Raw genomic sequence first — 70,511 nt, 5'->3', positions numbered from 1 at the left:
AGACTGGAAACCTCTGAGTCCTCATCCAGAATGGGTCTCAGCTGAACTGTAGCTCAAAAGTCTAAAAGCTTAACCAGCCAAATGCTTCTAGTTCCTGGTCCTCACACCTTATATACCTTTCTGCCATCACTCCCTGGGATTAAAGGCTCACTTCTTGGGATTAAAGGTGTGTGTCACCAGGCCTGGCTGTTTCCAATGTGGCCTTGAACTCACAGAGATCCAGAGGGATTTCTGCCTCTGGAATGCTAGGATTAAAGGCATGTGCTACCACTGCCTATCCTCTGTGTTTAATATTGTGGCTGTTCTCTTTTCTGATCTTCCAGCATTCACCCCAATACCTGGCCCTGGGTTTGTTTTTTATTAATAAGACCCTTTAAGATTCCTGCTACATCTGGCGCCCAATGTTCCTGGTACGAATTTATGAAAAAGCTGCTTGCCTGTGGCCCTGTGGGCCCCAGCCGGTTGTGGTGGTGCACACCAGTAGGAAGCAGAGGCAGGAGGATCCTGAGTTTTTTTTTTTTTTTTTTAAAGATTACTTATTTATTATGTATACAGAAGAGGGTGCCAGATCTCATTACAGATGGTTGTGAGCCACCATGTGGGTGCTGAGAATTGAACTCAGGACCTCTGGAAGAGCAGTCAGTGCTCTTAACCTCTGAGCCATCTCTCCAGCCCCAGGATCCTGAGTTTGAGGCTGGCCTAGGAGGCTTGCTAAGGAGAAGCTTCAGCCAGGGCCAGCCACAAACTGTGTCGGTGGGACCATGGAGGCAGCCTCTGCAGCTCCGAGCTACAAGCTGCTTCTCATCAAGTTGGTGACTGCAGTGATGCTGCTACCTGGGACGAAGGGTTTACTGCTGGTTCAGAGAATTGCCAGGGCCATCGTGTCACAAGAAAGCATCGGCAAAGGTCAGTTTGGAAAAGTTTGGCAAGACAAATGGTGGGAAGAAATTGCTGTGAAGATTTTCTCTTCTAGGGAAGAACATTCATGGTTCCGAGAGAGAGACATTTATCAGACTGTGATTGCTCCAAACCACAGGGGAGGCGAGAAAAAAAAATTCTGCAGAGAACCATGACCACGCTTAACAGTGACTTTGAAATCTTCAAAAGGATGATGGGACCCCACAAAGATGATTCCACATGGACTATGGTAAAGCCATTAACACCACAGAAAGATCGACTTTGGACTACAAACTGCTCAGGACAATTTTGAGATTGGCTAGCTGAGATGATCCAGCCTGACAGACTACTTGAACAAGGACTTGAGACAAGCCCTGCACTTTCTCATTATGCAGCGACTGGACAAATGATACAGGACTTGACAATTAACCCAAAAATTTTCTTTTCAGGATCCCCTAAAGATGTCTTCACCCTCAGAAAGCAGGAAGTAATTTTAAGAAAAATGCCCACATTCCCAAGAGGTGGGATGGGAGGTTTTTGGTTGTTTAATGAGTTATGGATATTGTCATTGTTTATGAGACGGTTGGTTACAAGTTGTTAATTTTTTTTTTTTTTTTGGTTTTTCAAGACAGGGTTTCTCTGTGTAGCTTTGCCCCTTTCCTGGAACTCACTTTGTAGACCAGGCTGGCCTCGAACTCACAGAGATCCGCCTGCCTCTGCCTCCCGAGTGCTGGGATTAAAGGCGTGCGCCGCCACTGCCTGGCTCAAGTTGTTAATTGTTAATGGTCAGGAAAAAAGCTGAACAAGGAGATTAGATTCAGAGTTTTTGTTTGAAAAAAATAAAAAAGAGAGAAAAAGAAAAAAGAGAATATAGATATGAGGTAGATCACGAATCCACTCTGAGAAAAAAGAAAAAGATGATAGGATAAATAAGTAGATCACTGAATCTAGACTAAAAAGAAAAAGGGGAAGATATAAAAATGACAAAAGGTAGATTATTGAAACTTTTATGAAAAGAAAAAGAGAATATGAATATGATAAGATAAAACTCAATTTTTGAATCTACTTTTAAAAAGGAACTACTTGTTTTAAATAAGATAAGTAATGAAATTTTTTGTCTGAATTTGTCAAATGTTACTGGACTGGACATTGTTATATATTAATGGAGTTTTTATCTGAATCTGTCAAATGTTAATGGACTCGACATCGTTAATGTAATTCTTGACTGTATATATTGTATATACTTATTGGATAGTTTTTCTTGTATTAGTTATAAGCTTTTTTAAAAATTTTAGACAAAAAATGGGGAAATGTGGTGGTATTGTGTTCCCCAAAATATTGTGCACCCTAATGAACTTATCTGGGGTCAGAGAACAGACAGCCACTAGATACAGAGGCTAGAAAATGGTGGCACTCACACCTTTAATCCTAGCATTCCAGAGATCCTCTGGATCTCTGTGAGTTCAGGGCCACATTGGAAACAGCAAGGCCTGGTGACTCACACCTTTAATCCCAAGAAGTGAGCCTTTAATCCCAGGGAGTGATGGCAGAAAGCAGAAAGATTTATAAGGTGTGAGGACCAGAAACTAGAAGCATTTGGCTGGTTAAACATTCAGGCTTTGACCAGCACAGTTCAGCTGAGATTCATTCCGGATGAGGACTCAGAGGTTTCCAGTCTGAGGAAACAGGATCAGCTGAGAAATTGGTGAGATGAGGTAGCTGTGGCTTGTTCTGCTTCTCTGATCTTCCAGCATTCACCCCAATACCTGGCTCCAGTTTGTTTTTTATTAATAAGACATTTTAAGATTCCTGCTACACAGGGTCCCTTTATTGTTTGCTGCTGCAGATGCCAGCTGTCTGTCCCTCAAGCTTCAAGTGATTCTCCTGTTTTTTTTTTTTTTTTTTTTTTTTTTTTTTTTTTTTTTGGTGTTTCAAGACAGGGTTTCTCTGTGTAGCTTTGCGCCTCTCCTGGGACTCACTTGGTAGTCCAGGCTGGCCTCGAACTCACAGAGCTCCGCCTGGCTCTGCCTCCCGAGTGCTGGGATTAAAGGCATGCGCCACCACCGCCCGGCGATTCTCCTGTTTTTAAGAGTTGTTTATTTAATGTATAGGAATGCTCTATCTGCATGTACAACTTTATGTCAGAAGAGGGCATCAGATCCCATTATTATAGATGGTTGTGAGCCACCATGTGGGTGCTGGGAATTGAACTCAGGACCTCTGGAAGAGCAGCCAGTGCTCTTAACCACTGAGCCATCTCTCCAGCACCCCCTTGACCTCCCATCTTGAAGAGTGAGCATTGGGATTGCAGAAGGCTGCTGCCTACTGCACCCAGCAGTTCAGGTACTAAGGATTTGAACTCAGGCCCTCACACTTGGCTCAGCAAAGGCCTTGCCCATTGAGCCATTTTCCCAGTTTCCTTAAAATAAAAAATAATAAATAATAAATAATTTTTTTTTTACATATACAGTGTTCTGCCTGCATGTACACCTGCAGGCCAGAAGAGGGCGCCAGATCTCATTACAGATGGTGTGAGCCATCATGTGTTTGCTGAGCAATTTCTCCAGTTGCCCAAGTCTCTTTAAAAAAAATTTTTTTTTATTTAACTTAGGGTTGCCCGTGTTAGACTCAAACTTGTTATATACTTGAGAATGATCTTGAATTTCTGACCCTCCTCTTTCCACTTCCCAAGGGTTGATTTTACAGGTCTATGCCAGCAGACGTAGATACTTTTTCTTTTTATTTGCTTGTCTGTTTTGAGACAGGCTTTCTCTAAGCAGTGCAGGCCATCTTGTACTCACTCTGTAGACCAGGCTGGCTTTGAACTCGCAGAAATCCGCCTGCCTCTGCCTCCCGAGTGCTGGGATTAAAGGCGTGCGCCACCGCCGCCGCCGCCGCCACCACCACCACGCACCTGGTTTAGTCTTAAGTCTGTAGACTTTGTAGTCTCCCTACCCACTCATAAAACAGTTCTCTTCCTTTTTCACCTCTCCAAACTGCAGGCACACTCCTTGGATATTGTAAACAGCTGGAAGATTATACTTCCATATTTGTTGTCACTTGCCCTGTATGAACAACTTCGTAGGACGCTTACCTTGCATTTCTCCATCCTTCTGGTACCCACGGCTTTGTGCATCCTGAGCAGCTCCCTACCGCTCAGACACAATGCCAGCCCTCTCTTCCTCACTTCTGTGTCTCCGCCATATAACAGAAGACTTGAAGACAAGTAGGGTTCACAGCATGCTTATTAAAATCAGACCCCAATATGCAGCATGGAGCCCCACACCTACAGTCCCAGCTCCCTGGAGGTAGAGGCAAGAAACTCAGGCATAGCCGGGCGGTGGAGCCACAGCCTTTAATCCCAGCACTTGGGAGGCAGAATCAGGCAGATCTCTGTGAGTTCGAGGCCAGCCTGGTCTACAGAGTGAGTTCCAGGAAAGGTGCAAAGCTACACAGAGAAACCCTGTCTCGAAAAACCAAAAAAAAAAAATAAATAAAAAAAATAAAAAAGAAAGAAAGAAAGAAAGAAAAGAAAAAAGAAAAAAAGAAAGAAAGAAAGAAAGAAAGAAAGAAAGAAAGAAAGAAAGAAAAAAGAAAAGTAAAAAAAGAAACTCAAGCCGAGTGGTGGTGGCGCACACCTTTAATCCCAGCACTCGGGAGGCAGAGGCAGGCGGATCTCTGTGAGTTCGAGGCCAGCCTGGGCTACCAAGTGAGTTCCAGGAAAGGCGCAAAGCTACACAGAGAAACCCTGTCTCGAAAAACCAAAAAAAAAAAAAAAAAAAAAAAAAAAGAAACTCAGGCATTCAGGTCCTCCTCAGATACATAGTGGGTTCAAGACCTGCCTCAACTAATGAAACTGTATTTCAAAAAAATCAAACTAAAGTCAGCCTTTAATCTCAGCATTCAGGATGTCGAGGCAGTAGTATGTCTGGTCTGCTTAGCAAGTTCTAGGGCAGCAGGGGTACATAGTAGGATCCGGACTCAAAATAAACAAACAAACAAACCCCACAAAAACTAATTAGGGGTTGAAGACATGACTCAGAAGCCTGTAATGCTCTTGAAGAAAACGCGAGTTAGTTTTCTAGAACCCAAGTGAGGTAGTTCGCAATCACCCGTAATGCCAGCTCCAGAGGATCCAGTGCCCCCTTTTGGCCTCTGAAAGCATTCACAAATAGGTTGCATGCACTTGCACAGACCCAGACACCTGTGTATACGTAAAAATAAAATTTGAATTTTTTTTTACTTTTTTTTTTTAAGATTTTTATTTACTTATTTTATGTATATGAGTGCTTTATCTGTATGTGCACCTTTATGGCGGGAGAGGGCGCCAGATCTCACTATAGATGGTTGTGAGCCACCATGTGGTTGCTGGGAATCAAACTCAGGACCTCTGGAAGAGCAGCCAGTGCTCTTAACCATTGAGCCATCTCTCCAGCCCCTCGTTTATATATATTTAATCAAAATGAATATAAATAAATAATTGTCTTACCTTACTTAAGACATAGGACATTTAATATCTTTTCTATTTCATAGTATTTTAGAATGCAAATGGAGTCAAGGGTAGTGTTCAACAGGCTCTTTTGGAACCTGTGAGATGGGTCAGTGGGTAAGGTACTCCCTGCTGAGCCGGATGACCTCGGTTCAATCTCTCAGACCCACATGTTAGAAAGGAGAAAACTGGGCTGGAGAGATGGCTCAGAGGTTAAGAGCACTGGCTGTTCTTCAAGAGGTCATGAGTTCAATTCCCAGCAACCACATGGTGGCTCACAACCATCCATAATGAGATCTGGTGCCCTCTTCTGACATGCAGGTATATATGCAGACAGAACACTGTATACATAATAAATAAATAAATATTTAAAAAAAAAAAAAAAAAAAAAAAAAAAAAAAAGAAAGAAAGGAGAAAACTGGATTCTAGTTGTCTTCTGACCTGGGGTGTCCTGGCACATGCAGACCCCAACACACACACACACACACTCACACACACACACACACACACACTCACACACACACACACGTAATTTAAAAAAGAAATCTTGCCGGGCATCTTTAATTCCAGCACTCAGGAGGCAGAGGCAGGCGGATCTCTGTGAGTTTGAGGCCAGCCTGGTCTATAGATTGAGATCCAGGAAAGGCACCAAAACTACACAGAGAAACCCTGTCTGGAAAAACCAAAAAAAAAAAAAAAAAAGAAAAAAAAAAAAAAGAAATCTTTCTAGGGCTGAATTACAGCACAGTAGTTTTTATTAGCTCTTGATTCAATTCTTTTTATTGTTGTTATCATCACCAAAATGCAGATTTAATTTTTATTTTATGTGCATGATTACTGGGCCTGCATGCATGTATATGCCTACCCTAGGAGTTCAGAAGAGGGTGTTGACCCCCTGGAATTGAAGTTCTGCATGGTCGTGAGCCATCATGTGGGTACTAGGAACATCTGGGTCTTCTTCAAGAAGAAGTGCTCTTACTCACTGAGCCATCTCCCAAGCCCCTCATGTTTTTGTTTTTGTTTTTTGAAAACATTTCTTCTTTTTAATTTTTTGTTTGCTTTTTTCAAGACAGGGTTTCTCTGTGTAGTTTTGGTGCCTGTCTTAGAACTCACTCTGTAGACCAGGCTGGCCTCAAGATCTGCCAGCCTGTGCTCCCGAGTGCTGATACTAAAGGCATGTACCATCACCACCAGGTAAAAAAAAAACAAAAACAAAAACAAAAACAAACCCAGCCTTAGAATTTATTTCATCTTATAGCTTGCTGTTCCAGGGAAGTCAGGGAGGCAACTCCTGAGGCAGGAGCTGATACCGAGGCTATGGAAGGATACTGCTTACTGGCTTGCTCGGCCTGCTTCCTTAGAGAATCCAGGACCGTCTGCTCAGGGATGGCACCACTCTAATACGCTGGGCCCTCCCACATCAATCATTCTTTTTTTTTTTTCCCCAGAGCTGAGGACCGAACCCAGGGCCTTGCGCTTGCTAGGCAATTGCTCAACCACTGAGCTAAATCCCCAGTCCCTTGTTAGTTTGTTTTCTTTTTTCCACATCAATCATTAATTAAGAAAATACTTCACAGGCTGGTAGGCCAATTGGGTTTACAGATTGAGTCAACTGAGGTCCCCTCTTAGATGACTCTACCTCGTATCAGGTTGACAACAAACTGGCCAGCACAAAACCAAAGAAAGGGGTGGTTATGTGCCTCAGACCTTTCATTCCAGCACTCGGGAGGCCTAGGCAGGTGGAGGTCTGTGAGTCTGAGGCCAACCCTGGTCTACACCTCAAAGGAGACACCATCTCAAACAAACAAACAAAACCAAAAACCTACAGACGGCCTTTAAAGTTAGTCATTGTCACGTTTATGGTCTATTTATTGAAATATTACCTTTATTCAAGGATGTTTTTGCCATCCGGGCCTAAGTTCTTTGGTATTTTTTGTGTGTTTCCAAACTCCTGTGAATTAACAAACAGCTGCTTGCCTTTCTTCCTTTATTTATTTAGATAAGTATTCATAAATATTTTACTAATTTTTTTCTTTTTGTTTTTTTGAGACAGGGTTTCTCTGTGTAACAGTCCTGCCTGTCCTAGTACTCTGTAGACCAGGCTGACATTGAACTCACAGAGATCCACCTGCCTCTGCCTCCCAAGTGCTGGGACTAAAGGCGTGTGTCACCACTGCCAGGGGAACATTTTTAAATAAAATAAAAATAAACATTTGTCTTGCCTGCAGGATATGCTGGGGTAAAGGTGGTGCAGAGACTAAATGAGGCTGGCCCAGCTTGAGGCCCACACCATGAGAGGGAGCTCACTCCTGAGAGCCGGGACACGAAGGACAGATGGCTCAGAGCGCTAGGAAAGAACAACAACAAAGTCAATGATTCCTAAAGATAGTCTGCGAAACTCCTAGATCAGTGCCTACCCTGACTGTCGACAGAGAGACTTCACCCAACAATTAAAAAAACAGACGCAGAGACCCACAGCCAAACAGTAGGCAGACCTGGAGGAATCCAGCAGAAGATGGGGAGGAAGGATTGTAGGAACCAGTTGGGTCAAGGACACCCCAAGAAAACCCACATAACCACCTAACCTGGGCTCCTAGGTTCTCGACTGAACCTACAGCCAAGAGCCTGTGTGGCGCTGCCTAGACCTTCAGCATGTATGTTATGGATGTGTAGCTTGGTCTTCAGGTGTGAGGCTCCTAACAGTGGGAGCAGGGGGTCTCTGACTCTGTTGCCCGCCTTGGGGATCCTTTCTTCTTGCCAGATTGCCTCATCCAGCTTAAGAGGTGAGAAGGTGCCTGGTCTCACTCAGCTTGACCATGACTGGCTGGTGTCCATGAGTAGACTACTCTTTTCTGGGGAGAAGCAGAGAGGATGGAGTGGATGTGGGGAAGAGGGATTGGAAGGAAAGGAGGAGGGGGACACTTTGGTCTGGATGTAAAATACGAACAAATAAATTAAGAAAATATGCCTATACCTCCTAATCAGATGGTGGGTGGTCACATGATTTTTGTAAAGTTTTTTTCCTTATTGCATTCTTTCTGTAAAACTGCTCATGATTTTACTTCCTTTTCTTCTTCTTCTTCTTATTTATTTATTATGTATACAGCATGTATGGCTGCAGGCCAGAAGAGGGCACCAGTCTCATTACAGGTGGTTGTGAGCCACCATGTGGTTGCTGGGAATTGAACTCAGGACCTCTGGAAGAGCAGCCAGTGCTCTTAACCTCTGAGCCATCTCTCCAGCCCCCATGATTTTACTTTTCTTTTCTTTTTTTTTTTGTTTTTTTTTTCAAGACAGGGTTTCTCTGTGTAGCTTTGCGCCTTTCCTGGAACTCACTTGGTAGCCCAGACTGGCCTCGAACTCACAGAGATCCGCCTGGCTCTGCCTCCCGAGTGCTGGGATTAAAGGCGTGCGCCACCACCGCCCGGCTGATTTTACTTCTTAAAAGAGACCCAAGAGGGCTGGAGAGATGGCTCAGTGGTTAAGAGCACCGACTGTTCTTCCAGATGGTCCTGAGTTCAATTCCCAGCAACCACAGGTTGGCTCACAACCATCTGTAATGAGATCTGGTGCCCTCTTCTGGCCTGCAAGGATACATGCAGGCAGAATTCGTGGCTGCTCTTTTTAAGCCTACTTAGGAGGCAGTCATTGGCCAGCCCTTGAGTGTATCCCAATGAAAGTCAAGCTTGCTTCAAATTCGGCTCAAATTGTGGTAGTGGTCTTATTCTCGCCATTGGGATGATGAACAGACACAAGCCTGCTCTCTGATTTCCTTTTTGTTTGTTTGAGACAGCGTCTCTTCCATGCACAGGGGTGCATGCCACCATGTCCAGTGACTTTGGTGCTGAGGACCATACTCGGACTTGCTGCATGCTAGATAACTTAGCTACGCCTGCAAGCCCTTAATCTTATACTTCCAACAGGGTTTTACCCTGTAGCCCAGGCTAGCCTTGAAGGAACCTTGTAGAGCAGGCTGGCTCCACACTCTTGACACTTTTCCTGCCTCAGCCTCTCCAAGGCTGTCATCACAAGCAGGAGCCACCACGCTAAGGGACCTTGGCACGATGGGGTACGGGCACTTCCTACTAAACCTGAAGACCCGAGTTCAGTCCCCGGGAGCCACATGGTAGAAGAAGAAAAGCAACTGATTCCAGAAGTTGTGTTATGACCCCCACATGCATGCTCCCCCAACCACACCATCAAGGAACATGTAATTCTTAAAAATTACATTAGCTGTTATGTCAAGAATGGACAGCAGAGGGCGAGGGAAAGCTGGGAGACACTGGGATTGTGCTTTATCTAGTTTATGGACAGAATGCAAAGTTCCTGATTCTGGAGGAGTGAAGGCTGAATGAATGCTATACTTTGGAAAGATCAGTGGTTTAAATGTGGATAAGCTAAATGCCAGTTAGAAATTCTGATGGGTCAAAGTGTTAATAGATCCCCAGTCTCTCTCTCTCTCTCTCTCTCTCTCTCTCTCTCTCTCTCTCTCTCTCTCTCTCTCTCTCTTACACAGACACAGACACAGACACAGACACAGACACACACAGAGACACAGACACAGACACACACACACACACACACACACACACACACACACACACACACACACAAGAGAGACACAGAGAGCACCCTGGGAGTGGTGGTGAAATCCTGTGCATGGGGATTGAGGCAGAAGTATCTCAGATCAAGACCAGCCTGGGCTACATTTAGTATTTAGTACTAGTTCATGGAATGAATGTGAGGGGTGATCTGGCTACAACATGTCACCCCACTGATCACCAAGTTGGTCTGGTTGGCTATGTGTGTCCCTTCCAAAGCTGTGTATTTGGTCAAAGAGGATGACCTTCCCCAAATAGAGGACAGGTCTTCCATAGAGTATAGGAATGGTACTACCACCCTGTTAGAACCTCCAAACAAGACAAGACTACATTGCAGGGGCTCTAGGAAGGCAGGGATAGAGGAAGGAAGGGAGAAAAGACGGGGAAATCAAAGGGAAAGGTAGATAGTTTGCCAATACAGTGGGTTAAAGGAGAAGAAACCAGCATGTTCCTAAGAATTCATTGTTTGTGTGTGGGATAGTGTGAGATATGAGTGGTGGAAGATAGGAGAGGAGTGAGCTGTTTGTGTTGATGCCTGGGGCACTATATATATATATATATATGAATATATATATATATATATATATATATATATATATATATATATATTCATTCTGCAGTGGTATGAGCTGGGTGGAAGCTTACTGGGAAGTTGTAGTTGAATGAGGCGCTCTGCCAAGGCAGAACTGATTTGGTAGGAGATAGGAGTAAGTTCAGAGATTCTGGGAAAGAATGGGGAACCAGTAATTAGGTTCTAGAAAGGGTACATTTCAGGGAGGACAGAGGTAGTCCCAGGGGCTGTGAAAAGCCAATGATTGCTATGGGATGTCTTTCTGTATGCTATGCATATGTGTTGCTGTGGTTGGTTAATAAATAAATAAAGCTGTTTTGGCCCATGGCAAGTCACCTTATAGGCAGGCAGGAAATCCAAGACAGAGAAGAAAAGGAGAGGCAGAGGACAGAGATGCCAGCTGCTGCCAGAAAAAGCAAGATGTGAAAGAACCGGTAAAGCCACTGAACACATGGCAAAACATAGATTAATAGAAATGGGTCAAGTTATAAGAACTAGCTAGCAAGAAGCCTGCCATAGGCCGTGCAATTAGTAATTAATATTAAGCCTCTGAATGATTATTTTATAAGCGGCTGAGGGACCGCTGGCTGAGGTACCTTCCAACTATAAATGATCAATACAGGCCAGCAGCTTTCTGAGGTAGTTATGGTTTTTTGTTTTTGTTGGAGATTTCATGTAGGCCAACTTAGTTTCTGATTCCACATAGCTGAGGATGGCCTCAAACTTCCGATCCTGGGACCGAAGAGATGGCTCAGAGGTTAAGAGCCCTGGCTGCTCTTCCAGAGGTCCTGAGTTCAATTCCCAGTAACCAAATGGTGGCTCACAACCATCTGTAATGAGATCTGGTGCCCTCTTCTGGCATGCAGGAATACATGCATGCAGAACACTGTATGCATAATAAATAAATCTTAAAAAACAACAACAACAAAACAAAACTCCCCATCCTCCTGCTTCCACTTCTGGAGTGGTGGGATTACAGGCGTGCATCATTAGACCCTGCTGTGGATATTGCTCTATATAAATAAAACACTGATGGCCAGTGACCAGGCAGGAAGTAGGTTGCCAGGCAGGAAGTAGGTGGGACAAGGAGAGAGGAGAATTCTGGGAAGCAGAAGGCTGAGGAGGAGACACTGCAGCTACCGCCATGACCAGCAACATGCAAAGACGCCGGTAAGCCACCAGCCATGTGGCAAGGTATAGATTTATAAAAATGAGTTAATTTAAGATAAAAGAACAGTTAGCAAGAAGCCTGCCACGGCCATACAGTTTATAAGTGATATAAGCGTCTGAATGATTATTTTATACGTGGATTGTGGGACTGCGGGGCTTGGGGAACCTGGAGAGAAGCCCTCCAACAACAAATGGCGCCCAACGGCTCGAGTTTCTACCTTAAACCTGAGAATATTTAATAACCAATTCTAAACAGAGCCAAAACCAGGTTCCTGCTTCTTGTCTCATACGGGCAGCTAGATGCGGCAAAACGCAGGTTTGAACACTGGCGGGTTCCTGGCGTTTGCGTTTGACCTGCAGTATGGCGGAAATGAGGTGTCTGCCAGCGGCACATTAAGTTGTGTGGTAGATTTAGTCTTTACTAGTATTTAAAAAAAAAAAAAAAAGAGGTTTCTGGGCTACACGCTGCTTTGATAAAAGCTTAGACCCACTATTTCTGAGACTTGATGACTCCCAGAGCTGGCAGAAAACATACCACCGCCATGTTGGGAAGCTGAAGTGGGCGGAGCCAGCAGCAACAGCACTGTTTCAGTCTTAGAATGGTGCAGTTTAAAGCAATAGGCTCAAGGTAATATAAAACATAAGTCACGTAAAGATGGCTACCACACAGAGAATCTGGATTATGTTGTCTTTGATATTCGTAACTGAAGAAAAACATTTGATTGCAAAAGCTGTTGAGTTATGCCAAAATGTATATTTTAAAGGTACCTTGACTTCAAAATTTGGATTTAAGGATATGTTGCTTTGGAAAAGAGGTTCTGCTTTTTTTTCCACAGAAAGCCAGAGGCTGTGGATTTGTTCCAGATTAAGATACATCAGGTTTCACCAGCCAAGACCCCCTGAAAGGTCTCCGATGACACCATGGCCCAGATGATCCAACATCCAGAGCGGTTTCAAGGCAACTGGTTCACACAATACAGCCTCACTGACTACCCCATAGGCCTAAAATTTTCTTTGCGTCCCCATAAGATACAGCGCCCCCCTCCAGCAGGAAGTAGTAAGAGATGCTACGCCCAAATTCCCAAATATACCAAGCTGGCTTTAGAGGTGGAATTGGCTCACTCTCCCTCTAAACCCAGACATATTGCTTTAAAAAAAAAATGGTTAAGAGATTCTTGTGTCCCAAATCAGAAGAGCCCTCTGGTGTGGGACAGAGAAAAACCAATATTTTTATTTAAAACAGGTTGATTATAAATGTGATCTCTTTCTAAAAAAGAAAAGGGGATATGATATAGATATATAGGATATGGAGATGATAAGATAAAAGGGTAGATTAATAAACCTACTTTTAAAGAACAACTTGTTTAAAATGTTTTACATTGGTATAGATTTTAGTTTATGTTTAAAATGTTTTACATTGGTATAAATTTTAGTTTATTGATACAAACTTGAAGTTAATTTTGTTATACTGTATATATATATTTCTATTCTTGTTTGAGGTATTATGTTTATGTAACTCATTTAAAATTGTAATGGATAATTAAAAAATAGATTAATATTTAGTCATCTATGATAATCATATCTGTAGCCATGTTAGTTAAGTCTTCTAGGTATACATAGATATATTTCAGATAGATAGGTAATCTTCAAACACATCATAGACCTAGAGAATATAGCATTTAAATAACTTAAAATTCTGTTGACGTGAGACACAATTGCTCCTGGCTGCACCAATTGATCCCGAGAGACTGTTGGGCTTCTAAGACATTTCCATTTGGAAGTTTGTCTTTTTGGCACAAAATGACCTACTGGGCAAAGAACTGCCCTTGCCTTGATGGCTGACAGTACAAATATAATGCTGTCCTTTCTGGACAAGCGTGACACAAGGAAAGCGACCACTGTACTCTGCCAAGACAGGGTAAGATGGTCTCTCAGAATTCCTGCTTCTAAAAATGGTCTGTCAGATACTCTAGGCCTGTAGCCAATTTAAATGCACCAACAATGCTGAGAAACATTAGGTGACTGTCCAGGCTGCCAGCTGTCTTGGTCTACTTTTGCAAGATTCCCAAAAGTTGCTTGCATCCATCTACCATTTCTCAGGTACCATTATGTTCCTTCTCAGGTCTTTGATGTGGTTGAAAACTAGATAGTTGTAATTTCCTCAGTTATGATAAAAAATAAGTTAGATATAAAACCTTAAACTCACAAATATAAGATAGATAGGACATCTTCTTTAATATTGTAACTATAATTCTTGCTCGGTAATTGTTATATGTAATTTTACCATGTTAAAGTTAAAACTTTCCTTTTTTTTTTTTTTTTTTTTTTTTTGGTTTTTCGAGACAGGGTTTCTCTGCGTAGCTTTGCGCCTTTCCTGGAGCTAACTTGGTAGCCCAGGCTGGCCTCGAACTCACAGAGATCCACCTGGCTCTGCCTCCCAAGTGCTAGGATTAAAGGCGTGCGCCACCACCGCCCGGCTAAAACTTTCCTTTTTAAAAAAAGAAAAAAGGGGAAGTGCTGTGGATATTGCTCTATATAAATAAAACACTGATGGCCAGTGACCAGGCAGGAAGTAGGTTGCCAGGCAGGAAGTAGGTGGGACAAGGAGAGAGGAGAATTCTGGGAAGCGGAAGGCTGAGGGGGGAGACACTGCAGCCACCGCCAGGCCAAGCAGCATGTAAAGACGCCGGTAAGCCACCAGCTACGTGGCAAGGTATAGATTTATAAAAATGGGTTAATTTAAGATAAAAGAACAGTTAGCAAGAAGCCTGCCATGGCCATACAGTTTATAAGTGATATAAGCGTCTGAGTGACTATTTTATACGTGGATTGTGGGACTGCGGGGCTTGGGGATCCTGGAGAGAAGCCCCCCAGCAACAAGACCCAGCTTTCAATTTGATTTTATTATTATTATTTTTGGTTTTTCGAGACAGGGTTTCTCTGTGTAGCTTTGTGCCTGTCCTGAAACGCTGTAGCCCAGGCTGGCCTCGAACTCACAGAGATCCACCTGCCTCTGCCTCCTGAGTGCTGGGATTAAAGGTGTGTGCCAGCATGCCCAGCTTGGCCACCTTATTTTTTTTATTTTTTTTTTAAAGATTTATTTATTATGTATACAGAAGTGGGCACCAGATCTCATTACAGATATCTGAGAGCCACCATGTGGTTGCTGGGAATTGAACTCAGGACCTCTGGAAGAATACCCAGGGCTCTTAACCTCTGAGCCATCTCTCCAGCCCCATGGGCACCTTATTTTTAAACATTTATTTTAGATGTATTTATTTTGTATATGTCTTGCCTGGATTTATGTGTACCATGTGCGTGCCTGATACCCCGGGAGTCAGAAGATTTCCTGGAGCTGGAGTTATGCGTGATTTGCGAGCCACTATGTGATTGCTGGGAACCGAACCCATCCAGGTACTCTGCCAGAACAAGTGTGCTCTTAACCGCTGAGCCAGCTTCCCAGTCCTCAACATTTACTCTGTGTGTGTGTGTGTGTGTGCGCGCGCGCGTGCGCGCGCGCGCGCGCAGGCATGTGGGTGCTGTCATGGTACATGTGTGGCGGTCAGACAACAACTTGTGGGAATCAATTGTCTCCTTCAACTAAGCGGGTCTCGGAGATACAACTCAGGTAGTCCAGCCTAGTGGCAAGTGCCTCTGCCCTTTGAGCCATCTTGCCGGCCTAGGTTTTTATTCTGAGATGGACTCTCTCTCTCTCTGCAAACCCTGGATAGTGTAGAACTCAATTGGATGCCTAGGCTGGCCTTGATCTGGAGGTGATCCTCCTGCTTCAGAATCCTGAAGAGTGCTGGAATTGCAGGCATGGGCCGGGGGTGGGGTCTCACTATTGCAGCTCCAGCGGACACTGAGCTCCGATTCTCCTGCATCAGGGGAGGGCTGAGACGGCAGGCCCGGCTAAAAGAGGTGGTGAGCGTTGCAGGACCAGCTTTCCGAGCACCTCCAACTGGGACACCAGGACCCTGAGCGCCCAAGACCCCCTTTGGGTGACGCCCACTTCCGCCCTCACCCGCGGACGCCCCGCCCCCATGGCCGGGACCCAGCGGCTCGTGCGTCATCATCCCGCGCCGCGGCGCCGCGGTCACCCTCTGGCCCCGCCCACCCGGCGGCCCGGCTGCTGTCAGAGCCGGCTCAGGCCATGGCGTTGCCCAGTGGTTTGTAAGTTGGCAGCGGTGGCTCGGGACGTGGCGCAGGTCCCGATGGCGGCGGCGGCGGGGGCGGCCCTGCCGGCGGCCGACCCTGCTGCACCCGCGGTGCCGCAGGCGGCGGGGAGCGGAGGCCAGACCTCGCGCCGAGACTTCTACTGGCTGCGTTCCTTCTTGGCCGGGGGTAGGTGTCTGCCGCCGGGCCCCGGGGGATGGGCGGAGAAGCCGGGCGGCCGGCGGCTCAGGGCCAGCGGCTGCCGTGACAGCCCCGGGACTTGGGCTGCAGCGTCCAGCCGGGCGTTTATCTCAGCAGGCCGCTGCCGTCCGGTCTAATCCCTCGACCTGGAAGGAACGAACCCAGCACCTGTTCCCTGTGGTTGAAAAGACAAGGATCCCTTCGGTGGGACAATGATGGGCACTCCTTTCTGTTACAGATAACCCGAGTGTCAGTGTAGGCTTGGATTTTGCTGTTTGATTAAAAGGAAAAACCAAATATTGGAGATGGAGGCCAGCTTGCACTCGCGACTTCTTCCTCTGTGTGTGTGTGATAGAGAGGAGGGGGGAGGTTGAGAATATAAGACTATTTAATGTAGCCCCACCCCACCTCACCCCACCCCACCCCAGCCTCCTTAATGTAGTTGAAGCTGGCTTTGAACTCCTGATTCTCCTGCCTCTACCTCTCAAGTGCTGGAATTACAGGCATGTGCCACCACTGTCCATCTCTGGAGGCCAGCTTTTAAAAAATAGACTAGCATATGAGCTGGACGGGGTGGCACCCGTGCCTTGAATCTGATGAGCACTGGGGATGCAGAGGCAGGCAGATCTTGAGTTTGAGGTCATCTGGTCTTCACAGCAAGTTCCAGGCGAGCTAGGAATGCATAGTGATACTGTGTCTCAGAAACAAAACTAAAATGACTAGGGGTATTGTGCAAAACTGCCTACGACCAAAACTCATTCCAGGAATCGGGGTAAACAAGCTGCAACTGCTCGAAAAGAAGCACTGTGGCTGTGGTTGGTTGCAAGACGAGAGGGTTTACAGGTCTTGGATTTCCTCTCCCTTTCTGTGTGCAGATGTTTTGATCTCTTACCTCCCCCTCCCCACAATGACTGATTGTTTGAGTTGTCATCACTTAATCATTTATGACTGGCAATTAAAAAAAAACCCACATCATGAGGACTTGTGGAAAGATTGTATCCATAACTTGCAGTGTTATTGAGAATGTAATTATTTTCTTCTGCAGATTGAAAAGACATCTCTTAGTTCCAGCACTTAGGAGGCAGAGGCAGGTGGATCTATGTGAGTTCGAGGCCAGCCTGGTCTACAAAGTGAGTTCCAGGACAGCCAGGGCTATACTGAGAAAACCTGTCTGAAAAGCCAAACAAGCCTTGCAGTGGTGGTGAACTCCTTTAACACCAGCTCTTGGGGGGTAGAAGCAGGCAGAAGTGTGTGAGTTCAACAGAGCCAGTTCCAGGATGGGCTCCAAAGCTACACAGGGAAACGCTCTCTCGAAACCCTGCCCCCCAAACCAAACCAAACAAAAACAACAACAACGAAAGACATCTCTTTATTAATACTGGAACACCTGAGCCTGTGTGTGTGTGTGTGTGTGTGTGTGTGTGTGTGTGTGTGTGTGTGTGTGTGTGTGTGAGAGAGAGAGAGAGAGAGAGAGAGAGAGAGAGAGAGAGAGAGAGAGAGAGAACAAAAGAATGATCTGTTGGCATGGTGGCACACTCCTTTAATCCCAGTATTTTGGGAGTCAGAGGCAGGTGGTTATCTGTAGCAGGATAATAAAAACAAACCTGGAGCCAGGTATTGGAGTGAACACTAAAAGATCAGAGAAGTAGAACAGGCCACATTTATCCTTACCTGGCCAACTTGTCAGCTGACCCTGTTTCCTGTGTGTGTTTGTGTGTGTGTGTACATTCACCACTCTCATGTGGTACTTTGAGGACAGCTTGTGCCAGTTTTCTCCTGGTATGTCGCCCTGGGAATCAAACTCAGGTCATTAGGCTTGTTGGCCAACATTTTAACCCATTAAGCTATCTCATCAGATCCTGCCTTTAAAAATCACATTTGGGGGCCAGAGAGTTGGCTCAGCAGTTACGAGCACTTATTGCTCTTTCAGAGCAGCCAGATTTGATTGCCAGCACCTATATGACACCCATGAATGTCTGTTAACTCCAGTCCCAGGGGATCTGATGCCCTCTTCTGATCTCACTGGGTACCAGGCATGCATGGGGTGCACAAACACACGTTTAGGGAAAGCACTCACGTACAAAATAATATTTAAAACATTACATTGGCTTGCTTGTTTGTTTGTTTATTCTTGGCATGTTTTGTGGGTATGGGCGTGCCAAGCAAGAGTGTGGTGGTCAGAACAGCTGTGGGGGTCAGTCCTCTTCTCCCACCATGTGCATCTTGAGGACTGAACTCCGATCTTCAGACTCGAGACTACATGCATGCTGAGCCATCTTGCCAGCCCATGGAGATAGTTTCTTATGTAGCCCTGGTTAGCTTTGACCTCACTTTGTAGGTAAGGATGATCTCAAGCACCTGAATTTCCTCCTTTACTAAGTTCTGGAATTATAGGCATGAGCCTGCAAATCTGTTTGATTTTGTTTGTTTGTTTGTTTGGCTTTTCAAGACACGGTTTCTCTGTGTAGCCCTGGATGTGTAGACCAACCTGGCCTTGAATTTTGAGATTCACCTGTCTCTGCCTCCCTAGTGCTGGGATTAAAAGCGTGGGCCACCAGCGCCTGGCCATATTTTTGTTTCTTGAGGCAGGATCTTAAGCTAGCTCAGGCTGTCATGGAACTCACTACGTAACTGCAGCTGGCTTCAGACTTGTGGAACTCCTTCTGCCTGTGCCTTCCCAGTATCCTGCCTCCCTTGCCTTGAGTGCTGAGGCTGCAGGTATGAGCCGCCAGACCTGGTTCACGTAGGATTTTCTCATAGATGACATGTGGGGAGGAGGAGTCAAGGGTGACTTGCTGTGGCTTGAGAAGGATGTAACTGTCTGACTGGAGGCTATCATTAGAGCATTTTTGTGGTGTTTGATGGTGTATTTATTTCTTTTCTGTTGCTGTGATAAAACATGCATGGCCAAAGCAGCTTAGAGAAGAAAGACCCTCTTTGGGGTTTACAGTTCCAGAGAAACAGCAGTCCATGGTGGTGGACTGGATTCAGCATCTGGCTGGAGCAGCAGCTGAGAACTCACATCTTAATCCGCTGGGAATGGTTTGAATCTTTTGAAACCCCAGAGCCCTCAGTGGCACAGCTCCCCCAACAAGGCCACACTTCCTGGTCCTCCCCGAACATCCACTAACTGTGGACCAGCTATTTAAATGCCTGAGATCTAGGTGAGACATCTCGTCGAAACCGCCATAGACGGGGAGAGACGAGGAGTGGACATTGCCCTTGCTGTGGGCTTGGGGACATTCAACAGCAGCTAGGACTGTCATATAGTGCTGGCGATGGTGGAGAACGGCAGAGCCACTCAGAAGGGCTGCGGGAGCAGGTATCTATAAAGCTGCATATTTGTGTGCAGGAACTCGGAGCAATCCCAAGTATGGACCAAGTGGAGACTGTGTTTCAGTTCATAACTGCTCTGTTGACTTTAGCTCCAAAGCAGAAGTAGTCCAACTGTCTGTCCATGCTCGGATGTGTAAGTAAATATGATACAATAGTGAGATACTATGTGGTACTGAAAATAAACAGACTGTTGCCGTACTTGCCGATATGGATCATCTCACCGAACTGAATCGAGGCTTCAGTTGTACACACTGTGTCATTCTTGTCTGTACAAAGGGTTTTGTTGGTTTTGATTTTTGAGATGGGGTTTCTCTGTGTAGCTGTGGGTGTCCTGGAACTCTGTAGACTGGGCTGTCCTAGAATTCACTGTGTAGCCCAGGCTGGCCTCGAACTCACAGAGATCCGCCTGCCTCTGCCTCCCGAGTGCTGGGATTAAAGGCGTCCGCCGCCGCCGCTGCCGGCCCCCCCCCCCCCCCCCCCCCCCCCCCCCCCCCCCCGCCACCGCCCAGCTTTATTTTTATTTTATTTGCTTATATGTATGTCTTCACACCAATGCAGGTGGTACCAGTGGATGCCAGAGGAGGCCATCCTGGTGCTGGAATTACAGATGGTTGTGAGCCACTGTGGAGGAACCAGCAATCAAACTCAGGTCCTCTGGAAGAGTCACCAGCTCTTGACTGCTGAGTCATCTCTCAAACTCCTAAAATTCCTTTTCTTTCTTTTTCCTGAGACAGAGTTTCTTTGTGTAACAACTCTGGCTGTCCTGGAACTCACTCTGTAGACCAGGCTGGCCTGGCACTCACAGATATCCACCTGCCTCTGCCTCCTGAGTGCTGGGATTTAAAGTGGGTTCTACCACCACCTTTATTTTTTTCTTAAGACAGGGTCTCTCGGGGGCTGGAGAGATGGCTCAGAAGTTAAGAGCACTGCTTGCTCTTCCAAAGGTCCTGAGTTCAATTCCCAGCAACCACATGGTGGCTCACAGCCATCTGTAATGAGATCTGGTGCCCTCTTCTGGCCTGCAGGGATACATGCAAACAGAACACTGTATACATAATAAATAAATAAATGTTTAAAAAAAAAAAAAGACAGGGTCTCTCATAGCTGGGCGGCGTGGTGCACGCCTTTAATCCCAACATTTGGGAGGCAGAGGCAGGTGGATCTCTGTGAGTCTGAGGCCAGCATGGGCTACAGAATGAGTTCCAGGAAAGGCGCAAAGCTACACAGAGAAACCCTGTCTCGAAACAAAACAAAACAAAACAGACAGGGTCTCTCTATGTAGCCCTGTAGCCCTGGGTGTCCTGGAACTCACTATATAGACCAGGCTGACCTCAAACTTACACATCTGAGCATGGACAGACAGTTGGACTACTTCTGCTTTGGAGCTAAAGTCAACATAGCAATTATGAACTGAAACATAATCTTTTTTTTTTTGTTTTTGTTTTTGTTTTTGTTTTTTTTTAAGAGCTGAGGAGCTGGGGATCGAACCCAGGGCCTTGCACTTGCTAGGCAAGTGCTCTACCACTGAGCTAAATCCCCAACCCCCTGAAACATAGTCTACACTTGGTCCATACTTAGGACCTCTGCCTCCCATGTGCTGGGATTAAAGGCATGGGCTCTTCCCTGCTTCATTTTTTTTAAATTTTTTTTTTTGAGATATGATCTTGCTCTGTAGTTCAAATTGGCATGGAAGTGTGAATCTGCAGCAAAGGGAACTCACAGCAATCCTCCTGCCTTAACTTCCCAAAGGCTGGTGTGTGCCGCCGTGTCCTCCTCCATTTGATCATTTTTGAACCATCCTTATTGGTGGGCTGAAAACTCCAGGATCTAAGTGAACTTCCTGTGAGCATGTCTCTGCTTCCATGCATACCTGTGTACCAGTGCAACAATATGGGCACCAAACGTATACTGCTGCATTGTAGATGAATGATTCATCTCACGGGCAAGGGTGGTTTCGATGTTTAGTGAAAAACATATTTCTACAAGAAGAGAGTTTTAAATAGAACTTCCCAGTTGGGTAACTTGCTCATCAGACGTTGGGTATTGCATTGCTGTATACTCTTAAAACTTGTTTTTAAGTTACCTGCATAACACTATTACTAAGCAGTTCTACCCATGGAGACCAAACTGAACCATAGTTGGGGTACTGACCGGCCCCTGTGATGATTTCCCTTTAGGAAGCGATGGTATCCAGTTTCTTTCTGACCTTTCCGTTTTCTCTTAGGTATTGCTGGGTGCTGTGCCAAAACCACAGTTGCGCCTTTGGATCGAGTGAAGGTTTTATTACAAGCTCACAACCACCATTACAAACATTTAGGTGAGTCACAGGTGCTGCCCGAGTGTGGGTTTCTACTGCTGGGAGGAAACACCACGACCACAAGCAAGTCGGGGAGGAAAGGGTGGATTTGACTTACTCTTCTACATCACAGTCCGTCACTGAAGGAAGTCAGGAACTCAAGCAGGCTAGGAATCTGGAGACAGTATTTCACTGTGTAGCTCTGGCTGTCCTGGAACTCACTCTGTAGACCAGGCTGGCCTCAGAGATCCACCTGCCTCTGCCTCCCTGGTGTTGAGATGAAAGGCGTGTGTCACCGCCTCCTGGCTGACTTTTTAAAGTTTGTTTTTGGTGCTGATTATTGAACCTGGTGCCTCACACGTGCTAAGCCTGAGCTCTGCCAGTCAGCTCTGCCACTGTACCTAGTACCCAGAGATACCTGCTGTTCCTGTCCTTTCCTTTTCCTTGTTATTTCCCCGTGGAAACAAACTTGTGTGTAAGCCAGCCTGAGGAACCATGTCCTATCGTTGCAGATAGATCTTGTGATCCTCAGTACAACCCTGAAGCCCGAGTATATTGATTACTGTCGTTCATCTTGTTGGGGGCCTCTGGCTCATTCAGTGCAGTTTACTATGATTGGGAACGCAAGTTTTTAAGACATAGCTGTTCTTGTGGTGGCAAGGTTTTTTTTTTTGTTGTTGTTGTTTATCTATCTATCTATCTATCTATCTATCTATCTATCTATCTATCTATCTATCTAATCTTTTTGATATTTTGAGACAGGGTTTCTTTCTGTAGTACTTATTGTCCTGGAACTCTCTCTGTAGACCAGGCTGGCCTTGAACTCACAGAGATCCACCTGCCTCTGCCTCCTTACTGGTGGCGTTAAAGGCCTGCACCCCACCCCCACTGCCCAGCTTTCTTTTTTTTTTTTTTTTTTGGTATAGGGTCTCTTTACATAGCCCTGGCTGTTCTGAAACTTACTATGTAGGTCAGGCTGGCCTTGAACTCACAGAGATCCACCTGCCTCTGCCTTTCCAGTACTGGGATTAGAGGTGTGCATCCCATGTCCATCTCAGTGGTAAACTTTATATTTTAAAGTAGTAAAGCTTACTGATATGATTTAGATACATGATTCAGTTTAACTATTATGTCGAAATCACTACTTGTGGGCTGGAGAGATGGCTCAGAGGCCGGAAGCTCTTGTTATTCTTGTAGAGGACCTGGGTTCAGGTCCCAGCACCCACACAGTGCTCCAGTTCCAGGGGTCCAACGCCCTCTTTTGAGCTTTTTGGGCTCCTGGCACTCATGTAATGCAGACACTCATGTAGGCCAAACAGTTGTATAGATAAAAGAAAATAAATAAGTTGTTTTTTTTAAAAAAAAGAGAGAAATTACAGTTTGTGGTGGGGCATAGTGGTGCACACTAATAATCCCAGCACTTGAAAGATGAGGTAAGGGTCTGGAGAGATGGCTCAGAGGTTAAGAGCCCTGGCTGTTCTCCCAGAGGTCCTGAGTTCAATTCCCAGCAACCACATGGTGGCTCACAACCATATATAATGAAATGAGATCTGGTGCCCTCTTTTGACCTGCAGGTGTACTGTATACATAATAATAAATCTTTTCTTTTGGTTTTTCGAGACGGGGTTTGTCTGTGTAGCTTTGGGCCTTTCCTGGAACTCGCTTTGGAGACCAGGCTAGCCTTGAACTCATAGAGATCCGCCTGCCTCTGCCTCCCGAGTGCTGGGACTAAAGGCGTGTGCCACCACCGCCCGGCTATAATAATAAATCTTTAAAAAAAAAAAAAAGGAGGATCAGGACTTCAAGTCAGGACTTCAAGGTAATTCTTGGCTGTGTAGTGTTTGTTTGAGGCCAGCCGGTGTTATAGGAGAACCTCTCTAAGAAAACAAAACATACATAATCTCTATCAGTCTCTATCAGTGTTTTCTATGAAAATTTGAATTTAGGTATGTTTATTGGAGGAGAGGGCATTGAGGCATACTGTTCTTTAGGTTGGCCTCAAACTTATATGCCTAGGTTGACCTTGAGTAAGCCGTCTTCCTCCGTGAGCCTCCTGGGGCACACGTCTCTAATCCTGTATTCAGGAGGCAGAGGTGGCCACATAGATCTCTGTAAATTGCAGGCCAGCTGGAGCTACATAGTTAGACCCTGTCACAAAACAACACACACACACACACACACACACACACACACACACACACACACACTCACACCCCAGAAAGAAAAAAGAACAAAAATGAAGGCCCGCAAGAGGGCTCAGTGGGTAAATTGCTTGCCATATAGGCCTAATGCCTTGAGTTGGATCCCCAGAACCCATATAAATATGGAAGGAGAGAACTGGCTCTTCAAGGTTGTCTCCTGACCTCACCCATGCACAGTGACATGAACACACCGTGGGCACACAGTCTCAAACACATACCCAGTGTAAATAAATACATGCTAACAGAAAAAGGAGAACCAAACAGAACCGGTTAAGAAGGACTATGCATGTGAACCACATGCCTGGCTCACAGTTAGAGTTTTCATGACTTTAACAGTGCTTTTCTTGTCAACTCCTTCCATAAATAGGGGTACTGTCTACACTGCGTGCTGTTCCCCAGAAGGAAGGCTACCTTGGCTTGTATAAAGGAAATGGCGCCATGATGATTCGAATCTTTCCCTACGGTGCGATCCAGTTCATGGCGTTTGAGCATTATAAAACGGTAGTCGGATTTTTCTCTTTCATCTCTTGGAATATTATGTTTAATACCAGATGTACATATGTACATACGTGTGTGTGTGTGTGTGTGTGTGTGTGTGTGTGTGTGTGTGTGTGTTTGTGTATGTGAACATGCTGTGGTGTCCACGTGGAAGTCAGAGAACATTGTGTGGAATTCCTTCCATCATATGGGTCCCATGGTTTGGGCTCAGGTTGTCAGGTTGATGGCACGTGCCTTTACTGCTGAGTCATTTGTAGGTCCTTCCAACTTGTGTTGTTTTGAAACAGTATCTTCATGTAAAGCCAGGCTGGGTTTGAACAGATGATCATCTGCCTCTGACTCCCACGTCCAGGGATTACGTGGTATACCGCCCTGCTCTGCAGTGGGATTCTTCCTGGTGCTGGGGATGATTCTGGGACCTTGTCCTTCCCGGTGGTGAAGTCTGGGTGCAGTGATGCAGGTTTTTATGTTTCTGTGGCAAGCACTTTCCCAACTGAGCATCTCCCCATTTCCTGTTTGTTTTGAGATGGGGTCTGCAATCTACTATGTTGGGCTGGCCTGGAACTTACTGTGTAGCCAACGCTGGCTTTGAACTCCTAGTATTCCCTTCTCCACCTCTCAGGTGCTGGAATTGTAAGCATGTGCCACCATGCCCAGCTCAAAAGTGACTTGAGGTGGTGGCGCACGCCTTTAATCCCAGCACTCGGGAGGCAGAGCCAGGCGGATCTCTGTGAGTTCAAGGCCAGCCTGGTCTACAGAGGGAGATCCAGGACAGGCTCCAAAGTTACACAGAGAAACCCTGTCTGGAAAAATAAAAGGGGAAAAAAATATCTTTCAAAAAGATAAATATAGGGTCAGTGCAGTGGTTTATGGGTAAGGGTAGCTTTTGCCTAACAAGCTAAATTCAGCCCCTGGATCCAGGTGGTAGATAGTTGACTCCTTTCTGTTGTCCCTAACTTCCATGAATGTGCACAGTCTCTCTCTCTCTCTCTCTCTCTCTCACACACACACACACACATATACACAAAAGAAAATGAATAAAAATTAGCCGGGTGGTGGTCCCAGCACTCAGGAGGCAGAGGCAGGCGGATCTCTGTGAGTTCGAGGCCAGCCTGGGTCACCAAGTGAGTTCCAGGAAAGGTGCAAAGCTACACAGAGAAACCCTGTCTCAAAAAACAAAACAAAACAAAACAAAAATAATAATAATAATAATAATAATAATAATAATAATAATAATAAAAATGTTTTCTAAAAAAGAGAAATAAATTCATAATATATTAATAGGATTTTTGTTTGTTTGTTTTTGGTTTTTCGAGACAGGGTTTCTCTATGTAGTTTTGGTGCCTGTCCTGGAACTCCCTCTGTAGACTAGGCTGGCCTCAAACTCATAGAGATCCACCTGCCTCTGCCTCCCGAGTGCTGGGATTAAAGGTGTGCGCTATAACTACCAGGCTTTTCCAGCCCATTTAATAGACATTTTGTTCTCCAGTTCGCTGAGAATACCAGTGTGGCTTTTCTTTTATAATTATATTCTCTTATGTTTATATGTTTTCAATGGCATGTAATTAAAAAATATATATAATCACACACATACACACGCATGCATACAGGTATTTTGCTGTTTCTGAGGATACAGCTCAGAGCCTTGAGCATCCTAGGCAATGTTTTACCAATGACTCAGATCTCCAGTTTGGGATCTTGTTACTAAGTAAGTGAAATCATGCTATGGAAGTCTGTTATTTAGAGTACTGCCTCGACAGCTTTTCCTACTATACTTATTAGGGTTCCTTTGTCCTTTCTAATTTGTTTCTCTGTGTGTCATTGGCTAGCCTGAAACTTTCTTTGTAGACTTAGGCTGGCCTTGAACTTAGAAATTTGCCTGCCTCTGCTGGATTAAAAGCGTGTATCACCACATCCAGCCTAACTTTGCCGTTTTGTTTTTGTTTTCTCTTGTTTGTTTGTTTGTTTGTTTGAGACAGGTTTTCTCTGTGTCACAGCCTGGCTGTTCTGGAACTCACTGTGTAGCCCAGGCTGGCCTCAACTCAGAGATCCGCCTGCTTCTGCCTCCTGAGTGCTGGGATTAAAGGCCTGCGCCAATATGTAAAGCCTCCAACTTTACTTTTTTTTTTTTTTTTTAAATAAAGGAAGAACATTTAATTGTGGCGGTGGCTCACAGTTTCAGTGATTCAGTCCATTATCATCATGGCAGGGAGCATGGCGGCTGGGAATATGGCGGCATGCAGGCAGACATGGTTTGGAGAGTTCTAAATCTTGATCTAAAGGAAACCTCAAAGCCTGCTTCTACAGTGACACACTTCCTCCAACAAGACCACACCTACTCCAATAAAGCCACACCTCCTAATAGTTCCACTCATTTTGGGAGCCATTTTCTTTCAGACCCTCACATTCTACTCCCTGGTCCCCAAAAGCTTGTAGCCATATGATAATATAACAATGCATTCAGTCCATCTTCAAAAGTCCCTGTAGTCTATAACAGTCTCAACAGTGTTTAAAAGTCCAAAGCCTCTTCTGAAATTCATGTAATCCCCTATAAAAATCAAAATAGGCGGGAGGGGGGAGAATAAGAGCATCTGTGGCTGATATGTAGAACTGAATTGTATTGTAAAATAAAATAAAATAAATCATAATAAAAAAAAACAGATCACATACTTCCAACATATAATGGCCCAGGATATACATTACCATTCCAAAACTCCAAACTCTGCATCTCCATGTCTGATATCAAAACGCTCTTCAGATCTCCAGCTCCTTTCAGTGTTGTTGACTGTAACACACATCTTTCTCTTGGACTGATTCCACTCCCTGTTAGCAGTCATGGCAGATCTTACATGACTCTGGCATCTCTAACGTCTTGAGGTCTCCAAAGCAATCCTGGCTTCTCCTTCCCAGCTTCACACAGTGGCTTCTCTGGGCTTCCTTCAGTGACGCCCCTGACACATGCCTGGCCTCAGTGACTTTTCTTAGTCACAGAGGCAGGTTCCATAATGCCTTTCTGTGTCCTTGACTCTAAAGTCAGAACCATGTGGCCAAGTTCTGCTGCTTGCCAGTGCTGGAACATGGCCTCCTTCTTCAATTACATCTTCACCAGCTTTCTCCAACTTTACATTTTTTAAAAAGGATTTATTTGGGGGGGGGCTGCAGATAGCTTAGTGGCTAAGAGCATTGGCTGTCCTTCAAAAGAACCCAGGTTTGAACCAGTTCCCAGTACCCACATGGTAGCTCAGAACCATCTGTGACTGCAGTTTTAGAGAATCTAGTGCCCCCTGCTGGCCTCTACTGGTCCTGCACATATGTGTCAAACATATAGAGGCAGACAAACACCTGTATCCATAAACTAAAATAAAACTAATTTTTTAAAGATTTATTTATTGCCGGGTGGTGGTGGCGCATGCCTTTAATCCCAGCACTCGGGAGGCAGAGGCAGGCAGATCTCTGTGAGTTCAAGGCCAGCCTGAGATATAGAGTGAGTTCAAGGACAGGCTCCAAAGCTACACAGAGAAACCCTGTCTCGGAAAAAAACAAAAAACAAAACAAAAACAAACAAAAAAAAAAAGATTTCTTTATTATGCATACAATATTCTGCCTGCATGTGCACCTGCTCACCAGAAGAGGGCACCAGATCTCATTACAGATGGTGTGAGCCACCATGTGGGTGCTGGGAATTGAACTCAGGACCTCTGGAAGAATAGCCAGTGCTCTTAACCTCTGAGCCATCTCTCCAGCCCATAAAACTAATTTTTTAAAAAGATTTATTTATTTATTATGTATATAGAAGAGGGTGCCAGATCTCATTACAGATGGTTGTGAGCCACCATGTGGTTACTGGGAATTGAACTCAGTCGGTGCTCTTAACCTCTCAGCCATCTCTTCAGCACCAAAACCAATTTTTAAAAAATGAAAAAAGATTCATTTTTATTTTATGTGTCTGAGTGTTTTGCCTTCATATATATGTGTATGTACTGTGAATGTCTGGTGTCTCTGGTAGGCAGAAGAGGGCGCTGGTTCCCCTGGAACTGCAGTTACAGACAGTTACGAGACACCATGTGGGTGCTGGGAACCGAATCCAAGTTGTCTGCAAGAGCAGCCAGTGCTCTCGACCTCTGGGCCATCTCTCTGGCTCTTACAACTTTAACACAGAAGATAGAATCTTATTTAATTCAGTGTTTTTGGTTTCTAGTTCATTACTACAAAGCTGGGAGTTTCTGGTCATGTGCACAGATTAATGGCTGGATCCATGGCAGGTAAGATGAATAGGTGCATTCATATCTGATAAGTAAGTGTTCTTTAGTGCTTAATTTGGGGGGCTAGAGAGATGGCCAAGCAGTTAAGAGTACTTGCTGCTCTTTTTAAAAAAATATATTTATTCAAAAATATTATATATATTTTTTTGAGATACAGTCTCACTATGTAGTCCTGGCTTGCCGGTATTTAAATATTCTTATTTATTTATTTACTTATTTATTTGTTCACTTAGTCATTTATTTGTGTGTGTGTGTGTGTGTGTGTGTGTATACATGTATATGTCACTTTTTTTTCATTTACGGTTCTGTTCTTTTCAGGCATGACAGCGGTTATCTGCACTTACCCTCTCGATGTGGTTAGGGTGCGCCTCGCCTTCCAGGTGAAAGGCGAGCACACCTATTCAGGGATCATTCATGCATTTAAGACGATTTATGCTAAGGTATTTCATCCCCATGTCTTCTCATAGCTAGGAAAATGTTAAAGGATATCCACTTTTCCCTTTATTTGGAATTAATGATACTAGATTAGGGGTGTGGCTTAGTGGAAGAGCACTTACCTGCACAGTCCTGGCTTGATCTCCAGTACCACAGGAGAAGGGGGGAGGGGCTTGTTAATGATCAGAGCAGCAGTAATCCTGACAAGTCTGTAGCTGTGTTTCAGGAGAGTCCTGGGCCGTTTCTGTTGTACCCTGTGCTTTTATTATGATGTTTATCATAATGAATGGGATATAATCTTCTGATTTTCTTCATTCAAAGGAAGGCGGTTTCCTTGGATTCTACAGAGGTCTGATGCCTACTATATTAGGAATGGCCCCGTATGCAGGTATGGTCAAATTGGGCCAGGCAGGCGGTGCACATCTCCAATCCCAGCACTCAGGGCCGCGGCAGAGGCAGGCGGATTGCTGGGAGTTGGAAGCCAGGCCAGCGTGGTCTTCAGAGTCAGCTCCCGGCCAGCCAGGGCTCCACAGAGAGGCTCCTCCTCAGGAGTAAAGCAGGTCAAGGCAAAGCTGCAGGAAACTGGCAGCTTCCTGCTTTGTGTTTCCGTCGTCAGTGTCGGTCAGGTGACAACGTGCCGTCGGAAAACGGTTTTACCAAACGATGAGGGTAGATTGGAGATTCACATGTGGTCATCCAGCCCTTGTGTGTAAAGCTTACTATTTAGGTACACTGAGTAGATACGCAATTTTATGTCTTTTTATTAATATCTGACTTAGTTAAAGCCTTATTAATGAACACTGAAGTGGTTAAGAATTCAGGTTTAGGGCTAGAGGGATGGTTCAGTGGTTAAGAGCAAATGGCTGCTCTTGCAGAAGACCAGGGTTTGGGTCCCAGCACCCACATGGTAGCTCACAACCATCTGTTGTTACTCCAGTTCGGATGTCTGACAGCCTCTCCTGACCTCTGCAGGCAGCAGGCATGCATGTGCTGCACACACGAACACGCATGTACACAAGTGTCTAAAACCAAGTAGAAAGATGGGTGGTGGCACTGGAGAGGGGTCAGAGCTTCAGGATCTGAAATCAGCTACATTTGAGGTTTGGGCAGAATGCGGATACCTGCAACCCCAGATGCCTGAGAAGTTAAGGCAGAAAACTGGGGGCTTGGGGCCAGCCCAGTCATGCACAAGAACCTCTTGCTCTCATTTCTGTCTTGTTTGATTTTTGTTTTTAGATGAGTTTTGTAGTCCGAGCTGGCCTCATTATGTAGCTGAGGACCTGTGTCAAGTGCTAGCATTGTAACTGAGTGCTATGCTTGCTCAAGCACTGTCTTTTTTTTTTTTCTGGAGCTGAGGACCGAACCCAGGGCCTTGCGCTTGCTAGGCAAGTGCTCTACCACTGAGCTAAGTCCCCAAACCCAACACTGTCTCTTTTAAACCTTACTTTATGTGTATGAGTGTTCTGCTTGTGCATGTGTATGTACATCACATGCGGGCCCATGGCCCTTGGAGGCCAGGAGAAGGTTACAGACAGCTGTAAGGCACATGTGGGTGCTGGGTCCTTTGCAAAAGCAGCAAGGGCTCTCAATGGCTGAGCCGCTTCTCCAGACCCTAAACCAATTCAGTTGTTTTTCAATAACAGCTTTATAGAGTTAATGACTAGAACACCATACCATTTGTTCATGGAAGTGTCCAGTTCATGTCAACTAGACATCATCCTTCACCCATAGTTAGGACGGACTCCCAAGTCTAAACAGCCATTAATTTTTACATCTCTACAGGTTTGTGTTTCATTTAAAGGAAATAATATTGTGATTGACTTCTCTGATTGTATGTTTTCAAAGTTTAATGTGTTGGAGACATACTGTATTTTCTTGTTGTTTTTGCTGTAGTATTGTTTTGTATGACTGCATATTGATACATAGTCTAGCCTTGAACTTGCTATGTAGCTAAGAATGACCTTGAAATCCTGATCCTCTTGCTTGGGACTCCCAGGTGCTGGGCTGACGGTGGGTGCCATTGAGCCTGGCTTCTATGTCTTTATAGTTAAAAATTTTTTATTACATCTATTTATTATATGAATGTGTATATAAAATTGTGCATTACAGGCTGGATGTAGTGGTGCATGCCTTTAATCTCAGTCCATGAGAGGCTAAGTCCAGCCTGATCTACATAGTGAGTTTCAGGCCAGCCAGGATTACATAGTGAGACTGTGTCTTAGAACCCCCCTGAATTATGAATTATGAGTTTATATTTCACTCAGTTTAAACCTTGGAACACTGCTTAATTCTACTCCTCTGTGATATGAAATTGTGTTCACTACTGCCCCATAAATGCTAGTGTGTGAAAACCAATGCTATCGTTTTTTGGTAAGTGGTAGGATCTTTGAATTAGTATTTATAGTTATTAATTAAATATCTTATATGAAGGCAATTATTCTAGACTAGGAAATGCATACTTTGTTCCTTCTACTAACTCGTTTTGATGTAAGGAAGCTCTTTTTCTCAGTTTGTGTTATGGTGAGTTCATGGTTTGCTTTTCAGGTGTTTCCTTTTTTACCTTCGGCACCTTGAAGAGCGTTGGGCTTTCCTACGCGCCCACCCTGCTTGGTCGCCCCTCATCTGACAATCCCAATGTCCTAGTTCTGAGGACTCATGTGAACTTACTGTGTGGTGGTGTTGCTGGAGCAATAGCCCAGACGATATCGTAAGTGTCTCAACTTAAGCAGTCCGTCAGGTCGTTTCTCTGTGTCTCGTCTAATGCCGTTAGTCATTTTATCCTCTCCCTGACAAAATGTTGCTTAATTTTGATAAGTATTAATTTAATACTTTTTCAGATATGCCTTTGTCATAAGTATATTTAGATAATTACATGCCAACAGTTGATTATATTCATCTAGATCCTCCCAGTTTCCTATGGATTCATTTGAACAAAAGCAAGAGAATCACTTGAATGTGATGATTCATTTGTTCTCATCAATTGGCCCACAAGAAGCTTCTGGAGTTTGAGCCATGTAGAGTGTGTGTGTGTGTGTGTGTGTGTGTGTGTGTGTGTAAGCCCTTTGCATTAAAATCTTGGAAACTTACTTTGTTCCGGATAGTATATGAATCATTGTAAGGTTCACTAAAGGAGAAAATAGAATTGCTGACTCAGCAAGCCCTTTTAGTTAGATTTTGTTTTTATTTTTAACTATGTATAAATGTGGGTTTGTGCATAAGTGTACAGTTCCAGAGCCCAGAAGATGGTGTCAGATCTGGAACTGGACTTACAGTGGTTGTGAGCCGCTGACGTGGGTGCTGGGAACTGAACTCAGGTTCTCTGAGCAGGGTTTCTCTGGCTGTCCTAGAACTCACTCTGCAGACCAGGCTGGTCTCGAACTCACAGAGATCCGCCTGCCTCTGCCTCCTGAGTGCTGGGATGAAAGGTGTGTGCCACCACCGCCTGGTGCCCAAGCTGTTTTTATTGAAACAGTACAGTGTTTAACTGGAGTTAAATCTGCTAGCATGTAGAGGGATCGTTATAATAAATGCATTTATATTCATAAATGTCAAAATTGGGAAGGCAGTTTCATGTAATTTCTCTAGACCAAGAGAGATCAAGTAGAGTGAGATAGAAGTGACTGGAAACTGGGGCTGGAGAGATGGCTTAGTGGTTAAGAGCACTGGCTGTTCTTCCAGAGGACCTGGGTTCAATCCCAACACCCACATGGCAGCTTGCAACTGCCTGTAACTCCAGTTCTAGGGCATCTGACACCCTCACACCAACTCACATAAAATAAAAAAAAAGTTAAATAAATTATTTGAGCCGGGCGGTGGTGGCGCACGCCTTTAATCCCAGCACTCAGGAGGCAGAGCCAGGCGGATCTCTGTGAGTTCGAGGCCAGCCTGGGCTACCAAGTGACCTCCAGGAAAGGCGCAAAACTACGCAGAGAAACCCTGTCTCGAAAAACCAAAAAAAAAAAAAAAGTGACTGGAAACTGAGCAATGGGGACATTTCAGGGAAAGAAAGTCAGAAAGCCTTTGAGATGACATGTCTGGAGCACCAGGAAGGCGCAGAAAGGGAGCGCTGTGACCAGACTCAGCAGGTGTCCTGGGTGGGAAAAGCAAAGCCAGAGTCAGCTGGAGAGGATGCTCAGGACTGAGAATTGCCCTGGGAAAGCTGATGGCGGATTCAGATGGAAGCTGGTGTTATGCTGTGGAGGACAAAGGACAGGGGTGTCTGCTTAGCTGTGGAAGTCTGTCTGTGGACCACTGTTCTGCTGTGGACTCAGACTGTCTCTATGTTCCAGATGTCTCTTTGGCTCTGTCACCCCCCACCCTTGCCTCACAGTTGACTCACATCAACTTGTCTTTTCTTTCTCTCCATTTCCCCTCCCACCTCCTACCCCCAAGACAGGGTCTCTTGTATTCAAAACTGGTCTCAAACTTGTTATGTAGCTGAGGGTGGCTTTGAACTTCAAGCCCTCCTGCCTCCATCTGCCCAGTGCTGGGTTGTCTTTCTTGTCAGACTTTCTTTGAACTACCAGCCCCCAAATAAAGACACGGAAACATTATTAATTATAAAATCTTGGTCTCAACTAGCTCTTATAACTCAAATTAACCTGCTTTTATTAATCTGTGTTCTGTCACGTGGCTCTTTACCTCTCCTCCATTCTGTATGTCCGTATCCCTCTGTGACTGGCTGGTGCCTCCTGCAGCTCCAGATTCTAACCCTGAGTTCCTCTCTCTGCCTGGAAGGTCTGCCTGTTACCTCCTGCCTAGCTATTGGCCGTTCACCTCTTCATTAAACCAATCCAAAGCTGCCTTTGGCGGGTGAGGCAAAACACAGACACCTTCATGCAGTGTGAACAAATATTCCAAAACAGGAATGTCCAGTGGATGTGGAAGTTTGGTTTCAGTGGTTGTTCAATAGGAAATGAGAGGTTATTTTTAAGTCTTTAATTCTTCCGTTTCTCTAGCTACCCATTTGATGTGACCCGCCGGAGAATGCAGTTGGGGACAGTCCTGCCAGAGTCTGAAAAGTGCCTGTAAGTGTTCTGACAGCTAACTTAGAAATGGTGTAATGTTTTCTTTTAAACATTTCTATCTTTTGGTTGTTGGTTTTCCGAGACAGGATTTCTCTGTGTAGCTTTGGCCATAGTGGAACTCGCTTTGTAGCCCAGACTGGCCTCCAACTCAGAGAGACCCGACTGCCTCTGCCTCCCTAGTGCTGGGATAAAAGAAGTGTTCCACCACCGCCCGGCTAATTTCTACTTTTTCAAGACAGGATCTCAAGTAGCCCTGATTGGCTTCCAACTTTGTATGCAACAGGCCTGACCTAGAACTTGGGATCTTTTGATTTAGCAAAAGCTAGCTTTGAACTGCTGCTCCTCCTGCTCCATCTCCCAAGTGCTAAGCTTATAGGCATGTACCCCCCGGACTCCTTTGTTTGTATGTATGTGTTCATGTATGTAAGTGTGTATTGCTTCCTTTGAGAAGACAGAGTCTCTCTCTGTAGCTCACGTTGGCTGAAACTCCTGTTTTAGCTTTTGAAGGGCCAGGATTACAGGTTTGAGCAACTGCAGTCAGCTAAGCCGCTTTGAAACATGCTACCATGGGCCTTGTGGTGGCGCACGCCTTTAATCCCATCACCCACGGGAGGCAGAGGCAGGCGGATCTCTGTGAGTTCAAGGCCAGCCTGGGCTACAGAGCGAGATCTAGGACAGCTAGGGCTGCACAGAGAAACCCTGTCTGGAAAAAACAAAAAACAAAAAAATGCTACTGCAGCCTGGGCCTGGTGGCATAGTCCTCTTTCCCCAGCATGTGGGAGGCAGGAGATTACAGTTCAAAGCCAGCCCAAGCTGTAGACCAAGGTTCTGTCTGAAGAAACCAACCAATCCACAATCACCAAAGCTCTCCTGGGTTCTGAGGTTGTCTTGTCTGTCGCCTCAGGAGCAGTTGCTCCATCATTTTCCCACTGTCTTTCAGTACGATGCGGGAGACCATGAAGTATGTCTATGGACACCATGGGATTCGGAAAGGACTGTACCGTGGCTTGTCTCTGAACTACATCCGCTGTATTCCCTCGCAAGCCGTGGCTTTCACAACCTATGAACTTATGAAGCAATTTTTTCACCTTAACTAAAAGAAAAAATTACCAGTTGTGATGGTTTTCCTCAGTAAATTCTCAGAGGGAAATATATATATATGAATGTTACCTTAATTGTGAGGGAGACATTACTTGAAGGGGACGTTTGCCCTGTCACAGGAACCACTGGGGCTCTAATACTTGATTTCTGTTGGATTTTAAATCATAGATCGAAAGTGCTTAGCATAATGTTTTGTTTTCTTTTTGATGGGATCTAGATATGTAACCCTGGCTGGCTTGGAACTCCCTGTGGAGACCAGACTGGCCTAGACTCCTGGCAATCCTCCTGCCTCTGCCTCCCAAGTACTGAGATCTCCGGCATGTGCCACCATGCCTGCTCTGACGTGCTTTTTAATGGCAAACATTATACCTTAGAACCCTGCAAAACCATCTTGCGCTGATGGTGGTAACTGCTGGTTATTTTAAAGTACTATTGGAAGGAGAGGTGGGTTCGTATTGGAGTTTAAGAGATTCTCATTGGCTTCACCACACTATTCCAAACTTCATTGTAATTGTAGTCATGAAGGCGGGGAGGGACAGGAATCAAATCCAGGGCCTTTGCATGCCTGGCACAGGTTGTCCCCACTGTGCCACATCCCCAGCCTGTAATTATGATTGTCTTTTTTTCCCTCAGTGCTGAGGGAGTTGAGCCCAGGGCCTTGCATGTGCAAGGCAAGCACCATACCACTGAGCTACATTCCTGACCCTTTTCTTTTTTAGCTATGTGCTGGGATCAAACTCATGCATGCTAATTGCACCCCACCAATGGCCTGCACCCCACCAATGGCCTGCACCCCCAGCCTCTAACACCGCTTGTTATCCCCGACCCTCCATCCTTTCGTTCCTTGTGCTGGGGAGTAAACTCAGGGTCTCTCTCGCCTGTCTTGCTAGATAAGCGCTCTACCTCTGAACTACATCTCCAGCCTCTGACCTTGTGTAGTGTTATTAAAGTCAGCAGACTCGGTTCAATTGTAGTGGAATGAGAATTGATATCTGGGAAACATAGCTAGAAACCAAGTAGTGTTCTTGTTATGTTTCTTCTCAGAGTTCTGCTCCAGTTGATAAAAGGACACCTTTTCCTCATTGATTTGAAAAGTTTTTCTTTATTTTTATTGTCCTCTCTTTGGGGATTGAATCTAGGACCTTGTACATGCCAGTCAAGTGGTATACCTACCACTGAGCTACATCCTCAGCTCTCTTCATTTCTCAATACAATTGGTCTTGTCTTAAAAAGGAGAGACTTAATCAGGTTTTGTTCAAATGCTGTTACCAGGTACTTTGATTTTCGTGATTAAAAAAAAAAAAAAAAAAGCACTGTATTTCTCAAAGGCAGTAATAATGAAAATTAAATATCTTTGCTCTTAAAAGGAGAGTAGCATTGTAGATGTTTGTCTTAAATCACTTGATGTGTACTAGAAAATTTAAGTGGACCATGAGTATAGCTGAAGCAATGTTTCCAAGATACTATGTCAATATACAAGTTCTTCCATGTACAGTACGTTTAGTGTGTCATACTCATAAGTGTAAATATAGAACACGCTGATTGTGACATTTTAAAGAACGTTGTTTAGAATATAAGAATCCTGATCATTGTGTTTAGAGCTCTTTTCTCTTTTGTTGTGAGCATGACAGATGGAGTAGCAGCGGTGACCGTCTGTCTGTCTGTCTGTAGAGGTGGACTTTGTGGAGCCGATGTGAGCTGTAAGACTTTAAATATAAGCTGCTGAGGTTATTTCTGCATTTTTTTGCGCATAAAGATTTCTTGTCATATCTTGGTAAAAATTGGATGAATTAATTTCATTTGTGTAATCTTTACTTTGAAAATGAACATGTGCTTTGTGACTTGAAGTGTACCGGGAGTGGGGATACATCGGTTTATAAAGCTCTTTTGTATATTTTCATTTCTGGACCACACTGTAGCTAATTATTCCACTCAATCTTAAGGTAATTTAAACCTATAAAATAAATATCTCAGTTATATTATCAATAAAAGAGAATGGAAAATATTTTTAAATAAGAAATTGCATTCTATGTCTATTATAGACTCCAAAAGATATTAAAAGTAATTTTTTATCCTTGTTTTGATGGTTTCCTTTATTTACTTATCATCTGCGGAACCTGAGATCAACCTGAAGGCTTTGCACATGCTAGGTAAACACTTTACCACTGAACTGCCGCTCTATTTATTTAGTTTTATTTTTTTCTTATGTATTTCATATTATTTTATGTGTATGAGTGTTTTGCCAGTATGCATGTCTGTGCCCCACAGACATGCCTGACATAGCCAAGGAGGTCAGAAGAAAGACAGTGGATCCCCTGGAACTGGATTATAGGTTCTTGTCAGCTGGCATGTGGGTGCTGAGTATCGAACTGGAGTCCTCAGGAAGAGCAACCCGTGTTCTTAACTATGAGCCATCTCTCCAGCCCCTTATTTGTTATTTCTTTTCTTTCCTTTTTTTCTTTTGAAGCAGTCTCTTTATGTAACCCAAGCTGGCCTGAAACTCAAAATCTTCCTGCCTCAGCCTCTCCTGTGCTGGGGTTTCAGTATGTGCCACTTCATCAGGCCAATGCCTTTCTTTTTAAACATTTGCATTATTATTTTTCAAACGTTTATATCATCATCATCATCATCATTATCAATTATTTATTTTGATTTTTCTTGAGACAGGGTTTCTCTGTGTAGCCCTAGCTGTCCTAGAACTCATTAGGTAGACCAGGCTGTCCTCCAACTCACAAAGTTAAAGGCGTTCACCATCACCCCCCAGCTTTAAACATCTGCGTTATTGAAGGAAAAATGTTAACTATGAAATATCAGAATGAGAGGGCTGGGGAGATGGTTCAGTCACAAACAGCTATGTAACCTACTTTCGGATTCCTAGCTCCCACATCAGAGCCAGGTTTAGTCATAGACCCTGTCTCATAAAGTGAAGAGCCACAGGAGGCACCCAGTGTCGAACCACTGGTCTCCCCCCACACGCACACATATAGGCGCGCGCGCACACACACACACGCACACATACAGGCACACACACACATACACGCTCAGAAATTAGAGCGAAAGAAAGATAAAATTAAAATGGCATTTATTCATTCATTTATTTATTTATATATTTATTTATTTATCGGGACAGTGTTTGTTTGTGTAGTTTTGGAGCCTGTCCTGGATCTCCCTCTGTACACCAGGCTGGCCTCGAACTCACAGAGATCCGCCTGCCTCTGCCTCCTGCGTGCTGGGATTAAAGGCGTGCACCAACACCGCCCGGCTAAAATGGCTTCTTTTAAAAGAAAGTTTTAGACTTATCTTTTTAAAAAAGATTTATTTTGCGTGTGTGTGTGTGTGTTTGTGTGTGTGTGTGTGTGTGTGTGCCTGTGAGTGTGTAGGTGTGCTATGTGCATGAGTGTGCCTTTGGAGGCCGGAGGAGGGCATCTGATCCTCTGGAACTGGGATTATAGGGAGTGGGAAGCAGCCAGATGTGGTACTTACTGGACGCTCCTCTCCAGCCGTGTGTGTATGTATATGTGTGTGTGTGTGTGTGTGTGTGTTCTGCCGGGGATGGACCTCCTATCACCATGTGGGTTCCAGAAAAACTGAGATCGGCAGTCCTAGTCACAGTCCCCTTTACCAGCAGAACGAAAAGGGGGCGTGGTGATCACTGCAGACCGAGGCAGGGGATTGCTGGGAGAGTTCCAAACATTTTCTTAAGCTGGGCATGGTGGTGACCGCCCTTGAAAGCCGGAGACGGTGCTGTGAGTTCCAGGCCAGCCTGGGATACTTGAGACGCTGTCCCAAATCTAAAACACGAAGCGTGCGAGCCCGGCAGCCCACTTCGGGCACCCCGGAGGCGGGAAGGCGGGAAAGCGGCTCCGGTCCTGCGCGGAGCTTCCCGGCACTGAGAGCGCGGGAGCGGCTGGCGCGCGGGGCCCCTCCCGCGCATGCGCAGAGACACCGGCGCGTCCGGGGCGCTGCGGGTTCCAGGCGCCGCGGCCGCCTCTCGTAGCCGCCTCTCCCGGCGGCCCTGGCAGGGATGGAGCCGCTGGACGAGCTGGACCTGCTGCTGCTGGAGGAGGAGGGCGGCGGAGCGGAGGCCGCGCCGCGGGCGGAACTGTGAGTGAGCCGGCGAGCGGCGGGCGGTGGGCGCCAGGGCGGACCGGCGCGGTCTCCCCTGGTTTTAGCCGGAGGGTTTGCCTCATCGGCGACTGTTAATTTGGACCTGGTCTTGTGTAGCCCAGGCTGGCCTTGAACTCGCTCTTTTCCACACCACAGCTCACCAGTGTCATTAATACATTGCATTTTTTTTTTTTTTTTAATTTGAGTGCGTTGATCCGCTGGTGGCGGTCGGAGAAGCACCTGTGGGAGTTCTTTCCTTGCACGTGGGACCGGGGAAGCGAACTCCGGTCCTGCTAGCGGGCTCGGTCATATTATTAATTTACGTGTTTATGTGCATGTGTCTGGTTTTAGAGGCATCTCCTGGAGCTGGAGTTACGGGCAGTCGTGAGCTGTCTGAGGCGGGTTCTGGGAATTGAACTCAGGTCCTTTCTGCAAGAACAGTACGTGTTGTTAACCATTGGTCCCAATGTAACTTTTCGGAGCTCCTGCAGGCATCACAGCCTACCTCAGGAAACCCCTGGTGTGAGGCTAAGTAGAGGTGTTCAGTGATAAATTTCCAAAACAATGGGTTGTGCAGCCAGCTGGAGTGATTGGTAGGGGAAGGAGGAAGGCATTTATTTTTTTTCGATTTTTCGAGACAGTGTTTCTCTGTGTAAAAGACCTAGTTGTCCTGGAACTCACTCTGTAGACCAGGCTGGCCTCGATCTCACAGAGATTCACCTGACTCTGCCTCCCCAGTGCTGGGATTAAAGGCCTGAGACACCACTCTATGTTCCAGCGGTCCTGGAACTTGTTTTGTAGACCAGACTGGTCTTGAATGCAAAGATCCTCTTGCCTCCACCTCCAGACCGCTGGGATCAAAGGTGTTTGCCAGCATGCCTGGTAGCATTTGATGTTTTAACCGGGGAGTGTAGGTGACCAGTTAGGGTTATGGAAACCCGACCAGAAAGATGTAAGAAGAAAAGGGGTGTCACTTTAAAGAGTAGTTTGCTTGGTTTCAGTATTGTGAAGCTGATCTGGTCATTCTAAATAGACATAAGAAACTCCTGAGTTATTGTACAGAAGTCAGCTCCTCTGGCGGGTAAATAGCCCTGCTTTCTACTGGGATGTGATGGTTGGCTCAGAAGCTGCTGTTAATGACTCCAGCTACTCAAGGAGCCCTGGAGTGCTTGGGACCCAGAGTTGAGACCAGCCTTGGCATAAACAGAGACCCTTTCCTGGGAAGCCGAGGGAGAGTTTGCTTCCTTTACAAGGAGAGGGAGGCGAGGACCTCTCCCTGCATCTGTGGTATGTTGGACTAGCTTTCTTGAGTGGTGCTGGAGGAACCAACACCCGGTATGCAGTGGGCTTAAGCCCCCTGATGCTGTAAAGATTGGGGTGATTGGCAGCTCCCAGCAGGATTTGCAGTGAACCCCCATGCTGCTCTCTCTCTCCACCCCCCTCTCTTTCTTTCCAGCAGTAATGGGGATGAGGCACAGGCTGGCACGCGGGTGCTGTGCCACTGAATCGTGTCCTGCCCAGCATGTCAGTTATTTGGCAAAGCGTTCAACGTATCTCCATTTAGGTGTACTTTGTATAGGCTTTCAACAGTAGTAGAAACCTGTTCCGACATTTTCCAGGTTCCGGGTTTTCGGGTAGCCCAGCCCCGGGTAGCCTTGAATTGAGATGTGTTAGCCCAGCCCAGGATGGCCTTGACCATTTCCTAAGTGTTCTGTTGCTGTTGTTTATGCAGCGGGCACATTTTGTAGAGAAGGCTTGTGTGGTAAGAGGCAGGAGTGGCCCCAGATCCCCAAGAGAAAGAAAAGCAACGGACAGCCAGCCATGTGGGTGATGGATGTCCAGTCCGCGTAGTCGAGGGTTGGCCAAGCTGTTGGGTACTCTCCCATCTGTAAAGACTGACCATATCTGCCCTGCAAACAACCCTGCCTGTCTACTAGTTAAAATACCAATCACAATATATGTAGCCATATATAGAGGACAAAGCCAGGAATGTGTAAGAGCACAATCTTGTGCTATTGGGAGATCTTTAGCCTTTTGGTATTGAATCTCTAGAGATAGACTGCTTCCCTACAGCAACTTGGGTGTCTCATTCTTTGGTTCGATCTCTTGCAACACTCGAGTTTGTGGGAGTCCCCCTGCCTCAGCCTCCCAAGCCCTGGGTTTACAGGTTTGAGCCATCATGTGCAGTTCGCTTATTATTTCATGTATGTTTCAAAAGGAGAGAAGTCACTTTTTGTTTTGAAATGGTGCTTCATGTAGTCCAGGCTAGCCCAAACTCCCTATGTATCTAAGAATGACCTGGTTCTGCCTGTCTTCCCAAGTGCTGGAATTACAGGTATGAACCACCACACTCAGATACCTAGCCTACTCAAGTGCTGGGGAGCAGATTGACCCCCAGGCTTTGTACATGTTTGGTAAGCACTCTATTAACCAAGCCTCAGCCCTGGTCTTTATAACAAGAATTCCTCCCCCTGTGCTTTTGTTCAGTTTAAGGTTTTCAGGGGAAGAAAAAAAAAACCTTAAAAAACTAGAAAATTGGCTTCCAGATAGTCCAGTCAATGGGCTCTTACGTTTCTGCTTTTAGAGTTCAGAAGAAGGTGGAAGCGTTCTTTCCTAAGACGATTCTGAGCCGAGGAGAGGACAACCGGTACCTGGTGCTAGCTGTCGAAACTGTACAGGATGAGAGAGGGGATGAAGAAAAACACCTGGTCATCACGACGTCGCGGGAACAGGAACACCAGGAGCTGTGCATCCTGAGGAACGGCTGGTGAGTGGCACCTGACTGTGAGCAGTGATGTGGTGCTCTGGTGGTGCTTTGATTTTGCTTGTTTCTGATGCAGGGTCTTGTGTGGATTAATTATTTAAAAGGAGATAGAGATAGTTCAAGAGTAACCGTGCCTGCCACCAAAACTGACCACCAGAGTTTGGGGCCTGGGACCCACCTAGTGGAAGGAAGAAGAGGATGGGTAGACCACCCCACCCAGCACATGCACACAAAATAAATGTGTTAAGCCAGGTGGTGGTGGCACACGCCTTTAATCCCAGCACTCAGGAGGCAGAGGCAGGTCGATCTCTGTGAGTTCAAGGCCAACCTGGTCTACAGAGGGAGTTCCAGGATAGCCAGGGCTACACAGAGAAACCCTGTCTCAGGAAAAAAAAAGGTTAAAAAAGACAAAGAATAATTCTTTTTTTTTTGGAGCCTGTCCTGGAACTCACTCTGTAGACCAGGCTGGCCTTGAACTCACAGAGATCCACCTGCCTCTGCCTCCCAAGTGCTGGGATTAAAGGCGTGCACCACCACTGCCTGGTCAAAGGATAATTCTTAAGGGAGGGAAAAAGGAAGGTTGGAGAGATGGCTCAGTGGTTAAGAGCACCTGATGCTCTTGCAGAGGCCCTGGGTTTGGTTCCTAGTGCAGCTCACAACTGCCTGTAACTCCAGGGATCTGAGACTCTCTGGCCTTCTTGGGCACTGCACACATGTGGTGCACATACCATCAACACATGCATATACGCCTAAATAAAACGGTAATAAAAATTTTAAGACACGAGGAAGATTTGCCGGCTTATTGAAAGTGTGGTCTTCGCTCCGGCATCATAGTTCTTCTGTGCTCCAAACTGACGATTTGATCTTCATTTTTGGAAAAAACTTTTTATTTAAAAATTAAAAAAAAACAAAAAAACCCCAAAATTTTGTGCTATGTGTATGACTGTTTTGCCTGCATGTATGAACGAACGTTCATGCACCATGAGTGTGCCCGGTACCCGTGGAGGCCAGAAGAGGGTTTTGGGTCCCCTGGACTTGGAGTTACAGGCGGCTGTGAGCTGCAGCGTGGGCACTGGGAACCGACCGAGGGTCTTCTGCAAGGACAGGTAGTGCTCTTAACCATCGAGCTGTCTCTTTAGTGCCCCGCTTAGATGAGGTTTAGAAATAGTTACTCTTCAGATGAAGCACTCAATGCTTCTGGGCGTCTTTACATGTGGGCACCTGGATCTTACGTTTCCGCTTCAACCTTGCCTTTTCTCAGGTGTTCGGTCCCCGTAGAGCCGGGGGACATCATTCACCTGGAGGGGAACTGCACATCTGAGACGTGGGTGATAGATGACGACTCGGGGTATTTTATTCTGTACCCCGACATGCTGATCTCTGGCACAAGCGTCGCCAGTAGTATTCGGTGTGTGAGAAGAGCTGTCCTGAGTGAGACTTTCAGGGTAAGCGACTTCGGTTGGTGTTTCGACGGTGCTTTCCTCTGCTGTGCGGAGGGTGGAACCCAAGGCCTTGCTCTGCCGCGGGGATCTATCCTCAGCCCCGCGGGAACCTTTCCCCGCTCACTGTTCAGTCCTCAGCAGCTGTCTTCCCAGAGGGCCAGTGCGCTGAGAGCATTGTGGGACTGGCCAGTGTCACGTACCTGGTAACTGCAGTGTTGTGATTGAGACCAGGCCTCTGGTCCTTTGAACTGAATTTTATTTAGCGTTTAATAGCAATGCTGATCTCTGAGAGTGCATGACTACATCCAGCCCCCCAAACCCCCACCGTTTTTTTTTTCTTCTTAAGCTCAAGGACAATTTTTTTAGATTGAAAGGGGGGGGGGAGCACAGGGAGAGGGAAGCTGTGAATGTCAGCAGCTGCCCAGAAGGAGGGAGAGAGAAAGCCATGCTGTTTGAGTTAGGCCAGCGGGGAGGTCAGCCACATGCTAGGCAAGCAGGCACCAGATGGGGTAAGGAACTTGAGGAAAACGGTGGCGCCCAAAGTGTTACAAACGGCATGACTGAGATGGAGGGAAAGAGCGGGGCGGTGGTGGTGCACGCCTTTGATCCCAGCTCTCACACTCAGGAGGCAGTGGCAGACGGGTCTTTGAGTTCGAGGCCATCCTGGTCTACAAAGTAAGTTCCAGGATAGCCTGGGCTACATAGAGAAACTGTCTCAAAAAAACAGACAAACAAACAAAAAACCCCAAAACAAAAGAAGAAAAGGAAAAGTTATGTTTCTGTGGGTAATTCAGAGAAGTAAAGTAAGCGACATCGCTTTGTAAGCTTCTGCCTTTGAGATATATGTTTATTAATTCTTTGAGAATTTCATGCAATGTATTGCATTGGATCATCTTTACTCCTCGCAGATCCGCCTTGTGTTCTTTCCCCCCCCTTTTCCTTTAATGACCCACCATGTCCAGTTTGTGCTCTCCTGTCCTCCTATCCCCGGGTACAAAGCCATCAGTGGAACTCGGTCAGCCTCCGGGGAGCCACACCGCTATGGAAAACTGACTCTCCTTCCCCAGAAGCCATCCACTGCCAATGTCTTCTCAGCTAGGGGAGGGGGCTCATGAGTTCCAGTCACCTTTTAATCGAGAGCACAGTGAAGCCACTGAACGGGACCACCCCATGGGTAGAAAGAAAGGTTTCTTTGGGGCAGATTCAAAGCTGCTTTGGTTGTCTTGGAGGATGGCATCGGGGCTGGGTGAGCAAGAGAGTAGCAGGAAGCTGGGAAAGTCTTGCTAGTTCTAAAGAGGCCGGTGTTGGGGCAGGAGGAAGCTTGTACGCACAGGAACAGCCTGAAAGTTGGGGGGAGGGGGAGGTGTTTATGAGCCAGAAGAGCCTGGGAGCTGCCTGGTAACTGTGGTTTGTGTTACAGGTAAGCAAGTGTTGGTAGGGGACTGGATACCCCTTTGCTGAAAGTAGGCAGCTGTAGGGGTAGATAAAGGAGGTAATGACTTTTCCTGAAAAAACAGAAACCTGATTCACAAGTTTTTTGAGGAATGCTGATTTTAGGCTTTTGTTTACCTGCTAGCAACGCTTCTATTTACCTGGTCAGAGTCCAGCCTGAGCTGAGTCCAGACTGTCATTTAGACATTGTCCCTGACACTGACATTTTGGGGGCCCACTTTGGACCTAACATGCCTCCATGCTTGAATGTTAACTGGCTTGATTTTGTGCAAGCAACCACAACTGCTGTGAATTCATAGTTCTGGAACTCTATGTAGACCAGGTTGGCCCGATCCTCCGAGAGGCCCACCTGCTCTGCCTCTCAAATGTTAGGATTAAAGCCTGGTACCACCTGCACATCCTTGCATCTGGCTGTTTTTGTTTCTGTTGGAGGAGGTTTCACTGTGTAGCCCTGGCTGTCCTGGAACTCACTCTGTAGCCCAGGCTGGCCTCGAACTCACAGAGATCCGCCTGCCTCTGCCTCCCGAGTGCTGGGATGAATTGTTGTTGTTTTAATTAATTCATTTTCCTGAGTATGGGTATCTTGTCCGAATGTATGTCCGCGCACCACTTTCGTACGCGGTGCCCCTGGAGGTCAGCAGAGGGCATTGGAGCCCGAGACTAGATGGACAGGGGGTTGCAAGCTCCAAAGCTAGCCGTCATAGCAACTCTCTCTATCCCGCCTCCTACCCCTATCCACTGGTCTCTCCCGAGGCAGAGTCTTGCTGTCCAGGCAATCTAGTCCAGGGCTCAGTGACCCAGCTTGGCTTGGAGCTTGAGGTAATACTGCGGCCACCCCACTCCACAAACACTTTATTCCAGTGGAAAGAATTAAGTGCCTTTAATTTTCTATTTAGAATTATCTCAACTTTTTTTTTTAGATTTATTTATTTATTATGTATACAGAGGAGGGCGCCAGATCTCATTACAGATGATTGTGAGCCACCATGTGGTTGCTGGGAATTGAACTCAGGACCTCTGGAAGAGCAGTCGGTGCTCTTAACCTCTGAGCCATCTCTCCAGCCCGAATTATCTCAACTTTGGTAAAAGCCTTTTGAAATCAATATTTCCATTTTGAAAAATAAAATCAAAATCACGAGATCCAGGACAGGCACCAAAACTACACAGAGAAACACTGTCTCGAAAAACCAAAACAAACAAACAAACAAAAAAACAACAAAAACCTTTGCCAGTGTATTGACATTTGTTTTATTTTAGTTCATGTTGGCTTTTGTATAATCATCGTGTGAATGTATTGTGGAATGAAATGTGCATATGACTTGTTTTCATAGCTCTCTGATCCAGCCACTCGCCAAATGCTGATTGGTACGATTCTCCACGAAGTCTTTCAAAAAGCCATGAGTGAGAGCTTTGCCCCAGAAAAGCTGCAAGAGCTTGCTTTTCAAACTGTCCAAGAGATAAGGCATCTGAAGGAAATGTAAGTCACTGAGAACTGCAGGCGCAGCCTCATCCTGTAACTAACTTCTTGCCTAGAATTCAGGTTTCTGGAAGGAGACCCTTCGGTATGAGTTAGCATAGCCGAATTTCAGCCGTCCTGCTCACAGGCACTCTTGGTAACATTACTGAAGTACCCTACATATGTGTTCAGGGACCGGGTTGAGCTACGCAGATTCCTCAGCTGTCCTTATAGACTGACATAAGGAGCAGTGTATGGGTTTGGAAGCAGGTAGTGGGAGCGTTCATATCCATCTTTGCCAGTTTAACGACTTTAATAAGTCTGAAAAAGGATATCTTCGCAGACTTTTGTGGCTCCCTTACCCAAAGATTGGCCTGTTTAGGAGGCAGATGCAGGTAAATCTAAAATCCTGAGGGCAGCCTGGACTACATACTGACTTCTAAATCAGCCAAGGCTATACAGTGATACCCTGTCTCAATAATAATAATAATAATAATAATAATAATAATAATAAGGGTTGGGGATTTAGCTCTTAAGGCCCTGGGTTTGGTCCTCAGCTCTGGAAAAAAAAAAGACAAAATAACAATAACAATAATAATAATAATAATAATAATAATAATAATAATAATGAGACACTTTCCAAAAAAGGTGAACTGCTTAAGAGTGAAGAAAAACGTCTGGAGAGACGGCTCAGCGGTTAAGAGCACTGGCTGCTCCTGCAGGTGTTAGTTTGGTTCCCATATCTGTAACTACAGCTCCAAGGGCTCCGACACCCTTCTATGGCTCTAAGGATGCTGCCTCCTGCATGTTGGGATTAAAGTTATACACACCACCGCTCAGCTTCCACTTTATCTTTTGAGACAAGGTCTCTCACTGAATGTGGAGCTGGAGGGTTTGGCTAGGCTGACTGGTCAGTGTGCTCCAGAGATCCAAACTCAGGCCCTCAGGTTTGGGGGCAAATACTTTACTGGCTGAGCTGTGTCCCTAACCTGTACACTCACCCCACTCTCGGTCTTTGAGACAGGATCTGGCTGTGGAGCTTAGACTGGTCTCTAGTTTTGTTCTAGTTATGGTTTTTATTGCTGTGAAGAGACACCATGACCATGGCAACTCTCATAAGGAAAACATTGAATTGGGGTGGCTTGCTTACAGTTTTAGAGATTCGGTCCATTATCATCACAACAGGGAGCATGGTACCATGTGGGCAGGCAACAGGAAATGCACTGAGACACTGGGTGGTGTCCTGAGCATAGGAAACCTCAAAGCCCACCCCCACAGCGATACACTTCCTCCAACAAGGCCACACCCACTCCAACAAAGCCACACTCCCTAATAGTGCCATTCCCTGAGATTATGAATTACATTCTATCTACCACAAGCTTGCTGTTCTTCTGTTTTAGCTACAATGCCTGGTTTTATGCTGGGGGATTGAACCCAGGACTTTCTGTGTGCTGGGCAAGCACTCTACCAACTGAACTACATCTCCAGCTCCAGAAGATTTTTATTAGTGATTTTTTTTCTTTTTTCTTTTCTTTCTTTCTTTCTTTTTTTTTTTTTTTTTTTGAGAAAAGGTCTTCCCCCAGCTGGCCTAGAACTTACTATGTAGACCAGTCTGGCCCAGAACTCACTCACAGAGACCCATCTGCCAGCTTTGTGTGAGGAAAGGTAAAGGGTTATTTGACCCCAGGAGTTTGAGGCCAGCCTGGGTAATACAGGAAGACCTTATTTTGTTTATTTATTTTTGAATTTAATTTTATGTGATGGGTGATTTGTTTACACATTTGCACCACATGCATGCAGTGCCAGTGGAGGCCAGATGAGGGCATCAGATGTTTGAAACAAGTTATAGGTGCTTGTTAACTGTTATATATATAGGTGCTGGTAATTGAACCAGGTCTTCTGCAAGAGCAGCCGGTGCTCCTAACTGCTGGACCATCTCTCCAACACCCACCTGTCTACTCTATTGCTTGCTTTAGGAACAGCATCTTTTTTTTTTTTTTTTTTTTTTTTTTTTTTTAAAGATTTATTTATTTATTATGTATATAATGTTCTGCCTCCATGTATCCTTGCATGCCAGAAGAGGGCACCAGATCTCATTATAGATGACTGTGAGCCACCATGAGGGTGCTGGGAATTGAACTCAGGACCTCTGGAAGAGCAGTCAGTGCTCTTAACCTCTGAGCCATCTCTCCAGCCCCAGGAACAGCATCTTTTATAGTTTTTTTTTTTTTTTTTTTTAATTTGAGAAGTGTAATTGGGACCAACCATTTTGACAACTGATGTGTGGATGATACTGCAACAGATAAACATGAAATTAGGTATCAGGTCATAGTTAATTGTATTTTTTTTTTCAATTGGGGTAAAACATAATAACATAGAAATTACCATCTTAGCCAGACCTAGTTCATGCTTGTGTGTCTGCATTCAGGAAGCTGAATCAGGAGACTCTGATAGCTCCAGGCCAGTCTGGTCTTCTGGGAAAAAAAAGAACACATTTTAACTTTTTCTTTTTAAAAAGTTTTAAACTTCATTTATTATTATTATTATTATTATTATTAGGGGTGTGCAGATGTGCCTGGGTGTGCAGATGTGCCTGGGTATGCAGATGTGCCTCCGTGTGCATGCGGAGGTCCGAGTTCACTTATTTGTGAATCACTTATTTCCCACCTTTACCTGAATCTGGAGCCGGAAGCTAGGCCGACTGGCTTACACAAGCTCCTTCCCCTGCTGAGCCATCTCCTGGCTCCAGTTCACCCTGTGCTTGCCTGCTTTAGCCTCATCTTGATACTAGGTGTGTGCTACCCAGCCACAGTGAACACCTCTTAAAAAAAGCCAAGCTGGACTCAACCCCAGAGACTTGAACATGCAGAGAATGTTCTGAAACTATGAATATTTTATGGCTGAGCTGTACTCTGTTATGTTTGTACCACATTTGGAAACGTCCATTCATTAGCCTGTTTCAAGATATATATATTTTAATACTGAATGCCATTTATTGAAGGAAGGAGGAGGTCTTTAATACAGGCTTACAGCACAATGGGAGGACCCTGGAGGGCAGAAGTTCGCTCAATATTCTTTTCATATTTGGTTTTTTTTTTAAGACAGAATTTCTCTGTGTACCTCTGGCTGTCCTGGAACTCGTTCTGTAGACCAGGTTGGTGGTTTATATTTCTTAATATTTATGTTTTCTTAATTTCCTTTTTTTTTTTTTTAAAGGTACCGCTTAAATCTGAGTCCAGATGAAGTAAGATGTGAAGTTGAGGAGTATCTCCCCTCCTTCTCTAAGTGGGCTGAGGACTTCATGCGTAAGGGCTCTCCCGCTGAATTTCCTCAGATGCAGCTCTCTCTGTAAGAAGTGGGTTTTGTTTATATGGTGTTCAGATTTTTTGACAGGATTCCTTGGTCCTCGTTTATTCAAATGTTTACTTGTTTGTTTGTTTTAGTTTTATGAGACAGGGTTTCTCTGTGTAGCCCTGGCTGTCCTGGGACTCTTTATGAACCACAGAACTCACAGATCCACCTGCCTCTGCCTCCTGAGTGTGTGCCAGCAGGCCTGGCATAAAGGTTAAGTTTCTATAATTAATCATTTTGTTGTTGTTTTTCACAAATTATTATCTATAGTATTTTCCCATGACCAAAAAAAAAAAAAAATCTAATGAGCAGAAGATCCTATTTTCCTTCTAATGTTAGTCAATATCATTGCACTGTTGGGATAGCTTTAATTCATCTCACTTTTTTTTTTTTTAAATTTATTTTTCTATTATCAGCTTGAGACAGTAAAAATTATTATCCTAATAGTGAAATGTTTCATTGAGGCTTGCCCAGTGATTGAGTAAAACCAAAACTTATTATAAGCCACAGTCATCCTAGGGTCCCCGCTGCTATATAGCCTCCCTGGTTCTGTGGGTTGCAGTCTGATTGTTCTTTGCTTTATATTGAGAATCCACTTCTGAGTGAGTACATACCATGTTTGTCCTTCTAGGTCTAGGTTACCTCACTCAGGATGATATTTTCCTGCATCCATTTGCCTGCAAATTTCATACTGTCATTGTTTTTCTCTGCCGAGTACTCCTCCATTGTGTATATGTACCACATTTTTTTCATCCATTCTTCCGTTGACGGGCATCTAGGTTGTTTCCAGGTTCTGGCTATTACGAATAGTGCTGCTATGAACATAGCTGAGCATGTATCTTTATGGTATGAATCAGCATTCCTTGGGTATATACCCAAAAGTGGTAGGACTGGGTCTTGAGGTAGATCGATTCCCAATTTTCTGAGGAACCGCCATACTGATTTCCACAGTGGTTGTACAAGTTTGCACTCCCACCAACAGTGGAGGAGTGTTCCCTTTGCTCCGCATCCTCTCCAACATTGACTGTCAGTAGTGTTTTTGATCATAGCCATTCTGACAGGTGTAAGGAGGTATCAGAGTCGTTTTGATTTGCATTTCCCTGATGCGACATGGTCACCTGTATGGTCTTGGCTAACCTGGAACTCACCATGTAGACCAGGCTGGCCTTGAACCAACATATCTGTTGCCTCTGCATCTGGAGTGCTGAGGTTAACAGTGGGCACCACCATATAAGGCCTTACAGTGATTTCTGGGAAGCGCCTCCTTACCCCATTGTGGTTCTTCGGCAGTTGTGACGGCCGCAGCGGCGGCCTGAGCGGCGGGCATCGCAGATTCCAATCGGTCCATTGCTTGCCAGAGAACATGGCGGCTTTTCTGTCTTGTGATGCCCATGGTACAGTTCAGACCACAACACCAACCAAACCTCAGCACCCAGAAAAGATCCTTGTGTGGTAGTCAGTGCGGCGGGTGTGGAGTGAGCTGTGTCCTGAATAAGCATTCTGTGTTTCTGTTTAGGCCAAGTGACGGTGGTCACAGAAGTCCGTCTTGTAACGTCGAAGTAACAAAGTCGCTGGATATTGAAGAAAGCATCTGGTCCCCTAGGTTTGGATTGAAGGGCAAAATAGATGTCACAGTTGGTGTCAGAATACATCGAGATTGTAAAACAAGATATAAGATAATGCCGCTGGAGCTTAAAACTGGCAAAGAATCCAATTCTATTGAGCACCGAAGTCAGGTATCAGTCTTAAACATTCATAGGGGTTAGAGTCTTTAAGCACACACTATTTTCTTCATTCATTTCAGGTAGCGGTTTTATTTCATGTTGCACTTTTTAATTTGTAATTGAAATTCAGTGTACTCGGCTTGTTTTTATCAGTATTTACATCCTCAGTAGAAAATTTTCTTCAGCAAATTAGTCTAAGAGCTGGCCTTGGGGCTGGGGAGAGCGCTCTGCAGTTAAGAATGCTGGCTGTTCTTGCAGAGGACCCAGGTTTGACCCCCAGCACCCACATGGCTCACAGCTTCCTGTAACTGGAGTCCCGGGGATTGAACGGCCATGTCTGGGCTCCTCAGACACCTGCACGGTTTACAGACATACATGCAGGCAATAGATCCATACACATAATACATTTAAAAAATAAAAACAGGGCTGGAGAGATGGCTCAGAGGTTAAGAGCACTGCTTACTCTTCCAAAGGTCCTGAGTTCAATTCCCAGCAACCACATGGTGGCTCACAACCATCTGTAATGAGATCTGGCACGCAGGCAGAACACTGTATACATAATAAATAAATAAATCTTTAAAAAAAAAATAAAATAAAAACAGCTGGACTTGGGAGCCATTGAGGCCAGGCTATGATGCTAAACTAGCTGTCCAAGCAGATACCAAGAAAAGGGAAGAAATGGATGTTGGTTCTACAACCAAATTCTTATTCCTGTGTGTGTGTGTGTGTGTGTGTGTGTGTGTGTGCGCGCGCGCGCGCGCGCGCGCGCGCGCGCCTCAGACTTTTTTTTAGTGTAGGAGCTCTAACTCAGGACCTTGTATGTGCTAGATAACCCTCTACTGACTAGATTATTCTTTTAAAATAAAGTTTTGAAGCCGGGCGGTGGTGGCGCACGCCTTTAATCCCAGCACTCGGGAGGCAGAGCCAGGCGGATCTCTGTGAGTTCGAGGCCAGTCTGGGCTACCAAGTGAGCTCCAGGAAAAGGCGCAAACCTACACAGAGAAACCCTGTCTCGAAAAACCAAAAAAAAAAATAAATAAATAAAGTTTTGTTTTTAATAAAGTTGTGTTTATGTGTATAGGTATATTCCTATGAGCGTAGGTACCCACTGAGGCTAGAAGAGTATGTTGTTGTTCTACTCCAGAGCTGGAGTTACAGGGGTTACAGTTATGTGCTGCCCCAAGTGGGTGCTGAGAACTCAACTCAGATCCTCTGCACTGTAGGCTTTTAACTACTGATCCGTCTCTTCAGTCCCTAGCCTGCCATTTAAAACACTTTTTAGCATTTATTTATTTTTATTTTACATGTATGGGGGTTTTCCATATGCCTTTGCACCAAGTGTGTCCCTGGTTCCTGTTGACAGGGCATCAAATCCTCTGGAACTGGAGTTACAATGTTGTGAGTGGTCTTGTGGGTGCTTGATTTGAACTTGAGTTCTTTGGAAGAACAGCTGGTGCTCTTCCTCTCTCTCCTTTCCTTTTTTTTTTTTTTTTTTTTTTTTGTAGAGACAGGGTAACAGCCCAATGTAACAGCCTTGGCTGTCCTGGAACTCACTCTGTAGACCAGGCTGGCCTTGAACTCACAGAGATCCACCTGCCTCTGCTTCCTGAGTGCTGGGATTAAAAGTGTGCACCACCACCGCCCGGCTGCAGTCTGCACTCTTAACTGCCCAGTCATCTTCAGCCCTTGCCAAATTATTTTACCCTCTTTGGTTTTATGAGACAAGTTCTCTAGTTCTGGCTCTTCTGGAGCTCACTCTGTAGACCAGGCTGGCCTAAACTCACAGAGATCCACCTGCCTCTGCCTCTCCAGTGCTGGGATTGAAGGCGTGCGCCACCACATCAGGCCGAAGACTGTTTGTGCCGGATGTAGTGGCTTCCTCTGCAGGACACAGTTAACATTAACCCTCAGGCCGGTAATGAGTTCCTGCTTTGGAAAAGTCACTCTGTTAGTTTTGTTGAATTGCCATCGTGACTATGGATTCGTTTGTTTAAAATCAGGAAATAACGTGTTAAGGCTGTTAACTTGGAAATGTGAAAAAGAGTTTGATTAATGTCTTGATTTTTATTTCATTTTTGAATTTAACCACCGACAGGAGAAAACCTTTCCTCCCTCCCTCTCTGTCATCTTCCCGCTTTTCAGGCGGGCGCTCTGCTGCCGAGCCATGCCCCCGTCTCCCGGTCCACTACGTCTCTTTACTGTCAGCGTGAAACTGAAAGGCACGGACTGTTTGTTTTGTACAGATTCAGTGCTTGACGTTGAACTTGGTCCGTCGCCTTCCCCGAGTTGGCTCGTGCCGTTGACACGGTGGGAACGGGGCCGCGACTTTTTCCGTGTGGGCTGGCTCCAGACGATGGAGGGAGAGAGCAAGTCACCGCGGTCTGTTGACAGCCTGTCTTACACAGGTGGTCCTGTACACGCTGCTGAGCCAGGAGAGACGAGAGGACCCCGAGGCTGGCTGGCTTCTCTACCTCAAGACCGGGCAGATGTACCCTGTGCCCGCCAAACATCTGGACAAAAGAGGTTGAACTGTTGTTCCCTTTCGTCTTTACCTCTCTGGCCCTGCTCCCTCTCCTTCATGCTACTTGCTAGACCGTACTACAGGTTGTGATCTGTAGTCATGTAGTTTGTAAATTTACCATTTATTTTTATTTATTATCCATGGGAGGAGAGGTTGAAGGACAACTTTGGAAGTTCATGCTCTCCTTCCACCTTTCTGTCGGTTCCAGGGATTGAACCCATGTTCAATCCAGGGATTGAACCCAAAGCAGGCAAGCTCCTTTACCTGCTTTGCCATCTCACTGGCCCATTTTGGGTTTTCTTGTTTGTTTGTTTTTAAGGATTTTAAGCTAAGCATCGTGTAGTACATGTCTTTAATGCTAGTACTCCAGCATTTGGGGCAGGCAGGTCTCCATGGGTTCATGGCTAGCCTGGTCTACATATCAAGTTCCAGTGCAGCCAAGTCTATACAGTGAGACCCTATCTCAAAACAAAAAAACAATTAAGAACAAAACAAACCCAGCCTCACTGTGTGTATGTATGGGGGCGGGGGGCTCAGAGTAGGCTCGGAACACACTCAGACACCACATTCTGAGTATAAAAGAGATTTCTTACCCTGGCGGGGCAAGGGGGCTGCTCCTCCGCTTGGGCACGGGCAGGCAGCAGGTGTGTTTTGCAGGGGTGGTTATTAAGGAGCGAAGGGAAAGGGGAAGTCTGCACTAGGGTAAGTTGGCCGTCCTGGTTGGACAGGTTAGCCAGTGTGAAAGTGTTTAGTCTCAGGAAAGAGTCAGTGGCCAAATAGGAGAATGGACCTTGGGGCCGAGCTTTAGGAATGCAATCTAACGGTTTAGCGAGGGAGAGGGAGAGGGAAAGGCCAAACCTGTCTGCACTGCTTGGGCCTGCTGGAGTCCTTCACTCACAGTACTTACCAGGTACAAGAGGAGGCTGTCTCAAAAACCCTTCGTGTACAGAGCCTTGGAGTGCGCCATCACATTACACGTGGCTGTGCTAACTCTGGTAAAGAGGCAGGTGTCCACATGGCTCTTTGCTTTTACTTTTTTTCTTTTTCTTTTTTGGTTTTTCGAGACAGGGTTTCTCTGTGTAGTTTTGGTGTCTGTCCTGGATCTCGCTCTGTAGACCAGGCTGGCCTCGAACTCACAGAGATCCGCCTGCCTCTGCCTCCTGAGTGCTGGGATTAAAAGCATGCGCCACCGCCGCCCGGCTTACTTTGTTTTTAAATCTGAAGCCTTTGTTGGTTGGAACCCTGCTTCATTCTGAAAAGGCCACTTTACTTGTCCCCAGAACTGCTGAAGCTCAGGGACCAGCTGGCATTCTCTCTGCTGCACCGAGTGAGCAGAGCTGCTTCCGGGGAGGGGACACGCCTCTCTCCCCTGCCACAAATAATCGAGGAAGAGAAAACTTGTAAATATTGTTCACAGATGGGCAACTGTGCTCTTTATAGCAGGTAAACATGCTGTCTCTCGTGTGTGTGTGTGTGTGTGTGTGTGTGTGTGTGTGTGTGTGTGTGTGTGTGTCGGGGTGGGGTGGGGTGGGGTGGGCGGTGTTGCCCAGTTTAGGAGAACCTTATTTCACAGGCTGCCAGGGAAATGTACGCTCAGCCCTGACTGGAACTTTGTATTTAGAGCAGTTGAGGAACAGGCGGACGACACTTCCGTCCCAGAGGACATGCTGTCCAAAATCCAAGAAGAAACGCGCCACCTGAAGCCGACGCACTTGAAGTATTTCAGCCTGTGGTGCCTCATGCTCACCTTGGAGTCACAGTCTAAAGATCACAGAAAGAATCACCAGAACATCTGGTCAATGCCCGCTTCCGAAATGTGAGTGTCGGCTGAATACACAGCGCTGGTGTAGGTACTGTGCTGCAGCGTTTGGCATTCCCGTCAGGAGAGGCCGGGCATCAGGAGAGGCCGGGCAGCCTGCGGAAGTCAGGGTTCCATGGGGCCTCGCTTGGTAAAGTGCTTGTGTTGCAGGCATGAGGACCTGAGTTTTAATCCTCCCCTGCACCTGTGTCGGAAGTAATCCCAGTGCATGGGAGGCTGCGACAGGTAGACCCCGGGGGTTCACCGGTCAGCCGGCATAGCGCCATTGTCTGACCCCCGGCCAGTGAGAGGCTATGTGAAAAATCCAGATGAACGGTCCCTGGGGAAACACCCGGGGTTGTCTCTGGCCTCCACGTGTCCACGAGCAAATGTGTACATGCATCTGCACAGACGTGCGCCTGAACATACTCATACACACAAACACAGTTTTTAAAAAGCATACGTGGCTTCATTTATTAATGATCTTGTCACGGGTGATACAAAATAATATTAAAAAAGAACAAATAGAAGGTTACTAACTTGGCATTTTAGTGCTTTATAGTGGATTATAGGAAAAAAAAATTTTAAGGATAGATGCATTAGCATTGATTTCCAGGGGCCATAGGCCAGCAAGATTGCCCAGGGAATAAAGGTACTTACGGCCACGCTTGATGATCTGAGTTTAATCCCTGGGATTCACACTGTGGAAGGGAATAACCACTGCCTGGGGGTTGACCCCTGACCTTCACAGGATCAGCTCAGCCCATGTATGCACACATTCATATCATACACACACGATAATCAGTAAATTAAAGATTTTTTTTTCATGGGCTGTATAAACAAACCAATTGTAGGGAGAAAAACCAACATATATACAATGTCAGTGGACACGGTCCCTCATTCTTTCGTAGGGAGGAGGGAGGCAACTGCATTGGAAACCTGGTCCGCACCAAGCCTGTGAAGAGATTTTGTGATGGACAGTACTTACATAACTTTCAGCGGAAAACCGGTGCCATGCCGGCCACCAATCTGATGGCCGGTGACAGGATCATTTTAAGTGGAGAAGAGAGGAAACTGTTCGCTTTGTCTAAAGGCTACGTGAAGGAGATTAACGGGGTAGCGGTGACCTGCTTGCTAGACAGGTAATAAAACAGCTTTGTCAGTATGGACCTCAGGTCATGTATCCCTCCATTCATGGTGCATAGTAGATGTTCAGAGAGATGCACCAAGGGCTGAGGATGTAACCCCATGGCAGGGTGCTTGCCAGCATGTACCAAGCCCTAGATTCTATTGCCAGTGCCGTGAAAATGAAGGAAATAGAGCCATCACCGGTTTTAGACATTTTCATAACCCCAAAGAGACACGTGCCTTTAGCACTCATCCCCTAGCCAGGCTTGGCTACGAATATGTTTGTTTTCTTTTGAGATGCTCTGAGATTCTTTTGAGAGCCTAGTTGACTCTGTAGCCCATGCCGCCCAAGAAACTATCAATCCTTCTATCTCGGCCTCCAAAGCACTGGGATCATACGTGTTCCCAGTCTGCTTCCTGTGTGGGTAAGTTTCCCTCTTAAATATTTCAAACAAATTGACTCAATATAAGGTCTTTGGTGGCTGTTTTTTGTCACAGCAGATTGTGTTCTTTTGCTGGTTTATTTGTTTGTTTGTTTGTTTGTTTGTTTTTTATTCATGCATACAAGTTGTCTGCCACCACACCCGGCAACACTCTGCCTTTCTGAATAGTTCTCATTCTCCAGCTCTTTCTTTCATGCTTGGGCTGGAACCCAGGGCCTCACCGGCAGTAGGTAAAAGCTCTCACCAAGTTACATTCCCAGCTCTCCTCACCAGGGGTTAGTACATTGAAGTCAGCAGTTGAGACAATGATGGGTCGGGGGTGAGGTGGCCGAGGAGGTACTGCCGCACACATCTGACCTTATTCCAGGAGCCCACAGAGAGGCAGAAGGGAGAGAGCCACTCTTCTGAGGAGTTCCGACCTCCACACACAGGCTGTGGCTTACCCGCCCCACACTTCACACACACGTACACAGTCCTGATCTCCATGATCCCCACGCTCCACTCAGAAGCCCTTTTAGGACAGCTAATTCCTCCGTCCACAGGTTAGGTAACAGCCTGAGGAGCGTCCGTGAGACGGAACATGTTACAGAAAGGCATGGTGGTGGGGTGCTGTACAGCGTGGAGATTTTAGAGACCATGGGCAGTTCTGAAATGTAAAATATAAGGAAGCGATTAGCGAGGCATACACAGTCTCCTTGTAAAAACTGACACTTATTATGTGTGCATATATGGGTGTGAGCTTGGGCTTGCGTGTGTAAGCGGATGTGACCTTGAACTCTGATGCTCCTACCTCTGACCCCCAAGTGCTAGGATTACAGTGCACACCCCACACTCAGCTCTTACACTTTTAGCCAGGAGCAGTATGCGCCTTACAGAGCCTGTGTGAAATGAACACATCCATGGGTGTTTGTTTGGTTGTTTTAGGAACTTGTCGACACTCCCGGAAACAACGTTGTTCAGATTAGACCGGGAAGAGAAAAATTGTGACATAGATACCCCGTTAGGAAACCTCTCTAAACTGATGGAAAACACCGACACCAGGTTGGTAAGGATGAAGGAGCCGGAATCTCTCCCCACTTTTATAAAGATCCCACTAAAAGTACTTTTGTTTTTCTTTGCAGCAAAAGACTTCGGGAGCTAATCATTGATTTCAAGGAACCTCAGTTTATAGCCTACCTCAGCTCCGTTCTTCCGCACGATGCGAAGGACACAGTGGCCAACATTCTGAAGGGTGGGCCGCAGCCAGCGTTCCGATTTGATTCTCTCGGTTCTCTTTATAACGGAAGTGGTGCCCAGTGTCCAGTTGCTGAGTCATGCAGTTAGAAGGGCCAGAGACACGGCTTAGTGGGAAACCCACTTGCCGCCCCAGCCTGATGGGCCGAGTTTGATCCCCGGAACCCATTTCAAAAATAAGGGTGCCGTGACGCTCATTGTAAACCCGCACTCCTGTGGTGAGATGGGAGGGTGGAGACAGAGACGCACCATGAATCTCTCAGGCCAGCCAGCTGACCTTGAGTGTGCTGCATGGCAGAAGTAAGGGAGACGCTGCCTCAAAGCCGGGCGGTGGTGGCGCACGCCTTTAATCCCAGCACTCGGGAGGCAGAACCAGGCGGATCTCTGAGTTCGAGGCCAGCCTGGGCTACCAAGTGAGTTCCAGGACAGCCAGGGCTACACAGAGAAACCCTGTCTTGAGAAGAAAAAAAAAAAAAAAAAAAAAGTGAATTTATGAGCCAGACATGGTAGTAGTATATCCCAGCACTTAAGAGGCCAAGGAGAGTGCATTTCAGGGCCAGCCTGTTCCACACAATCTACATAGCAAGAACCTGTATCAAAACAAAAGTTCGCTAGGCAGTGGTGGAGCATGCTAGGGCTACACACAGAGAAACCCTGTCTGGGTTGGGGAGTAGTTCACTGAAATTAAATATTCTTGTTTTTACTCTGTTAAATTGCAATACAGGTTTGAATAAGCCTCAGAGGCAAGCCATGAAGAAAGTCCTTCTTTCGAAAGACTACACGCTCATCGTGGGGATGCCAGGGACGGGAAAGACAACTACAATATGTGCTCTGGTAAGCTCTGAAACTAACCGCTTCTGTTGGGTCCCTCCTGCCCGAGGAGGTGATGTTTGCCATCACCGCCCCTCGACTTTGCCAAGCGTGGTGGCTCACACCTTTAATCCCATCACTTGGAGGCAGAGACAGGAGGATGCATATATGTAAGTTCGAGTCCAGCCTGGCCCACATAGTGAGTTCCAGACCACCCAAGGGTGCATAGACCCTGTCTCATCAAAACAAAAAAATGATAAATTCACTTGGCATGGTGGTACAGGCCTGTACCCACACCACTCTGGGGCCTTTGTGAGAATGACATGATTAATAGCATAATAAAAATGCCTCGGGCTGGTAAAATGGCTCGGCAAACAAAAGAGCCTGACCTGAGTTCAGCTCCAGGATCCATCCGGCAGAGGGGGAGAACCAACTCCTGAAGGCTACCCTCCAACCTTCAATTGTGTGCCACAGCATGTGTATCGGCACAGAAATAAGTAAGATGTAATAAAGAATGAATGCTGTATAATTTTTGTAGCTCATTGTGGTTTTACAATTCTTTAGAAAAGTTACTTATTCCCTCTTGGATTCAGGTCTTACTGAACTTTGTATCTATTTGAAAACTGTCAACCAGTTCCCTGAGTTCAGAGCAATGACGTTGTTCTCTGTCTCCCATCTGTAGGTAAGGATCCTCTCTGCCTGTGGCTTCAGTGTTCTGTTGACCAGCTACACGCATTCTGCCGTTGACAATATCCTCCTGAAGTTGGCCAAGTTTAAAATAGGATTTTTGCGCTTGGGTCAGTCTCATAAGGTCCATCCAGATATCCAGAAGTTCACGGAGGAGGAGATTTGCAGATCAAGGTCCATTAAGTCCTTGGCCCTTCTAGAAGAACTCTATAATAGTCACGTAAGTCTGTTTCTCTTGTGTGTGTACTCGTGTGTGTAGACATCCCAGGTTAACCTCTGCTGTTTCTCAGGTGCTATCCTCTTTTTGGTTGAGACAAGTGTGGGCAGAATTTTTTGTCTCCCCAGTAAACGCAGAGACTTAATATTAATTATAAATGCTGACTGAAAGCTCAGGCTTGTTACTAGCTCACTCTTACATTTTAAATTTACCCATATTTTTTTTCTACCCTCTGCCACGAGGCGGTACCTTCTTCCAACATGGCACATTCATCTTGCTTCTCTGCCTCCGCTTCCAACTCCTGAGACTCCACCCTCCTTCTTCCCAACGTCCTGTGTCTGGCAGTCCCCCCATACCTCCTGCCTAGCTACTGGCCTATCAGCTCTTTTATTAAACCAATTAGATGGAGCCTTGGCAAAAACACATGTTCACAATGTACAGAAAGATTATTCCGTAACAGACAAGATTTCTCTTTGTCTTGGAGGTTGCCAGGTAGTCTAGGTTGGCAGGCAGGCCATTGAGCACCAGGATATCCACCTGTCTCCACAAAAAGTTTTTGTTTCCCTTCCTTCCTCCCTCCCTCCTTTTCTCCCTTCCTTCCTTTGATATGATCTCTTACAGCCTAGGCTCACCTTGAAGTCACTGTGTAGACAAGCCTGCCCTTGAACTCCTGATCCTCCTGCCTCAGCCTCCCAAGTGCTGGGATTATGGGCCGGTGTCTCCATGCCTGGCTTGCTGTAGACTTGGGGACTCTATACATGTTAGGTACTGGTCCTCTTTTGGCATACATGGTTTCCTGATCTTTCTCTCCGTAAGTTGCCTTTTTCCTGTTCATGGGGCCTCTTGCAGAATAACCGAGTTAGTAATGCACCAGGTATGAGGGTGTGGGCTTGATGTCTCAGCCACTCCGGAGGCTCAGGCTAGAGCCCCCCTCAAGCCAACCTATGCTACGTAGTAAGTTCAGGCGAATCTTGAAAAACAAACTCTAAATGTTTCAGAATCAAATAACACTGAAGAATTCTTGCTGTTGGAGGGGGATAGTTTTTCATCTTTTAATTTTAGAAACGGGAAAACCCAAGTACCTTCTTGACATACTCACTAACGGACTTATTTTCTCTCTGTTTAGCTGATAGTTGCAACAACCTGTATGGGCATAAACCACCCAATATTTTCGCGGAAAACCTTTGATTTTTGTATTGTGGATGAAGCCTCTCAGATCAGTCAGCCCGTCTGCCTGGGCCCCCTTTTTTTCTCTCGGAGATTTGTGTTGGTGGGAGACCATCAGCAGCTTCCTCCCCTGGTCCTAAACCGTGAAGCAAGGTGGGTAGGTGCCCTTGTTTGCTTCCTGTTGCTGTGTGAGACGCTGATCAACACCGTCTTGGAGGAGGGAAGGTTTTATCTGGCTTACAGATTACAGTCTGTCCTCGAGGGAAGTCAAGTCAGGAACTGAAGCAGAGACCGTCTGGGAACACTGCTTACTGGCTCGTTCCCAGGCTCCCATTCGGCTGCCTTTCTTAGGCAGCCCAGGCCCCCGTCCAGTGATGGCACAGTGGGCTGAGTCCTCCTGCTCCAACCACAGTCAGCAATCATGAAAATGCCCCACATCCTATGTGTCAATTTGATGGAGACAGTTTTTCCATCGAAGTTCCCTCTTCCCAATGTGTTTAGCTGACAGCAGTGGGGGCCAGTAGACATTTCATTTTGGTGTTCTTTTTATTTTATTGATTTATTTATTTATTTTAAGATTTATTTATTTATTATGTGTAGAGAAGAGGGCCCCAGATCTCATTACAGATGGTTGTGAGCCACCATGTGGTTACTGGGAATTGAACTCAGGACCTCTGGAAGAGCAGTTGGTGCTCTTAACCTCTGAGCCATCTCTCCAGCCCTTTATTTTGTTTTTGAGACAAGGTCTCACTGTGTAGCCCTGGCTGTCCTAGAACTCACTCTGTAGACCAGGCTGGCCTCGAACTCAGAGATCCGCCTGCCTCCGCCTCCCGAGTGCCGGGACTAAAGATGTGCGCCCTCACACAGGCTTCAGTTTTGTTTTAATAGATTGAATTTGCCGTATTGTCCAGGCTTGAAGGATCTTTCTGCCTCTGGCTCCCACCTCAGGCTTCTAGCGAGTTGAGACGGCAGACCTTTGTCCCCACTCAGTATGGAAGTTTTTAACTGCAGGAGCTGGGGATGCGGCCGTGCAGGAAGCCTTGGGCTGCATCCCCAGCCCTGCATAAAGCAGGCGTGGTTCACACTGTGCTTCTAGCACTAGGGAGACAGAGGCAGGAGGGTTAGAAATTCAGGGTGATCCTCTGCTGCCTTTCAAGTTTTGGGGTCCACCGGGGACCCTTGACCCCTGTCTTAAAATAAAAAAGCAAGTGTTAGTTTCAAGCCGGATTTTTGGGGAACCAGTGAACTGGCTCAGTGGGAAAAGCCCTTTGACAAGCCTAGGAGCCGAGCTGGACCCCTGGAGCCTCACTCAGTAAAGGTGGGGGGAGAGAGCCGCCAAAGGAAATTCCCCCCCCCCCACCTCCAGGAACACCTCCTTGGGGGTGCAAAGCACACATGCATGCGCACACTCGTAGGTCAAGTGAAAGAACTAGTGTGTTCATGAGCCCGAATGTGGTCTGTTGGCAGGGCTCTGGGCATGAGCGAGAGCCTGTTCAAGAGGCTGGAGCGGAACAAGGCGGCTGTCGTGCAGCTGACGGTGCAGTACAGGATGAACAGGTGTGTGTGTGTGTGTGTGTGTGTGTGTGTGTGTGCATGTGTGTGCGCGTGCCCCGCGTGCCCATTTCTATCGCCGTCCACACTGAGCTTGTGTTCTGCACTTCTTCCAGCAAGATCATGTCCTTAAGCAATAAGCTCACGTACGAGGGGAAGCTGGAGTGCGGCTCAGACAAAGTGGCCAACGCCATGATCGTCCTGCCCAACTTCAAGGACGTCAAGCTGAACCTGGAGCTCTCCGCCGGTTATTCTGATAACCCCTGGCTGGCGGGAGCGTTGGAGCCGGACAGACCTGTTTGTTTTCTCAACACAGATAAGGTAAAATCAGAATGAAGAGAACTTTCAGTATTTTTTACGTGTCCTAATAATTGAATTTCTCAGTTACCAATACCTTTTTGAGCTGATTACTTACAAACAAATTTAGCACATACTCACATACCTTCACATCTCAACACAGCATCATATGTCTGTCGGTCCTGTCTGTTTTTTTTTTTTTTTTTTTTTTTTAAACAAGGCTCTCGCCCTGGATGGCCTCAGACTCCGTCTGCCTCACAAGTGTGGGCCTAAGGGTGTGAGCCATCACCACCTGCTGGCTCCAGAACTCTTAGGAGGGTGTTTATTCAACAGGCCGGTGCGGGTCAGAGTTAATGTCTTTCTCTCTCCTTTTTTCCTTTCTGTTTGTTTTGTTTTGTTTTTCGAGACAGGGTTTCTCTGTGTAGCCCAGGCTGTCCTGGAATTTGCTCTGTAGACCAGGCCGGCCTGTAATTCAGAGATCTGAATTGCCCCTGCCTTCCAAGTGCTGGGATCAAAGACGTGCGCCTCCACCGGCCCACAGCTTCTTTCTTTCTAAGACAGTATTTTGCTGTTTAGCCCAGACTGGCCTCAAACTTGGAACAATCCTCCTGCCTTCACCTCTTGAACGCTAGGGATTTTTTTTTTCTCGTGCTCAGGGTTGAACCCAGGACTTCCTGTATAGTAGGCAAGCATTCCCACTGAATACATCTCACACTGCACACTCTAAAAGGAAATCCTGCCAGCCTGGTGACACACTTGTAATCCCAGCACTTGGGTTGTGGAGTCAGGAGGATCAGAAGTTCAAGACCATCCTGGGCAGTGTAGTTTGAAGCCAGTCTGGTTTACCTGAGACACTTAAACAACCCTACATATATATATGTGATACACACATATATGATGAAGGCTACGTGAGGATAATGTGAGAAGACATCGCTTCTTGGAGCATTTTCTCAGGCTTGGGGGAGCTTGGGAAGCTTTTCTGCTGTATCATTTGAATAAAAGGCAGCAAGATAATGCTACTGTCAGCACCTGTGCCAGAGCCAAAGTAATGGTGAGGGCTCCTGCCAGTTACTGTCTTCCTGCCTTTGATTCCTGTGAAACAGACGACAGTGAGAAGTGAGAGGGCCAGCCGGAGCTGCAGCGAGCTTATTATGAGTTGGTTTCATGTGCTTTTCTGAAGCTGCCTGTGCGTGCATGCAGGCGTGTGTGCATCTGTCTGTCTGTGTGCGTGCCTGGGTATTATTTAGGAGTGTTTTCAATTTATCTCCAAACCGAGTAGTCAGGTCTTTGTAGCCCCCTGGGTCCTTGCTGCTTAAACCTTACACGTTTCTCTGCTTAGGTCCCAGCTCCAGAACAAACTGAAAATGGCGGCGTGAGCAACATCACAGAAGCCAGACTCGTTGTCTTTCTAACCTCACTTTTTATTAAGGTAATGTAGAGTTTTCAAAGCTAGTCAGTATTCGTACAGAGTAATTGAATTTTGACTATTTTATTAAATATTGGTAGACTCCAAAAAAATATAAGATCTGGCGTTAACACTTGTTTATTAAGATAAAGAAGGCCAGGAGATATGTCTCCATGGCTAAGGGTTGATGCTCTTAGAAAGAAATGTTATTCGCCGGGCAGTGGTGGCGCACACCTTTAATCCCAGCACTCAGAAGGCAGAGGCAGGTGGATCTCTGTGAGTTTGAGGCCAGCCTGGGCTACAGAGTGAGTTCCAGGAAAGGAGCAAAGCTACACAGAGAAACCCTGTCTTGAAACGCGCCCCCCCCCCCCCCCAAAAAAAAGAACTGTTATTCAGAGACTGGAGAGATGGCTCAGAGGTTAAGAGCACTGGCTGTTCTTCCAGAGGTCCTGAGTTCAGTTCCCAGCAACCACATGGTGGCTCACAACCATCTGTAATGAGATCTGGTGCTCTCTGTCCTGGAATTCACTCTCATCCAGGCTGGCCTCGAACTCACAGAGATCCACATGCCCCTACCTCCCTAGTGCTGGGATTAAAGGCGTGTGCCACCAGGCCCGATGAAATGAATTCTATGGTGGCCATTGACGTTTCTGTTCAGTATCATTGTGTAGCATCCTGAGTGTAGGTCATTAGAAACTTGACTGTGAATGGGAGAGCAGAAAACGGGCTAGATACAAGCACTTTGCTTTGCCAGCTCAAGGACCTGAGTTCAGATCCCCAGCACCGACATAAACGTCAGGTGTGCGTGATGGCCTCCTGTAGTATCAGTGCTCAGGAGGTAGAGACGGAGAAGTTGGGTTAGCTGACTCCCCAGATTGGTGAGCTTGGGTTCAAGTGAGAAACCCTGCCTCCTTGTGTAAGGTGGAGAGCGAGGAGGCTACCTGACTCCAACCTCAGGCCTCTGCATCCACAGATGTCCGCATCCACAGGCGTCCCCTCACACACAGGCACCCAAACACATACAAACCGCGTACACGTGCCAAAGATGAAAATCTAAAATGTCTTAAAAGTTGGGGCGAAAAAATGTAAATATCTAGCAGTAGACTCAGTAAGGCTTAGGGGACTCCGAAGCCGGGATGGTTGGTTTAAATCGCAGTTGTTCCCCACGTAGGCTGGCTGCGGCCCCTCCAACATCGGCATCATCGCGCCGTACAGGCAGCAGCTGCGGACCATCAATGACTTTCTGGCCCGATCTTCCGTCGGGAGGGTCGAAGTTAACACAGTGGACAAATACCAGGGGAGGGACAAGAGCCTCATCCTGGTGTCCTTCGTCAGGAGCAATAAGGATGGAACTGTAAGTGGACCGTTTGCTACTAACTCATCTGAGCTCTTTCCTCCTCCGTCTCTCCCTCCTTCCTGCCTCACGGCGTCATCGCCAAAGCCCCGAGAGCAGGCAGCCGCTCACCATGGTAGCTACACTTTAGCTCTCTTTCTCTTAAAAACAATTGCTTTAGACATTTATGGGTATATTTGTGTACCGTTGTGTGTGCCTGGTGCCATTGGAGACTAGAAGACAGCGTCCGTGAAGTTACGGATGGTTGTGTGTGCTGGGAATTGACCCCAAATCCTCTGTGAGGGCATCAAGGGCCCCAATCCACTAAGCCATCTCTCCGGCCTCCCCTCGTTCTCTCTTTAAATAGCCGTTTAAAAACAAGGTGTGTGTGTGTGTGTGTGTGTGTGTGTGTGTGTGTGTGTGTGTGAGAGAGAGAGAGAGAGAGAGAGAGAGAGAGAGAGAGAGAGAGAGAGAGAGAGAGAGAGAGAGATTGGGAGGCAGGTAGCTCAGAGGGTTAAAGCCTTGGATTTGTTTGTCGTTTGTTTGCTTTTTGGTTTTTCGAGACAGGGTGGGTGACAAGAGACCCTGTGTGGAAAACCAGAACAACAATTAAAAAAAAAAAATGCTAAAACCATTCAAGGCAAACCGTGTCCTTGGTTATAACAAGTCAGACATAGAACAGGACTGGGATGATTAGGAATTTCCTTTCTTCCAGCTTGGCGAGCTGCTGAAGGATTGGCGACGGCTCAATGTGGCGATAACCAGAGCCAAGCACAAGCTGATCCTCCTGGGCAGCGTGTCCTCGCTGCGGCGCTTCCCGCCTTTGGAGAGGCTCTTGGACCATCTGAACGCGGAGCAGTTGATATCCTTCTGTGTTCCTGGGGCCTCTCGGCTTTGCTGCTGGCGGTCCGGGACCCGAGTGAACGGAGACTCGTGTGTCCTTCACGGGCGTGTTTCAGAGACCGCCGTGACTCCGGAAAGGGAGCATCTCATAGGAAGTCGTGGCCAGCCACCAGTAACAGAACAGTGGGACCGGGATGGTCTGTGGAGGGAGCGAGGGAGAGAGGAAAGGGCCAGCCTGCCACCTGGGACCTGTGTCTGCAGAAATGGGCCGTCCCTCCTGGTTCTGTCGCCCCAGGTATTTCCTGTTGATACAAGGCAAAGCATTATGCTACAACTGGATCAGTCAGGCTGGGGTGTCGTGGACTAAGATGCCACCTTTAATCCCAGCTTGGCGAGCCTACATAGCGAATTCCAGGACAGCCAGGGCTCATATAGACCTTGTCTCAAAAGGAAAAAAAAGGCAAGACTGGCCTAGAGTCTTGATGAAGTTCCTGTTTCAACCTCCTACTTGGTAGGTTATAGGCATGTTCCACAATGCCTGGCTTTCCATTATTTTATTTATCTATTTGTTTGTTTGTTTATTTATTTACTTGTTTATTTCAGATGGTCTTTCTCTGAAACCCTGGCCATGGACTCAGATCCTGCCTCTGCCTTTCCAGTGTTGGGATTAAAGCAGTGGTTCTCAACCTGTGGGTCGTGACTCCTTTGGTGGGTGGTCGGACAACCCTTTCACGGGGGTCACATATGAGATAACCAGCATATCAGATATTTACGTTACAATTCATAACAGTAGCAAAATTATAGTTACGAAGTAGCAATGAAAAGTTTTATGGTTGGGGGTCACCACAAACTGTATTAAAGGGTCACAGCATTAGGAAGGTTGCAAACCACTGGATTAAAGGTATTCAGCACCGGGCCGAGGTGGCACACGCCTTTAATCCCAGCACTCAGGAGGCAGAGGCAGACAGATCTCTGTGAGTTTGAGGCCAGCCTGTGCTACAGAGTGAGTTCCAGGACAGGCTCCAAAGCTACACAGAAAAACCCTGTCTCAAAAAACCAAAAAAAAAAAAACAACAACCAGAAAAAGGTATTCAGCACATTCAGCTCCCAGTTCCATCACAAGAGGATTATTGTATGAGGTAAAGTCTCACGTATCCCAGGTTGGCCATGAATTGACTGTAATTGAAGGTGACCTTGAAGTTCCGATCCTTTGGCTGCCACCTGACTGGTGGGATTCAGGCATGAGCCTCCCCAGCTGGCTTTCTCTCTCCTCCCTCTGCCCCTCCTCGTAGGGTCTCGTGTGCCCCAGGTTGGGGTCCAGCTTCCTCCGTAGCGAGCACCGATCCTGACCTCCTGAGTGCTGAGGTTGCAGATGTGCGCCGCAGCCACAGGTGTATTGTCACTGAATCTGTCTTCCTTAATTCGTCTCACATCGTGGACCTTCCGTCAAGGGAGCATGAGAGTCTCTGTCACGCGCTGGGTGATCATCAAAGAGACTGAACACTACACCCCCGCCTCCAGCGCCGTAGGCCTGGCGTCACCTGGTCCAGCTCAGGTTTGCTGGGAATCCACACTTACACTGTGAGGATGCCTTTAGGCTAAAGGTACAAAGCGAAGTGACTGTGTTCTCTTCAAAGTTCCAGGTTTTTCTTTTCTATTTCTTAGTGTAATCTTGTTAAACATGAAATTCTGTCACTGTGTAAAATTTTACTTATTAGTATCAATGTTCCCCAAACTGAAAAGTCTAAATCTGTGAGTACTTCAAGTATATCTGTATATGATTGAGAAAAATGAGATTTTTTTTCCACCTTTAAAGGTGGATTGAAACTTTAACTAAAGGTTGAGATCTCAACAATTGAATAGAATTTCAGGTCTAATTCCAGAATCAGAGAAGTTATATTTAAAGATTGGATGGATTGGCTTGTTTGTGTTGCTTGAAGCCGCTCTGTGCTAAGGGGAACGGGTGTGATTACTCTGAATTTTGGGTGTCCTGGTTTTCAGTGTCAAATGGGTTTCCCTTTAAGCCTAGTCTTTGAATTACATCCCTCAGTGGTGTGCTTCCAGGAAGTTCTTCCTCTTCTCCATAATCATCTCCTCATGTCCCCTTCGTTAACTTTTGGAATGCAGCATTTCAATATTAGAGGAGGATTTGATATAAAACAAATTTTTTTGAGAAGGAGTTTTGTTTTCTGAACTGATGCCAGCTTACAAGGTACACCCTATTTTCATTTGGTTTGCCTCTTTGGGGGCGTTAGTCAGTTTTTCCTTTTATGTACTGATGTTTCGGAAAAATGAACTTACATATACGGTGGAATTTTCACAAATGGGACCCTTCTCCTGGAGGGAAAAGCTTCTACCTCACTTAGTGGAAGTTTAAATATGTTAAATTGCTGGTGCTTCTACCTTTTATATTATTTAAAAATACAATTTAATAAATTGTTTTGTACTGGATAGACTTTACTGAGTCATTCTTCATTAAATGATTTCTGTGTGTGTGTACGTATGTATGTATGTATGTATAGATAGGGTCTCACTATCCCAGGTGACCTTGAACTTCTGATCCTCCTGCTTCCACTTCCTGAAGTGCTGGGAATACTAAACGTGTGCCAACATGCCTGGTTTGTGCCGTGGTGGAGACGGAGCCCAGGGCTTTGTATTGGCGTCCCGCCAACCGAGCTTCCCCTCTGCCCCCGAGTGCTGATTAAGCTCAGGGGTCTAGCATTTTCTCCAGTAGTGATAGGCGAAATGTTACTGATCATCTATCGGTTAGCAGGTTTTCTCCTGCTGAGATAAATGACCAAAGCCACGTGAGGAAGAAAGTTTAGGTTTCCAGTGGGAGAGTCTCCATAGTGATGTTGGGGACATGGCAGCAGGTTGAAGAGTTAACTATCATTGCTTAATATCCTTAGCTATTAGGAGAGTAGGAAGCCGGAAGTGATCTAAGATAATTTCAGTTCCTGGGAGGAGCAGAACAGAAAGATTTTTAAATTGTGTGTGTGTGTGTGTGTGTGTGTGTGTGTGTACATGTGCAGGGGTGCCTTCTGAGCCAGAAGTGGGTGGCAGAGCCCTGGAGCTGGAATTACAGGCTGTTGTGAACCTCCCAACATGGGTGCTGGGAACCAGACTCAGGTCCTCTGTAAGAGCAGCAGGTGCCCTCAACCACTGAGCCACCTCTCCAGTCCCAACTCCAGTCACTTAGTTATTTGACGGAGTCAAGATGTTTTCTACATAGATGTTTCTGTGCTTTGAGCTTTGGCACCCCTCAGTGGGGAAGCCAGAGGCAGCTGTGTGCCTTTCCCCAGAGCTTCCTTCACAGATTCCAAACCTGCTCGTCCGTCTCTGTCTTCAGGGGTCACCCGTATATACACTTGCAAATTGATGGTTTCGGTGATCGTCAGATAAAACAGGTTTGGGAATGGGTTAAGAGTTTTGGCCTCTGGTGTTTCCCCATTCTCCCTGACTTTAAAGGCAGGTTTCCAGAAGAGGCTGCTGAGAGCTTTTTGTTTGTTTTGGTTTTACGAGACAGGGTTTCTCTATGTAGT

General features: G+C 46.1%; 2 protein-coding genes across 3 annotated transcripts; both read left to right on the top strand.

Annotated features, from left to right (window-relative positions):
* Positions 1–15,285: 15,285 nt before the first annotated feature.
* Positions 15,286–35,904, top strand: Slc25a16 (solute carrier family 25 member 16). 2 transcript variants are annotated; one of them, XM_037199623.1, is made up of 9 exons: positions 15,286–15,356; positions 21,645–21,737; positions 24,285–24,418; positions 28,614–28,677; positions 28,996–29,117; positions 29,434–29,500; positions 31,657–31,819; positions 34,071–34,139; positions 35,080–35,904. In XM_037199623.1, exons 3-9 carry the CDS (start codon positions 24,356–24,358, stop codon positions 35,234–35,236), a joined length of 705 nt encoding a protein of 234 aa, XP_037055518.1. In that variant the 5' UTR covers positions 15,286–15,356; positions 21,645–21,737; positions 24,285–24,355; the 3' UTR covers positions 35,237–35,904. The 2 variants fall into 2 exon arrangements, with proteins under 2 accessions (XP_037055518.1, XP_028736939.1); XM_028881106.2 differs by lacking the exon at positions 15,286–15,356 and adding an exon at positions 15,844–16,072.
* A 3,294-nt stretch (positions 35,905–39,198) lies between these two features.
* Dna2 (DNA replication helicase/nuclease 2) lies at positions 39,199–69,420 on the top strand. The gene is made up of 21 exons (XM_028881105.2): positions 39,199–39,344; positions 41,932–42,114; positions 43,373–43,556; positions 46,337–46,482; positions 49,678–49,809; positions 51,329–51,548; positions 53,942–54,059; positions 55,338–55,500; positions 55,679–55,873; positions 56,767–56,997; positions 58,351–58,467; positions 58,548–58,657; positions 59,384–59,493; positions 60,152–60,376; positions 61,500–61,693; positions 63,008–63,097; positions 63,208–63,412; positions 64,728–64,817; positions 65,965–66,147; positions 66,842–66,988; positions 68,401–69,420. Exons 1-21 carry the CDS (start codon positions 39,265–39,267, stop codon positions 68,467–68,469), a joined length of 3,192 nt encoding a protein of 1,063 aa, XP_028736938.1. The 5' UTR covers positions 39,199–39,264; the 3' UTR covers positions 68,470–69,420.
* The last annotated feature ends 1,091 nt before the right edge of the window (positions 69,421–70,511 follow it).

This window comes from Peromyscus leucopus, chromosome 16_21 (genome assembly GCF_004664715.2).
Source record: "Peromyscus leucopus breed LL Stock chromosome 16_21, UCI_PerLeu_2.1, whole genome shotgun sequence".
In the NCBI taxonomy this organism is placed as follows: domain Eukaryota; kingdom Metazoa; phylum Chordata; class Mammalia; order Rodentia; family Cricetidae; genus Peromyscus; species Peromyscus leucopus.
The sequence above is the reverse complement of the archived record's forward strand: the minus strand, read 5'-3'. Positions and strand labels throughout refer to the sequence as shown.

Bases quoted from the DNA above. Each gene is read 5' to 3' on its own strand.
- Slc25a16 (XM_028881106.2), top strand. From the start codon at position 15,943: ATGGCGGCGGCGGCGGGGGCGGCCCTGCCGGCGGCCGACCCTGCTGCA. The intron at 28,678-28,995 runs GTAAGATGAATA...TGTTCTTTTCAG, and splicing joins AATGGCTGGATCCATGGCAG to GCATGACAGCGGTTATCTGC. The intron at 29,501-31,656 runs GTATGGTCAAAT...TTTGCTTTTCAG, and splicing joins AGGAATGGCCCCGTATGCAG to GTGTTTCCTTTTTTACCTTC.
- Dna2 (XM_028881105.2), top strand. From the start codon at position 39,265: ATGGAGCCGCTGGACGAGCTGGACCTGCTGCTGCTGGAGGAGGAGGGC. The intron at 46,483-49,677 runs GTAAGTCACTGA...TTTTTTTTAAAG, and splicing joins ATAAGGCATCTGAAGGAAAT to GTACCGCTTAAATCTGAGTC. The intron at 63,413-64,727 runs GTAAAATCAGAA...TTCTCTGCTTAG, and splicing joins GTTTTCTCAACACAGATAAG to GTCCCAGCTCCAGAACAAAC.